We start from the raw sequence: 72,089 nt of genomic DNA, 5'->3' as shown, positions 1-72,089 counted from the left end.
TTGTTTGATTTTACTTGGATAAAATCATAGAAAAAATATGAGAAAAAAGAAGAAGAAGAAGGAGGAGGAGGAGGAGGAAGAAGATGAGAGGAGGGGGAGAGGAAGAAGAATATGAGGAGGAAGAGGGAGAAGGAGGATGTGGCAGCGACAGTGGTAAGTGAGAAAGAAGAAGAAAGAACGTGGTGGTGATGGTGATGGCGGAGGTAAGTGAGGAAGAAGATGATAAGGAAGGTAAGGGGGTAACGTGGTGGTGGTGGCGACGACGGAGATGATGAGAGAGAAAGAGAAGGTAGCCAAAGATGGTGACAACGGCGACGATGACGAGGTTAGTGTGACGGTGGTGGTGGTAAGGAAGAAGAAGATATGAGTGGGAAAGAATTGGAGATGGAAAATATGGGTGGATTTCACTTTCCCATCTATATAGGTGGGAAAGTGAAATCCATGTTTTGGTGGACTTTTTGATTGGGGTGGAAAATGAATTTCCATTTTCATGTACAATTAAACACTTGAAAAATGTTATTTTCCATGGAAATTGATTTTCCACCCTATTTTCCATGTGCAATCAAACATACCCTAATTGTTTTGAGTCATACTTCAACATCCTTCCCACACCTCAACACATGCCACGTCAGTCACAATCCAAGGAATTAATGCTTGAAATATTTTCTTTTTAAAATTTCCTTGAATTGTGGTTTACGCATGTATTGAGGTGTAGGAGGGGGATTTCAATCCTCTACCCTAGATTCTTTAAGTTTTAAGGGTGAGGTTAATAGTGAGAGAACAACATTAGATGGTAGGAAAATCATTTTCCAAGGGAATAGGAAAGCGTTTTCCCTCCTGAGACAAAGATTGTTTGTGTGGAAATATGAATTCCAAGGAAAATGCTCAATCATGCACCTAAAAATCACGTTTTCCAAGAGAAATCATTTTTATGTCATTTTCCCTAAAATTAAAGTTTTTTTTCCTTGTTGGTCATCAGAGGGATTTATCTCGACTTACCTAATACATGTGGTTGTGGAGTATTACATGTTCCAAGGAATTTAATGTTCTAAGAGGCCAATTGCCTGCCAATGCTAGTCAGGCAATTGACCCATCACTAGGATTGTCAACGGATAGGTATTCGATCAGATAGTGCTATATTCAAATTTGAATTCGAATTCGAAAAATTAGTGATATCCGAATTCGAATTCAAATCCAATCGAATATCACTAACCAATATTTGAATTCACATCCAAATAAATTTTGGATATCCGGTATTATCTGATAAAAATTTGAATAATTTTTTTTTTTGTTTTTGTTTTTCAAACCAAGTAAACCATGAAAATTAATAAATTAATTTATTTTATTAGGAAAAGAAAAAGGTTTTAACTTACAAATGAGAAGAGATGGTTGCAAAATCCTTGATTTTTAATCAAACACAAGCACATTCGTTTTCAACCCTAGATTTTCATCTTCGAATCATATAAAAAATCCTTCATCTTCAACTTCTGTCAATAATCCTTATTTTTTTCAAACCAATTAATCTTCAACATGTCAAAAGATATCTATAATTTTTTATCCTCTTCGTTTGGATTCTATCTGTTTCAATAATGGAGGAACGAATCAAAGACAAAGGTGACAACATCCTACTATCTCTAAGTATAGTTCCACCTCCATATTCACATAGAAAATACAGTTTGATGACAATCAGATTCTTAAAATCTCTCACTTTTCTGTACCTCCTCATCATTCTCATCTCACATTGTTTCCAAGAAGATGAAGAAGAAATGGGGAGATGAGGGGAAGGGGTTGAACGTGGAATATTTTTTGAAGTGGGCAGCCTCTTTCAAAATTTTGAAGCGGGCAGCCTCTTTCAAAATTTTGAAGCAACTCTCCCCATTGGATTACACGTGGCATTTTTAATAAGTCATTCAAATTTCATGAAAATATTGGTTGTGAAACAAATTTTCATTAAAATATTGGTTGTCTTGTCACACTTTTATTTATATATAATATATAATATAAAAAACTATCTTATAACTTTTATTTATATATATAATATATAAAAAAAAAAAAAAAAGGCTATTTTACACCTTTTGTTTAATTGAAAAGTTATCAGATTTTTATTTATATATATTAAATATGAAAAGTTGTCTTCCACCATTTATTTATTTATATATATATATATATATATATATATAAACTGTCCTACACCTTTTATTTAATTAAAAAATTATAAATAAAAAAAACTGTCTTTTACTTTTATTTATATATATAATATAAATTAAAAGTAAGATATAAGTACTTTACGTTGATATGGATGTATAAATATCCGAATTTATATCTAAATCTATTTGAATACTTAGAATATATTGAATTCGAATTTGATATTCGAAATTTCAAATACGAATTCAAATCGGATTTAAATTTTCGACTATCCATTGAGTGACTACCCATCACTAAAAATACAAAAATAAAAATGATAAAATTATAGTACTTAGACATCCATACAAAAATTTTAGTTTCTACTCATATTCATCAAATTTGAATTCAATTCATGGTTAAAAAGTCAAGATGCATACGTCACGTCGACAGATTCTGCAATACTCCCCTTGTCATTAAGTCATCAATAGCCAAATTACAAGAATACCCTTAGTCACTGAAATTATGATAATACCCTCATTGATTATACCTCTTCATATTAAATTACAAAAATATCCTTCTAGTAGGCTAGTAAATGTCCTCGAACAAAGAAAATTGTGCAACTTCAACGATGGGGTATCTGTATCATTTTTTTTTTCTATTTTAATTTCATTATTTCTAAAAAAGAAATCATACCTTTTAGAGCACAAATTCTTTTATATAATAGTAAATAGTAAATATTAAATATATAATTTGATAAAATAATAACTAATACTCAATTTAAAAGTGAGAAAAAAGGTTGATTTTCATAAAGAATAATGCTGAAGTGACCTTAAGATTGGACCTCACATCACACACCTTGAGGGGAAAGTGTATGATCGAGGTCCACATACACTTTCACGTGATATGAGGTCCAACCTCGAGGTCACTCCATCACGACTCTTTCTATATTACACTTGTCACAATTTTACATTTTCAAGTCCAATAAGACGCCCAAAGGGTGATATTAGACTAGGCACAACCAAGCTCATCTCCTTAGATGGGAAAATTAGCACATATTGTACATGAAAGATACAACTCTTAATACATGGACTTGTTAATTAGAAATCTATTAATTTTATATTTCTTTAGATGACATTAATTTTCTATCATGTTACATGGCACAATAGATGAATCCGAGATCTCAAGTTACGTAACACCAATTCACTCCCTCAAATTTGTATGGGACCCATTATGTAACTAGATACACACTTTTAGTTCCACGTGTACCAACGATCAAGTGCTATTTTATCGTCCCACATCTTTATAATTGTAATGAGAGATGGTCGAATAAGTGTTTGTTGACAACAAAATTTGAAATACAAAAAATGTGCCTACAATTATTAAGGTCATTTCGTCAAAATCAATAAAATACAATCCCATGAAAACGTTGTCAACAAATATTACTCACTTCGAATATGGATGTATTCAAATCCCAATTAGAAAAGCATATCTACTGTCCAAATTTGAATCTGAATTTGATAGATATCCTTAAACAACAGTCGAATTAAAACCCAAGTATCATATCGGATATACGAAAATATTCTATTCGACCGACAAGCAAATCAGATTTGAATACTATTCGAAAAAATTTCTATTTTCACCTCAAGAACATACAAAAGAACGAGTTGACTTGATTTATCATCTTGTCCAAAACAAACAAATCTCACTCCCTGAATATGATGCAAACGGTGAATTGACTCGACCATAAAACAAACAAAATGCCTACGTTGAGTTCAAAATAGAAGGTTTATGAAGAACAGTTTCATAGCCTCACGTAGTTAATTAAATCACATTTTTCAAATCACTCAAGATTTGTATAACTTTTTAGTTAAAATTTCGAACTCTACCTTTCAAAAAAAAAAAAAAAACTTGTTGCCTTTGAATCGAATTGGAAGTGAGTGAAACATCGCTATGGCTTTTTAATTTTTGACTCATCGACCTTTAATCTTAATCTTTAATGATGAAATTTTTTTCCTTTAAAAAAAACACACTTTGGGCATGTAAAATAACAAAGATTGAGTTAGATTTGGATTCATAAAAGGGATCAATCCTTGGGTTATGGTTTAGGATCGACTTGGGTTTTTGCACCAAATTGAGTGACCAAAAAGATGATTCTAACCTTGGGCTCCAATTCAGACATATAAATGAAAGAGTATTAGTGCGCTTTCGACATATAAATCATGCAATGAAACAAATCTTACCTTAAATTTGATTTATGAGTTGAGTCGATTGTGGTTGTTATGATCCCTTGAGAGATTGGATGTCGTTATAGCTGCAAAAGCAACTCTCGTAGTCTTAAGGTTGAACAACCACAAAAGGAGATGGAAGCAATAAGACTGAAATATGGGCAGAAATGCGTAAAGAAGAAAATGAGTAGGGGAGTGAATCGATGATAGAGATAAAAAGCGAATGGGGGTGTGAGGCTGCTACACTATAGGCGTGGGAGAAGATGAGGTGGTCGAGCAAGATGGGTCAAGCGAGATTGTTAGAGAGGTGGTGTTGGAGGCGTCTCTGTCGCTGCTGCAATGTGAGAACAAGAAGACAAAAGTGGGAAGTTGAGATTGCATCCCCAATTGAAATGAAATCCTCTCTGCTGAATGTTAGATATTCCTCGGGTTTCTTAGATTATTCTTGAATGATCAGAACCCACGGCTTGCCTCTTCTTATACAGCATGAATGTTGCCATTTTCATTGAACTCTCAAGCCTGGATGGATCACTGTTGATTTTAGAAGGATCCACAACAACACGAGTCCTGTTAGACTAAACCCTATGATCTGAAGTATAAATCAAACAAGAACACAAGAATCTCACACGACATAAGATATACGTGATTCTGTCAAAGCATCGACCTACATTCACGGACAAATAACAGCGATTTCAATATATTAATCAAAGAAGAATTATGTTACAATTTCTCTGTCTCTCATATATCTCTCACACTCCTTTAAGATTTCATCTCTTATCTTTTATATGCTTAGAATTACAAAGAGTTTAAACAGGTCAAATCCAAAATTGAATCAAATGGGCCCAATATTTTGTCTGGGGACTAAGTCTCCAAACCCCCGATAATGATGGGGAAATCCTACACATTATCAATTAAACGGGTCATGTGGGTCATTAACGAATCATCAAAAGATTCAGATTGAATTTATGACAACTCTCCATATACAATGATAGAGCAAGTCACTTTCTCTTTGGCTTTTGAAAAATCTTGATGTTTGATTTTAATTTGATGAGATCTCTTTGAAGTTGTATTCGGCAAAAGAGGTTTCCACTATTTGAAGATTTTGTTTCCCATGAAATCTTTTATAAATATATTTTTTCAAATCTAGTGACCATGAGGTTTCCACTGTCTTTGTTTTATTACTTTGCTTTTCCTTCTTGTTTCCTTGTTATTGAATTTGTGGTTTTTTTTTATTAAATATTTGTTTCTTTATGATTTTCCTTTCTTTTTTTGTCCTTTTGTTGGAAGGTTTATGAGATCCTATTTAAGTCAGGCCATGGAGAACATCCCAAAAGATTCACTTTCAGACCCATTAATTTTAATTAATTAATTTGGTGGGACCTATGGGCTCCATATGTGTATTTTGCTTTGATCATTTCATGATAACCCCTTAGGGATTTCGGCCCAAGCTTTTAAATTTATTTTTTGGCCCACAATTGTTGCAGATCATTGTTGCAGTATTTGTTAAGATAAGATTTTTTGTTTGAATTTTTTTTTATTTATTAAGACAGTGTTTGTTTGCGCTATTTTTCAGCGTTTATTGTTAAAAAAAATTAAATTCAGTACTTTTTATCAAAATAGCGCATTTGTTTATTGTATATTTTCAACGCTTATTGCTGAAAATAAGTGAAAAAAAATTCAGCACTATTTTGATGTTGAAAAAAAGTGTTGAAACGGTAAGCACTTCATTTTTTTCGACACGGACAAATATGCCCTTCGTTTTTTTGAGCATGGACAAGCATGCCCTTATTCTTAAAAGGATATTACCTATTATATCCCATGGATAAGTATATAAGCACCCCACAAATTAATAAACTCACACCATGGCTAAATTATTTTGTCTTATATGAGTTAAAAGTTTTGGAATGAGTTGATTTTTGGTGAGGATGATCTCCTCATTAGTATATAAGCACCCCACAAATTAATAAACCCACACCATGACTAAATTATTTTGTCTTATATGGGTTAAAATTTTTGGAATAAGTTGATTTTTGATGAGGATGATCTCTATAATGAAGAGATCATCCTCACTAAAAATCAGCACATCCTAAAACTTCTAACCCTATCAAAACAAGTTCAAGAACCGTAAATCGTCCTTTTTTTTTTTTTTTTGAATTTTGACAGTTAGAAGTTTCAAAATGGACTGATTTTTCGTGAGGATGATCTCTAGATCATATAAACCAGCTTCAGCAATGTGTAATAAACATGATTCAGCATTAAACAAACAACTTTTTCAGCACTTAAATTCAGCGCGTATATGTTTCAGCGCTTAATGCTATTCAACACTTATTTTTTTCAATTTAACAAACAGCACCTAAGTTTAATTTATTGCTTGGTTTGATTAATCAATTTTTAAGGTTGAATGAAAATTGAGTTTAATTTGATTAGTTAATCATCAGTTTAAAATTTTTGCAATCGGTCGATTTTATTTTGATTAATTGATTTTTTTTTTAATTTTAATTAATGGGTTGCAGATGATGAGTCCGACCATTTAATTTAAAGAAATACTATTGACGCCCCACATTTAATTAATTTCAACCATTCATTTCATATTTTAAATTGGGGTTTAATAAGTACAAAACTAACAATGCCAATAGTACCTTCCTCCTTTAAATTTGATCGGTAAGGATTCAATAACCAATTTCAGATTTGATTTTAGATTTTAAGATCCCAAATTTTTTATTTTGAGGTTTTCGAATCTAAGTCTCAATTCGTGATGTAAAGTTTATAGTTTCATGTCGTCGAAATCATCATTTTATGTGAAAAAATTATGTGTTTCTAAGCACAAAGGTTCCTAATTTTGTTATGAATTTCAAAGGTAATTTTGTTATTTTGTCAATTTATGTAAATTTTGGGATAAAGCTTTTTTTTGTTCTAATGTGATTATTTTTAAGTCTCAAGGTTTCATTTCTAGCGTTACTAGGTTTCTAGGGTTACAAAAATGGATCACAATCCTAATTATGCATATCTTCTATGTCGAATGTCGAATATGGCAACGATTCTAAGTGTGCATAATTCATATGTAGGGAATGTCAGAGAAGGAAAGAAAGGAATTGGAAGCACTTTGAGGAAAAGTGCAAAGGAAACGAGAAAATTGAGAAAAATTATGTGAGGCCTCATTCGAACTTTTGATTTCTTAAATTTATTCCACACTCGTCATTAGGAATCCGCAGCAATCAGGTGACAGATTGTCGGATCAGGTAGATGTAAAATGGGGTGTCTACACACTCAAAATCAATCAATTTTAACCCTTTTGATTCTTCATCTTTAAAATCAGTAATCTTTCACCCAAATATTCTATCTATTTCAACTTACAAACCTCAAGGTAAGATAGGATTTTTGAAAAACTAGAAAAAATGATTTTTTTCTAAAAGTAGTTAAGGAAACATTAAAAATAATGGGCTTAGTCTACTTCAATCTTGAAATTTTATTAATTTTAACTTACAAACACTAGAAAAATGAGATTTTTTTAGAAGTAGAAATTAATGAAATTTTTTATAGAAAAACCAAGAGTTTCTAAAAGGGTTAAGGCAGTGTTTGAAAGTAACGATTTAAGAGAAAATTATTATCATGGTGGTTTTAGAGCTTGAAGATGATGAATTTTGAAAGAAAAATCAAGGGATTTTTTTGGCTCAAGAGAAAGAGATTTCTACAAACCTAGATCGTCGTTGAGGTAGATCATTAGATAAATCACCTATTTGCAAGAGTGTGGTTGGTAACCCTGAGAAGAAAGATAAGAATTGATACTCTGAAAGTTGGAAGTGGAAAGAGGAGATCAAAGGATTTTTAAAATTTTAAGAGAAACAAAAAAGCTATTTTTAAATTTTATTATTATTATTTTATTTTATTATTGATGATAGAGGTGTGAAAGCGCCCTCAATCCACAGGGTGTGCGGATCCACTTTTGATTTTTGAGATTTGGGAGTCGCCACCTAGTTATTACGGTGTAGGAACCGAGCATTGACTCTAACAGATAAAAACAACTAATCTATGAAAGAAACTATGGTCCGGGGATCATGTTACGGGGTTGGAAGGTGTTAGGCACCAACCCCGCTCGATAAACGTCGGTTTCTACTATTTTTCAAAAAGGGGTTACATTGCTAACAGACTTAAAATAAATAAATAAAATAAATAGAATAAAAAATATACCTATACGACGATCACAACGATTTGTTCCCTCAGAATTGGTAGAACGGCTCATCGTAAAATACTCATCGTTTTGTTTCCGTCACTCGATCTGCTTCGAATCTCCAAGATGAAGTACCTCCTTCTTAGATCTGAGTATTTCCTAAATTTTTTGATGAATTTCTAGGTATTTTTTGGAGAGTTTTGGAAGTTTTTCTACAAAACCTAGGGTTTGGATGATAAGTAGAGAGTTAGGGTTTCAAAATCAGGGTTTGGGGAAGGCTAAGGAGACTTTTTGACCTACTTTTTTTAGATTTATTTTGACTTGCGAAATTAGGTTGTGAAGGCTCTATATTTATAGATTTTTTTTTAAAGAATTAAGGTTTGACTAGATCTCCTTTTAGATAAGGTGAATTAGGTTCTTGACTTAAGTCTTATGTGATTGACAAGATTTCTTTAGATTAGGGTTTTGACTTAAGTCTTATGAGATTGATTTGGTCTTTTAAATTAGTTTTTTAAATCTTACGTACAATGAAAGAATATATTTTTAAGTTTTATAGAGAACCCCTTAATTATATCTTTAATTAATTGGACCCCTAGATGGAGGGGTATTTTAATAAATATCAAGGAGACTCTACTTAAATAAGTGGGCAACAATCAACAATTTTGCTTGAAGGCTTGATTGATTAATTTTCTTGATTCAGTTTTTTAAATTAATTTTTTTTAATGTTTCACTTTACGTTAATTAATGTTTTATTTATTAATTTCAAAAATTTAAATTGTTACAATTGAAAAATTACCGTTTTGCCCCCCGAAGAGGACGTTTGCGTTTCAAGTCATTTTTCGATGTTCAGGGATGTTTCGGAATCAATTTTTTGTAAGGAATTCAATGGGATTATGAGTTTGTGTCATTTATGATTTTTGGTGTGAAATGATCGTGGACCCTATGAAGGGCATTTTTGTAATTTATCCAATTTGGTGAAAATTGGCGAAATAACTTATTTGGTTTCACTTTGTTATTTTATGTGTTCGAAAGGATTTTCCTAACGTGATGTGGGATTTAAGGATGTTTTGATGTTAGGGTTATTTTGGATAATTTGATCATTTTTTTAGTGATTTTTATCGTAAAACTTCTTTTTGTCTACAAAATGATAATTTTTATGTTTTTGAGATCATATTTTCGTAGCGTAGCGTGGTTTCTATAGTTTCGTTAGTTTGAGATACCTCTTCTGAATTTCTGAAACATATCTAGTAACAAACAAAAACATTGGAATATTTATCCATCATTGAGAACCATCGCAATTGGGTTGACGAGTTGATTAATTAGGCGAGTGCAAAAATGGGGTGTCTACAAGGTGTCCAGACTAGTAGTCTTGAGTAGCTAAGGTGACACGACTAGCCTCTTAGAATACCATATCACACCCAAATCCCCCAGGAACATGCAATACCCAAACTACACATAACAAATAAGCATTATTATTATTATTATTATTATATGGTACAGATTGAATCCAATGTTATCGGATTGGTTACATCACTATCCCAATTCGTATACAATGAACATTTAAAATGTTAAAAAATTATTGAATTCGAGCCCAATATCAAAAAAATTCAAATAATATTCAATTATTGGAATACGAATTGGATTCTTATTTCAACTATCTATTGACATATTTATCCTATAAGCCTATAACAATGATACTCAGTGTTTATCTTTCTAAAATTATAAAAATATATTTTTACTATATTTTCTACGAAATCACCTTAATTAATATTTTAAATTATAAAAATATCCTTACAATATATTAAATGATAAATATGATATAAAATTAGGCCAATGAGATTACAACACCATTGCGTTATAATAAACATCATAAGTATTTTTATTATATGGTATGATTTTATAGTAAAATCACTTATAATGTCTATTCATAATATAATGGTGCGATAATATCACAAGACTAAAATAATGATAAATTTTAAATTTTAAATAATTTTTAAAAATAATTGTAAACTCTTTTAATCATTCATGAATCCTAACTTTTGTAATACATTGTGTTTGCACATGCCACCTACTAGTTAATTATTAAAAAAAGGTCACACCATTGGCACACACAAAAAATGCTCATTGTACCCACTTAAAGACAATTTAAAGAAAATGAATTTACTTATATACCCTTAAGAATGTATTCTATATACCCGCCATATCATCTACCGAACAAAACCTCTTCTATTTCTACTTGAAATCCATCGAATGAAAAATCTTATAACTTATTGGCCAAACTCACTTCTTTTTTTCGTCTCCCTATCTCTTCGTTTTCATCTTCTTTTTGAGTCTTATGAGATAGTGAATCAATGGAGATTATATCATCAAGGAAGATAGAAAAAATCATTGTTGAAACCTTAAAAGTGATGATTTTAAATAGAAGAACTCGAAGATTTTTTATAGGTTATGTTCAGTAGGTTCAAATCGAACATGTTTTAGCCGAATTCGGTAGGTCCCTATCGAATATAAATTTCTCATGTAAATCTGTGTTTGGTATGCTAATACTGAATCTTTATGTATAGAATCAATAGGTAGGTACCTACCAAACCTTGCAGAAATGATTTGGTACTGACGTATTGGACAAAATATCACACATAAATTTTGTCATATGAATAACTTGACTTACTGAATTTTGACGTGTTAGGATAAAAATTTAAAACCTTAATTGAAACCTTTGTAGATGCAAAGAAGAAGATAGAGAAAGAGACAAATGATGGAGAAAAAGGTGTGGGTGAGGGAGAAATAAGAATAAGAGGCGGGGTTCAAAAGGTTCTTGGGTGGGTGCATAAAGAATACAATAAAAAAAAAAGTTTGTTTAAATTGTGCAAAGAGAAAATGGTAAATTCTCAAATAATTGCAAAAGTTTTCAGTATTTCCGAAAGTTTGCTAATGTTGACACAACTATCACTTAATGTTGATAAAATGTTATTAAATTATCAACATTATGTGACGACTTTGTCAACATTAGCAACATTTCAGTAAGTGAGGGTTTTAGATGTGTTCAAACAATGTCACCCATTAAAAAATAGAGAGACAAACCCAACAGACCTAAGTATTGCATTTTTATTACAAAAAACTTGTTAGAGTTCTAACAATTCCAAGAAAACCTAACTTTATCAATAGTGTTACCCATCAAACCATACTTTATGAAGTTTGCTACCCAGCAAACCTTGAAGTGAGAATCCGCATCATAATATTCAAATTCATAAGGTTAATTTGTTACTTAGCATACCTTGGAGTGGATCGTATTCGAATCAAATTGTCGCATAAGAAAACATGATCTGATGCGACAAGGTTATAAATGAAAAAATTCTAAGAACTTTGCAAAACAATTTTTTTTTTTTTAAAAGAGTTAATTTTCACCATTAGATTTTATTTTTAAATCGAAAGTTCGGTAGCCATCCATTTTCAAAACCTTCTATCAAGCTAAAAAGGATTGTTTTTGAATTTTTTATATTTTAAATCTGAGTTTTTCCATGAAATCTAGAAAGTTGTTGTGTTGGATTGACAATTTGATAATCTACGTGGACCAACAAATCTTAATAAGATTTGAAGTCTATTTAAGTCAGTCATGCTAGCCTTATTAACAAAGTAAGTCCATGAAATCCATCGAATGAAAAATCTTATAACGTATTGGTCAAACTCACTTCTTCTTTTTGTCTTCATTTCTCTTGATTTTCATCTCCTATTTTAGTCTTATGAGATAGTAAATCAATGGAGATTATATCACAAGGAAGATAGAAAAAATCATTATTGAAACCTCAAAAGTGATGATTTTGAATAGAAGAACTCGAAGATTTTTTATAGGTTCTGTTAGGTAGGTTCAGATCGACCATATTTTAGTTGAATTCGGTAGGTCCCTGCCGAATAGAAATTTCTCATGTAAATCTGTGTGTTTGGTATGCCAATACCGAATCTTTACGAATAGAATCAATAGGTAGGTACCTACCAAACCTTGCAAAAATGATTTGGCACTGACATATCAGACAAAAAATCATACATAATTTTTCTCATATGAATAACTCGACTCATTGAATTTTGACATGTTAGGATAAAAATTTAAAACCTTCGTTGAAACCTTTGTAGATGCAAAGAAGAAGAAGATAGAGAAAGAGACAGATGGTGGAGAAGAAGGTGTGGGTGAGGGAGAGAGAAGAATAAGATGCAGGGTTCGATAGATTCTTAGGTGGGTGCAAAAAGACTACAATATAAAAAAAAGTTAGTTTAAATTGCGTAAAGAGAAAATGGTAAATTCTCAAATAATTATTAAAGTTTTTGGTATTTTTGAAAATTTTCTAATGTTGACACAACTATCACTTAATGTTGATAAAATGTTATTAAATTGTCAATATAATGTGACAACTTTGTCAACATTAGCAAATTTCAGTATGTGAGAGTTTTAGTAGTGTTCAAATAATGTCACCCATTAAAAAATAGAGAGACATTTATCCGACAAACCTAATTGTTGCATTTTTATTACAAAAACTCTTTTGGAGTTCTAACTACTCGAAGAATACCTAATTTTATGAATTTTGTTAACCACCAAACCATACTTTATGAAGTTTGTTACCCAGCAAACCTTGAAGTGAGGATCCACGTCATAATATTCAAATTGATAAGGTTAATTTGTTACTTAACATACCTTAGAGTAGATCATATCCAAATCAAATTGTCGCATCCAAAAAACATAATCTAATGCAACAGGGTTATAAATGACAAAATTCTAAGAACTTTGCAAAACAATTTTTTTAAAGGTTAAATTTCACCATTAAATTTTAGTTTTTAATCGGGAGTTCGGTAGCCATTCATTTTCAAAACCTTCAATCAAGTTAAAAAGGATTGTTTTTGAAAATTTTATATTTTAAATCTGTGTTTTTCCATGAAATCTAGAAGATTGTTGTGTTGGATTGACAATTTGATAATTTACGTGGACAAACAAATCTTAATAAGATTTGAAGTCTATTTAAGTCAGTCATGCTAGCTTTATTAATAAAGTTAGGCCATGAAATCCATCGAATGAAAAATCTTATAATGTATTGGTCAAACTCACTTCTTCTTTTTGTCTTCATTTCTCTTCATTTTCATCTCTTTTTGAGTCTTATGAGATAGTGAATTAATGGAGATTATATCATCAGGGAAGATAGAAAAAATCATTGTTAAAACCTCAAAAGTGAGGATTTTGAATAGAAGAACTCGAAGATTTTTTGTAGGTTTTGTTCGGTAGGTTCATATCGACCATGTTTTAGTCGAATTCGATAGGTCCTTGCCGAATAGAAATTTCTCATGTAAATCTGTGAGTTTGGTATGCCAATATCGAATCTTTACATATAGAATCAAAAGGTAGGTACCTACCAAACCTTGCAAAAATGATTTGGCACTGACATATCAGACAAAAAATCATACATAAATTTTCTCATATGAATAACTCGACTCATTGAATTTTGACATGTCAGGATAAAAATTTAAAACCTTCGTTGAAACCTTTGTAGATGCAAAGAAGAAGAAGAAGATAGAGAAAGAGACAGATGGTGGAGAAGAAGGTATGGGTGAGGGAGAGAGAAGAATAAAATGCAGGGTTTAATAGGTTTTGGGTGGGTGCAAAAGACTACAATATAAAAAAAGTTAGTTTAAATTGCATAAAGGGAAAAGCGTAAATTCTCAAATAATAGTAAAAGTTTTTGGTATTTTTGAAAATTTTCTAATGTTGACACAACTATCACTTAATGTTGATAAAATGTTATTAAATTGTCAACATTATGTGACAACTTTGTCAATATTAGCAACATTTCGGTATGTGAGAGTTTTACGATCGTTCAATAATGTCACCCATTAAAAAATAGTGAGACATTTACCTGACAAACCTAACTATTGCATTTTTATTACAAAAACTCTTTTGGAGTCTGACAACTTCGAAGAATACCTAACCTTATGAATTTATTTACCCACCAAACCATACTTTATGAAGTTTATTACCCAGCAAACCTTGAAGTGAGGATCCACGTCATAAAATTCAAATTGATAAGGTTAATCTGTTACTTAACATACCTTTGGAGTGGAAAATATCCGAATCAAATTGTCGCATCCAAAAACATGATCTATTGCAACAGGGTTATAAATGACAAAATTCTAAGAACTTTGCAAAATAATTTTTTTTTTTTTATAAAAAAGGTTAAATTTCACCATTAAAATTTGGTTTTAAATTAGGAGTTGGTGGCCATTCATTTTCAAAACCTTCTATCAAGTTAAAAAGGATTGCTTTCGAATTTTTTATATTTTAAATCTGTGTTTTTCCATAAAATCTAGAAGGTTGTTGTGATGGATTAACAATTTGATAATCTACATGGACCATCAAGTCTTAATAAGATTTGAAGTCTATTTAAGTCAGTGATGCTAGCCTTATTCACAAAGTAAGAGTTATTGATAAAATTGTAGGAGTTTTTGTAATAAAATTATAACATATAGATTTACCTGATAAAATAAAATATCTATTTCAAGATTTATACCCAACTCCATCAATTCCAACTCCAACTCCTAGTACGATTAAGTCGTGCTGCCAAACACACCCTTAATGACATGCAGTGTATAAGGAAGGAGTGGTGGTCCTTGTCCGACTGAGATGTAGGTATGAATCACCCCTCCTGCGTTAGGTTCAACAGAACATGATGCTTCTGCGCCATGTTTAGTAATGGGGTAAGCGATCAAAAGGGTATTTAAGTCATTTTATCTAATAAAGTCCACTTCTGAGGATAATTTTGTAATTCTAACGAAGTTCCGTGGCCAATGACCTAATCAGATAGTAGTGTACCATACAGGGCTAAGTCGCTGACAATGCGGACTTGCTCGATCTGGAAAGTGTAGGTGGAGTAAGAGAAGCACGAGAAATCGTTTTCGCTCGCGCACTCTCTCCTAAGGTTTTTTTTTTTTTCTCTCTCTTTTAAGTTATTTTTGATCTATTTCTCGAACTGTTGTTCCGGGTCTTCTCGTTTTTAGATCTCGGGGGATCGATTAGGATTGAAACTTTCGATCTTGATCTTGATCTTGATTTCGATTTTGATTTTCTGTTGTTTTTATCAGAAAATGGCCTCAGATCTCAAAATCCACACGTTTGAGGAGGTCGCAAAGCACGATCAAACAAAGGATTGTTGGCTTATTATTTCCGGAAAGGTTCCTTTCATCCAACTTTTTTTTCTTTTTTGTTGTTTCTAATGTAGCTTTAAATCTTTTCTGATTTTAAACTGTGTAAAAAAAAGTTCAATTAGTTTAAGATTTTAGTTAATTTTGAAGATATTGAGCTTCAGAATTTAGTGTGTTTTGTGAGATTCAAGTTTTCATGTATGATTGTTGTGGCTGAGCTGAAATTTGTTGAATTTGGTGTGTTTTGTGGGATTCAAATTTTCATGTATGATTGTTGTGGCTGAGCTGAAATTTGTTGAATTTGGTGTGTTTTGTGGGATTCAAATTTTCATGTATGATTGTTGTGGCTGAGTTGAAATTGGTTAAATTTAGTGTGTTTTATGAGATGTATGATGGTTGTGGCTGAGCTGAAATTGGTTAATTTTATACTAAGAAGTGATGGATCGCTCTTTTCATTTGATAAAGGGGCCTTTTCAAGTGGAAAGATAAAGTTGACCTTGATGATGGAATATGGTTTCAAAACTTGTCTGGGACCGAGACATATCGCCCGAGTCATCTCGGTATCAGGCATGTCCGAGATGGACGGACAAGTGAAAAAAAAAGAGATTTAAAACCCCACTTCATTTTTCAAATTTTTGAACGAGGCGTCAAATGTATCAGAAAACTTGTCCGAGACAACTCAGTATCCGGCATGGATGAGATGAGACAAGACGTGAAACTGAGTTTTAAAACCATGTGACGGATTGACAAAATTATGATCACCATTGCCTTTTCAGAAAGGAAAATGAAAATCATTCGAAGAGGTTTTTTTATTTATTTATAAATAATCATCTACAATCTTTTTAATTTATTGTTAATTAAGATTTGATGATGTCTGATAGTGATAATTATGTTTTTATGAGTGAATAATCTGTTGTTCATCATAGGTGAAACTGTGAATTAATTTTCTTATGTTTGGCGTAATAGGAATTCTTAGACTGGCGTTCTTGACCAACAAGATCAAACCATTTCTGAGATTCTCCCAAGTATCTAATATGCCTTGAATAAAAAATATGATTGGGTTTTAACACAACAAGAAGGTCAAAGGGAAGGATGAGCAGTTAGATAATCTGCTAATCAATTGGATATTATGTTGGAAGTAAATAAACATGTTGCGCGGAAACGTAACAAGAGTAAAAATAAATGAGAAAAACAAGAAAACAAGATTTACTTGGCTTGGCAAATTGCCTACATCTATGAAGGAGAGGGAGAAAAATCCACTATCAACAATAAAGATTACAAATTCTCTGTCCTCTGCGACGGGGAACCTCACAAAACAAAAACATAAAGAAACCCTACTCGAAATATATATGTACCCAAAAATATTCACCTTGGGGGCACTGTCTTGCCTCTTCCACTCCGCTTTAGAAAAGGTCCCTTTTGATATTGTCTTGCCTCTTGAAGTCCAAGCCCAATAAGAGAACTTCACATTTGACAACATAACTCAAATCTGAAAGAATAGAATTCCATGACAATTTTCATTGGGCTTGCTCACCTTCATGGTGAGAACTTGAACTCGTGGCAACAACAACAAACCAAAAGTATCCGAGAGAAATTCCACACCAAATTTACCCTCAAATGACTGAATGTCAAAAATGGATTTGTTAATTGTAATAGGAAGTTCAACTAGGGGTCATTAGTGCAAAAAAGACAATTTTTTTCTTTAATACAAGTTGGTAAATGAAAATGATAGGGATGATCATGAAGACCTATGTAGGGTAAAAGAAAGGCACAAGGACAATATCAAAAGAAAAAGAAAGGCACAAGAACAAAAAAAAAAATCTGGAACTTTCATGAATGCTTCAAGCAAGAAATCCATGAGCGCCTTTCTAATTTCCAACCTTGAGAACAAGTTAGTTTCCAAGAGTGGTGGAATCAACCTAGGACAACATGACAACAATGATAATAAGTTTATGAAGGTCAATGTAATGGGTTATATCTTTGTTAGTTATAGTTTAAATTAAAATTAAGCTGGTAGCTGAGCTGTGATTGTAACAAAAAAGCAAGGTGAATTATCTTGCTTTCTAATGAGGTAGAACCCTCTTGAAGTGGTTGAACCAAGAGATCACGATCATCTTGAATCAATGTGTTCTTGATGATTCAAACTAATTGCATCACCACCTATCTTTATGTACTTTGAGGACTTTTTTTTTTTTTTTTGACGAGTTGATCCTCAAGAACTGTTGCATCAACTTAAAAAAAAGAAAAGAAAAAAAAACCTAATGAGTATGAAGACGTCACCTCACCTAGTGGATTCATTTAGATCTGCACATGGTTTTTCTTTCTTCTTTCCACATGATGCCATTTCCGAGGCCTGTATTGAGAAATTATATTAAGTAGTAATTGAGAAGAATATTTCTAGCCAAACCATTTGTGAAAGATGCCAATTCACCAAGTTTATAATGTCTTCCTGCGTTGATACCAGACATGGGTTCAAAATCCATCCTCACCTGCTAACCGTAACCCGCCTCCGTGAAATTTGTTGCATTTCATTTCACTTAAAAGAGTTTACAGATACATAACCCAAATTCGCCATTATGTCTTCTTATCCACGCTTCTCTTTTCAATTCTCCCCCATGTAAATCTTGAATTATCTAGAGATCTCAAAATCTGTCTTGCAAAAGACACCAATCTGTAATGAAAACCTAAACATATATAACTGGGGACATAGGACACAAACTAACTCAGATAGTCATTTATACAGCATAAATTGCATCACACACATATAATATTATAGATGAAGACGCCAACTTAGCTAAAGTTGCTAAGGTGTGTGGAGTGTTAATCCCACGACCTAGGTTCAAAAGCTGTTGAACCCCCCACCTTCACGTTGACGACTAACCCTTGCTTCCCTAGCAAAATAAAAAAAGTAATGTTACAAATGGTAGCAAAGGGAATTACCTGTAGATAAGGGGTTCAATGGATTAGGAAATGGAAATCCCAAAATACAATGTGTTTCTATGTACACCAGCTTTGGCTGGAGAATTCATCATATTTGTACTCCCAACGGGTATTTAATAGGTGCCAACAAAAGTTAGGAGGCACTGCTTATTTCTATGGGCACCTTCTGAATATGTGATGTCTAAGACCTTCATATGCATAAACAACAGACTCTACAGAAATATGGACTTTGAACATGTATGTAATTGTTTAACTATAGTTTCTTAATATTTGTAAGGCACTTTGTTTCAAATGCCATGTGTACTATTTCGTTCAACAACAACAAAGCCTTATCCCAAAGATTTGAGGTCATGTAAACAAATGATGTTCTTCCTTTGTAAATAAATTATGTGTTTAATTCATATTAAAAATATGACTCTCCCTGTTTAAACGAGAAACTCATATTCATTGATCCCTTGTTTAGTCAAATATCTGGAATTTGACCTTGGATCTACAGCTGAACTTGGTCCTGAACGTCTGCATATTGTTTTTGGTGAAATCATCGCCCTACTTTGTTTTCCAATTAAATTCCTAATAAAGAAATACAACTGTCCAGCACCCCTAACCTTACCTCTTCAAATAGTTCTCTCTCTATTGCATCAGAAATGGCTGTGTATCAAAAGAATTTTCACATGTTTTGATAGAAAATCATTTTCAATTTTTACACAAAGCTTGTTGCAATCACATTTGGGAGACCCTCATTTCTTTGCTGTTTATTTTCTCTCTCCCCCACTTTTTTTTTCTCTTTAATCTTTACCCGTGCCTGCTCAATAAAATTTCACTCTGGTTTTAGGATTCAGGAAGCATTTCCTAAATGGTCATTAAATACCTCTATATTACATGGTGATCAATTTGATTGTCTTTTAAGTGTTTTTTTTTTTCTTACTTAGCTTGTTAATCGAATGATTGGATGAACATTTTGACTTGCCACACTCTTGACTAAAAACTGTGAAGTCTAGCAGATAATTGTGAACTTATCCATTTTCGGTCAAGGAATTGGAGAAAAAAGGGGGGACTGTTTGCCTGTTCAACTGAAGTCTTGGTCAAATGGTGGCTAAACTAATGTTTCTAATGTTGGGATGCATGTCAGATCTAGTGTACTATAATAACATAAAATTTCACTTCCACTTATTTTTGTTACCCACTAAATTAATTTTTATATCTCTACAACTTTGTCAGGTGTACAACGTAACCCCGTTTATGGATGATCATCCTGGAGGTGATGAGGTCTTGCTATCAGCGACTGGTTTGTGATCTTAAACCAATCTTCTTCTCCCAAGTGATTCCATCATTTGTCTTTTAAAAGCTCATTTTGTAATCAATCTTCTAAAAGACATCGTATCGTATCCTATCTCACTTAATATTATCTGGGTTTCCTTTCCTTAATTAATTTTGCAGGAAAAGATGCAACAAATGATTTTGAAGATGTGGGCCACAGTGATTCAGCACGAGAGATGATGGAGAAATACTACATTGGTGAGATTGACACTTCAAGTATTCCACTGAAACGTACATATGTGCCACCTCAACAAGCACCGTACAATCCTGATAAAACTCCTGATTTCGTGATAAAGATTTTACAGTATCTGGTACCTCTCCTGATCTTGGGACTAGCCTTTGTTGTCCGACACTACACCAAAAAAGACTAGTTGCCGATTTCATTCTTCCCTAGTCCCTTGCTGTTTCTGCATATTATTAGTTCATTAAGTAGTAGTTCGAGGACTTTTGAGCAGTAATGTTGTCTGTTTTGAGTATATTTTTGCTTTTGTTTTAAATAATTATAATTTCGTACTCTGAAAGATAATAATAGTTGTTGTTGATTGGCAGTCTGCATCTATGTGAAACCGTTTTTGATGCTTTGACATCGTTTGTGACATTGGTGTGCACAGAAGCATAGATGCTTCTCATTCGTAACTCTCCATAAAAGGAAGCATCTATGCTTCTATAGACACATCCACGTCAGCAATGTCTGAAATCATGTCAATTTCAATGTTACTTAAGCATTTTCCTCTGAATTAGGTTGAATTTAATCTTGCCCCCTCAACATTTCAGTGAATATTTAAGATAACCAGTGTTTTCAAACTGATGACATGACCCCCTGGGCATCATTCTACTTCTACATATAATATAAAATGACTTAACTGCCCTTTGAATTCAAACTCTATCCCAAAACCCTGGATTTTTCTTCCAAATATCCACTTACCTTTAAGCTCTTCAAGCTCTTTCGTAAATTGTTATTAACTACTGAATCTTGCCTTCATTCTACTTAAAATCCATCATTTTGTATATGGAACAATTGATTTTTCTTGCCAAAATTCCAATTTTGAAGTTTCAATGTGGGAGAATCTTAAGGTAGAGATTAAAGATGTCAATGTGTCACGGTCGTGTCTTTCGAAGGAAGGTTGTACGGTGCAAGATGGTGTTAGACCACAAGCAAGTCTGTAAAAATGATCGTACACCACAAACATAGCAAGCAAATAAAATAATGGGACAACACGAGGTAAAGCCCGGAGGCGAATTTGTTGATATAATATTGATTACATGGGATAACATGTTACAAAAGCAATAAAGTGTGTTATACTGCAATAGATAATCCTATGAAGCACGTGACTTCCACGTAGTTTGGCGCGAGGGATCGAGTCAATGTGAGTGTAGACCGGGAATTGGGAAACACTAGACATCCTTCCTACAAAGAGTATGTTAAGTCTTTCCTAAGTTTCCAGAATGAAATATCAAAAGTGGAGGTCGGTCATACTCTCTTATTATAGAAATGCCACTAAGCTAATAAATATGCCCTAACACGAGATTGATATGGCTTCATAGTAAGCCTTACATAATGTTTCATGGGTGCTCCAGGGTAACTCTAGGGCGAGTTACACCTAAACTCTAGGTGATAGAATTTATGGCCGTCACAGTCTCCTTTACTTATTCTGTAGATGTCCTCGTCGCATTGCCTTGACAAACTCTTCAATCTTCTGCTTGAAAAGTAGTAGGTTCTATGCACTTTCCTATATAACTTCACGTTCTACCATGTTCTCCTATGTGACGAAGTACTCCACGTGCTGCTACTGCTATTGCTAACTAGAACTGTTACTGACTTAACACTTTCGAGAATTTTGTCGACAACACGCTATGGCTGAATAGTTGAATGAGAAGATGTACATGTTGGAATGTTGCGCGCGGGATCTCCTGGATCTGCATGGTACGACTTGAGATTTTTTGCATGGAAGACAGGATGAATGCTACGTAACCTGTACGGTAACCAGAGTTTAGCAAACCTGTATGCCATTGGACTCTGTCTCCTGTAACGTAAAACAATAGTGTGAGGAGTTAAACATTGTTGGTCTGTGATAATTTCAAAAGGTCTCTTGTTGGAGGAAAAGCTCTTCTAAATGTTGAAATTGAACAAATTCGCCCAATTCATAAGTTTGGCATTGGCAAAATGCTTCAAATACTCCAACACGGAACTGAATCTCTCTGTTTGCCAATCTGATTGAAGATGTCCACTAGTTGGAAAGTCAATCCGAAACCCAAGTAATCTGCACAGTTCATCTCCTAACTTCCTTGTGACTCTTGAATCTCTGTCGCTGACAATGCTTTTGGGCACACCCCAATTCTTGATGACATTCTGACAAAGTAACTGATGGGCTTCATCTGCAACCTGAACTTGACAGTAATCTGATCTCAAACCCAACTTTGAAGAGTATTTGGTTGTCCCAAGTTTATCAAACAAGTTGGCAATCCGTTTGACAAGACACCTATTCTTGATGGTGATCTTCTTTGACGCTCAATAATCGACACAGTGTTGTGAGAACCAATAATGTTGCTTGCACAACTCAGTTAATCTTGGAGGTATGGTACCAGGTAGCAGTTCATTTTGATAATCTATCAACCTATGTGGCTGTAGTGTCTTCGGAAGCTTATTCGGCATCACGTCATCAACTTCTGTCAATACTTGTGTAACCTGTGTGGGAGTTGAACTATGGTCATATTCTTCAGGTTCAACTCGTAGAGTAGCAATGTATGGTTGCTCTCCTTTCTTCAACTATTTCTTCAGCTAAAGGGCTGCAATCAACTTTCCCTCTTCCTTGCCTGTGGAGACAGGAATGAAACTTAGACATTCACCTAGCATGCCCAATGTGTTGGCGAATGATATCGGTACAATAATGTTCTATCACAATAAATCCATCCCAATGACAACTCTGAATTCATCGAGTGGAACTGCAAGTAAATCAAGCTTACCCTTCTATGTACCTATCTTGACGGACATTGACTTGGTCGAAACTTAGATAGGAGTGGCTTGGGAGTTTACAGCTTTTATGCGACTTGAACGGATATTGATACGCTTCGTCTCTGTAAGGGTAATGAAACTGTGTATAGCTCCTATATCAACCATTGCCTGGGTGGTCTTGCCACCAGTTTCCATATCAACATACATAAGACCCTTCCGTTGACGATTTTTTGAGTTTCAGATGTTTACTTCATTGCATTCAACATATGCATTGTTCCCATGTGAGGAGAATTTTCATCTCACCTACTCGTACTCTCGTGACTAAGATCACTTTGAGAAGCTAGTAATGCAGTCAGTTTGACTCGCTTAGGGCCCTTATATGTCTTGTGTGGCTCACCAAACAAAATGCACATATGCCTGTGACGATACTTGATTGGAGAGGTACTTCTGCTTTGTGAATGGGAGGAATTCCGTTGGGATCCCTGACTAGAACTGTGTATTTGCCTTCCATTCTTACCATTCAAAGACTTCTTGGTGTGCTCATATTGCTACAAGTACCCTTTCAAGTGAGGGTGTACAATCTGTTGGCTCCCTTCAGCAGGAGTATAATCTGTCAACAGCTCAGCTGCAGGAATTACAGACACGAGATCTTGCACACGTTGCATTTGGAGCTCCATCTGAACCCAAGGCTTGAGCTCTTCTTGGAATGAGAATATCTTATTTTTCTCTGACATGTCACGGATATCAAGCATTAAGGCGGAAAACTATTTGACGTAATCGTGAACTGTACATGTCTGGTAAAGTAGCCTTAACTTTCTACGGACAATGAACTCCACGTTCTCTGATAAAAACTGGTGCTTCAACTCCCTTTTAAGGTCCTCCCATGTATCGATGGAACATTAGTCACTTTCTATCTTGGTATACTTTGTTTGCCATCATAATTTGGCGTCACTTACAAGATACATAAAAGCAGTTGTTATCTTTACCTCTTCTGAATCTGGACGAGCTGCACAAAAGTACTATTCCATATCGAACAGAAAATTCTCGAACTCTTTCGCATTGTGAACACCATTGAAGGTACATGGCTTGGGGACTCGCAAGCGCTAGGGAAAAGTATCACTACTGGTAGGTTGATAATTACTGACGGCTCTGACAAGGAGACCTACCTTCGTAGTGAGCTCCGGGATCTGTTCTTATAAGTTGGCTAGGGATCCTCGGGTATCTTCCTCGAGGTCAACTACTTTAGCTCTGAGAGTCACGGATTCTTCTTCCAACGTATTCTGACGACCATATAATTGCACAATACCATTAACGAGACCTGATAACTGAGCTATCTTATCCTCAAGTAGCTCAGTGTGTTCATTGTTTGTAAGTGGTGGTGATGTGATTGGAGCAGATGATTTATGGTACTTTTTTCTCCTCTTGCCATTGTTCGCGTGAACTAAATGGAAACTGGGGGAAGAGCTTGGTGATGAAACCAACATAAACCTAAAATCAATGTGGTTTGACTACCAACTGTACTCTAACAACTAAGCTCTGATACCAACTGTCACGGCCGTATTCTTTCGAAATAAGGTCGTACGACACAAGGAAGTGCTAGTTCACAAGCAAGCTTGTAAAAATAATCGTACACCACCAACGTAACAAACAAACAAGAAAACGAAACAACATGAGGCAAAACCTAGAGGCAATTTTGTTGATATATTACACGGGGTAACACGTTACAAAAGCAATAAGGTGTGTTACACTACAATAAATGATCCTATGACACGCGAGACTTTCACGTAGCTTAGCGTGATGGCTCGAGTCAATGTAGGTGTAAGCCGAGGATTAGGAAGTACTAAACACCCTTCCTACAAAGAATACGCTTAAGTCTTTCCTAAATTTTCAGAAGGAAACATAAAAAATGGAGATCGGTCATACTCCCTTATTACATAAATGCCACTAAACTAACAGATATGCCCTGACATGGGACTGATATGACTTCAAAGTGAGTCTTACATAATGTTACATGGGTGTTCCTGGGTGACTCCAGGACGAGTTACACCTAAACTCTAGGTGACAAAATTTATGACTCACAATGGCATTTAAATCTCTTTACAAGAGAAAATTTAAGATTAAAAAAAAATGTCATCAATGAAAAAACATAGGGTACCATCTCAAATGTTCACCAAAACGTGTAGAGGTACTTAATTATCCGCTGGCAATATTCCATTACAGAATGAACTACCTGAAGTAATTTGGTTGGGAATGCCCAACTGGGGTTTCTATATAAGGATAATCATGGATGTGTTTCTTCAAGATACGAGTAAAAAACATCTACTGTTACGTGTGCACCTCCACGTCAGAAATGTGAGAATCACAGTAAATCCCAATGTCACCCCAGCCTTACCCTTTCTATAACTCACAGCAACTTCTCACGATCTTAGTTTTCTCAATTTTTTTTTCTTCTTCTTTTGCCACCACCATTCAAATCAAAACTTGAAAAGGGGAAAAGTACATTGAATTAAATTATCAATTTGCATTTTTTTTTTTTTTTTGGAATGCTTGTTAGATGTTGTTACAAGCAATGTAAAGACATCGTCATACACAAATGGGGGAAGAATATCAGGAGACTCACAGATTGGGGAACTTTTATATCTTGTCATGGAGGGTCACCACCAGGTCATGAGCATCATCTAGAAGCTTCCAGACATCCAATTGCCCAGCCATGCTATTGCATTCCCTTATGATCTCATCCATGCTACTGTACTTCTCCAAGATCAATTTCCTCCTCTGCAAGACACACGCAGCAATCGCATAGAGCAACAGATCATCAGTCGGTGGAGCCCTTTGCCTTATTCTACCCCACGCAGACTTGCTGATCCCGGCTCTTATAGCGGCCTGGTCTGCCCACATCACCTCCCAAAGACACACCGTTTGCTCAAAACTAAGTTCTCTTCTGAATAGGACCACCACCATTCGATAAACAAAGAAACAGTCCTCGGCCTGGAGCTTCTCCAGGTGCCTATAGAGATGGGAGTCTTTGGATTTTATGATCTTCGACACAATGTTAAGCTGCCTCCTGATTCCCACCTCGTCAAGTCTGAAATTGTGTCGGGCTTTCCTCATGTACCCCACAAAGCACCAAAACGCTACATGATCGTCCTCTATTATAGCAATAATTGGGGAGAGAAGGTCACTCATTCCTTGGCAGTACCCAATCTCAGAATCATAGAGTGCATAGGCTTCAAGGATGGCAACCAGGCGAGCTGCATGGAAGATCCTGCATGGCTCCAGGTGATCATAGTCCTTCAGTCCGACGGCCTCAGCTGACCGTTGTGCCCTTCCCTCTAACACCGCAGCCTGGGTCGGGGAGTAGACAACCCATTCGGAATTGGCACGAACAGCATCGACACGGATGATTCTCTGCCACGTGGCAAAATCTTCACCCATGTGAGCTTTGAACCCACCTGCCATGTTGGAGATGGAAGAATCATTCTTGGTAGGATTGTTAGAATCATTTTCCCCATTACCTTCCACGTCAATGTTGTCAGGTTCTTCAACAGAGGAGTCTGAATCGGATGAATCGGTGTCAATTGTAGAGGCATCCACATGTGTAATTCCACTCTGATCATTGTCTTCCTTGGCCAATAATTTGGGGCCATGAAGGCCTCTATTATGAACAGGGGTGCCCAAGTCATCATCCTCTAAGCTCTCTCCCTCAGTGGAGAGGGACTCCCTAGCACTAACCACGTCGTCTGAGCCAGGAGAATCTGGAGAGTCCGTGCCATTGCTGCTGGCTCCACTAGTTTCCTTAAAATTAAAACTCTCACCACCGCACTTCAGGAGTCGCCTGCACTGTCTCCTCAAGTTCTCATATTCCTTTCTGTATCAAGTAAATGGAAAGCCCAAATGTTTGGAGTTATAAGATGAGTTGCTGAGCTCTCTACATAAAGAATATGGAGTTCCACAAACTAAAGGTTTATTCAAAATATTTGGAGTCAGCTCATGAAATAATAGATTCAAATAAGTAATAAGGTTAACGAGACTTGATGATAGTACCTCTTCTGATTTCTGATGGAATCTCTTTCTTCCTGTGTACTGTCCAAGTCATAGCTGTAGAACGATAGCAACTCAAAATCAAATATATCGGACATGTTTGGTAAAAACTACAAACATTAAATAAAACATTGAGACAACTTAAATAACATGCTCTCTTGGAAGGATGGCACAAAACAGAAAATAACAGGTACAACAAAGTTCATATGAACAAGCAAGTACATTAATTTTTGTTCTAAATAAGTGAGATTATCACAGGTGACCCAAATTTGGACAGTACAGTGTACACTTCTTTTTATAAAAAAAATTATATATATATATATATGGGTCCCGTTCCCCACCCTAAGCTTTACCCTACACTTTAACAAACGTGTTTTGTCTTACATGGGTTAGAAGTTTTGGAATGAGCTGATTTTTTGTGAGGATGATCTCTATGGTGAGGAGATTATCCTCACCAAAAATCAGCTCATTCCAAAACTCTAACCCCATCAAAAATGATTTACAAAAAATGGACGGTCCACGATTTTTCAACTTGTAAACATGGGGCTAAAAATTTCGGAATGGGCTGATTTTTGGTGAGGATGATCTTCTAATCATAGAGATCATCCTCACCAAAAATCAGCCCATTCCAAAACTTCTAACCCATGTAGGACAAAACACGTTTGTTAAAGTGTAGGGTAAAGCTTAGGGTGTTGAACATTTCCCATATATATATATAAGTGCATGGCCTAATCAATACCCAGTCACGAGTTTTCGAAACCTATCATTGAAGTGGCTTAAAAAAGATCTGCCAACACACACAAGCCATATTCCAGAAAGCCCAAACAGAAGTGCGGTCAAATAACTCCAGGTGTGAGCAGAATTTTTCTACTCAGCTATATCAGTCAGGCAAAGATCAACAACTTCAACCCTAGCAGCAACCAACTTTGATTACCACCAACGGCCACAGTACATGCCAATATAGTCGTTAGGACGCACATGCATGTGCTGAATATATCTTTGTCGTGAGCTTGCTCAAGTAAACTTGGAACATTAGTTTAATAACCACAGCCTCAAACCTATGGTAGATTTTCTATTTTGCGTTCAATGAAGCATGACTGCAGTGAATTTATTAACTAGCGCTCAGCTTAAACATAGAAAATAAATATGAAACACGGGAAACCAAAGACCATACAAAGAAGATGACATAGGAACTAAAGTAGAAATTTTGTTCATTACCATCTTTTATAACTTAAATGAAATTACTGGGGTTGGCAACATAAATTGTTTTTCACCATTTAACTCTCGTAAACTACATCTTTAGCCAAGGCACGTTCCTTCATATATTTTCCATTAGTGCCATTTCCGTCCTTCCTTCTGCTTGTTTAGAGGCTTCGACTAGCAACAAAGCACACCTCCTCAAGTGCTGTTATTGAACTTATTTGCACATGCGCAAGCCATGTGAAATGACTTCCTTTTATTTTATCTCCTGTTGAAGTTATTCCAAAATATTCACTTCTAATTGTCTTTTCTAGTCTAATAGTTCATCCACCTCAACGAGCCGGCCTCCTCATATTTCCAAATTTCAAGTTTCAAATCCTCATAATTGAATTCCAAGGTTTAAATCCCACATTAACAATAATACTAAAAATCATTATTTATATTTCAGTAAGGAACAAATATTTCATATTTAAATAATTGAAAGATTTTGCACTAAATAAGTACTTTATATTTATTGAAAAAATATAACTAAATATTATTTATGAAGCAAATCAAGTCAACAACTTTCTTCACATTTATTACTATTTCATGTTCAAATTTATTTCTAAGTGCTCCAATTATGTTGCATGCCAGCAACAACAGAGACAAAAGAAAAGAACACAGAAGATGCTTTTAATATATAGTTTTAAAAAGAAAAAGATAAGAAAAAAAAAAAAAAAAACTAGCATGTGAGGCGTATGCCTCAGCCATGGCTCATAGTAAGTATGCACCTTTCCAACGCCTCTTGGTCTGAGGTATGTGCCCTGGCTGTTTCAACATTTTTTCTAGCACCTCAGAGTAATGTCCTTCTGCGTGAGGCGTGTCTCAAGGCTTATGCCTTTAAAAACACTAGATACAAATACCTCATCTCACCACCAACTGGTGTAACAATGATATAACACCAACAAACATATATCCTTAATAACATCAATATAGTTGCTTTGAATCTCTTTTTTCCTGATAATACTCGCCAAATTAACTTTAAAGAATTTTTTACATTCGTTATTTAAGTAATTAACCTTGACATACATATAAGCTGTTGCCAAACATCATGTCTCAAATATTGTATATTCCTGAAAATATGGATGTCCACATTTCTTCTAGTGGCAGCGCTTTGAAAAAAAAAAAAAAAGATTTTCCTACGAGTAATGATTTTCTGATGCCCCCTCTGACACACACCCTCATACACCCCTATCACAGAACCGTAGATCATTTGTCTCGGGATACGAATAACCATAATTCTTCTCTTGTGTATCTCGAGGCAAATGATCTACGGTTCTGTGATGGGGGCGTAGGGGAAAGTGTGTCAGAGGGGGGCATCATATTATCACGTCTGTTTTCCTATTACTCACCAAATTAACTAAAGAATTTTTTTACATCCGTTATTTAAGTAATTAACCTTGACATACATATAAGCTGTAGCCAAACATCATCTCTCAAATATTGTATATTCCTTAAAATACTGATGTCCACATTTCTTCTAGTGGCAGTGATTAAAAAGATTTTGTAGTGATAAGCTCAAATATAAACTACAACATGGTCATATTGTAAGAACTAAAATATGAAATGAATACATGGCATGGAGATGATAACGAAGAATTGAAGTGGAGAAAAGGGTATCATGAATGCTGGAAAATAAACTTGCAAGATTATCTCTTCAGATACATGGCGGTAAACTTGCAAGATTATCTCTTCAGATACATGGCGATAATCAAAAGGTCTAACATCTCTAATAAATGCTTACACTCCAAGGAGGAACGGCCAAACTTCAGCCCTGATGCTTGGATCAACACCCTGCGACAGAAATAAGAGGAATGAAACCCCAATAACAGTAACAAATACAGACAGTAGAAGGGATCTGAGACAAAGCAATATGAAATTATCAATTGATAACTTTTTTAGAAGTATTAACATATGGGTCAACTAAAATTAGTAACTCACTCCACTGCGAACTTTTTTCAGAAACTTCACTCCACTACCACGAAGTTTTCCATCATGGGTAAATATGTTCTTCCACTGCCGAGGCGAAAGAGCATGTTTTCTTCTCCTACGGGACCATGGTGATTTAAGATTACCCCTGAAAATGAAGGGCCCGAAATCACGATCAATTCTCTAACAAATAAGATACCAATAATACAACTGAAAGGAATGATACATGAACAGCCAAGAGATACAAAATTAATTATGTTAAAAGAAGCAACAGAATTTTGTTGCCATTGCATGCCATATTTTTTTTAATGGGTAAGCAAGACTTAAACCCAAGACCTCAAAGCTGCTTTGCAATGTGTCAAACCAACCAAGCATGCCAGATATTAACATGTCCCATAGCAGTAGTCTGGGAATTTCTCCAAATAGAAACTCCTAGCATAAATCAAAAGTCTACAAGCAGCCAGTCACGATCTCATGGTACAACACATTGCCTGAAAAATAGATTGATAAAAATGAAGAATCTATATGCATGGACAAATAAAAGTGTAGGGAATGCCACAACGTATAAATGAATATGGTGTACACAAATATTAAATGAATTTGTAAGGATGGTGTTAGAATTTATATTATTGTAAAAAGGGCATATTGGTCTTTTGACCAAAATTAATATAAATAGGGAGAGAGGCCTCCCTCTCATATCTCTTCTCTATTTTTCTTCTTCTCCATTAACCTAGATTTCTACATGGTATTAGAACATTAATCTAAGATAGAGATCTAGGGTTCTTCCTTTCATATTCTTCCTTCCTTCAATTTTATTTTTTCTCTTGGTTTTTATCTTAGTGTGAAAAAAACCTTGTGTTCTAGGGTTTATTGGAATTTACTTCAAATCTATACCTATATTTAAGGTTTGGCTTGGTAGTGTTAGTTTGAATTTTCAACACGATTGGAGTTAGTTCAAAGTTTGGAGGCCGAAATCCTAACTTTTGGGTTTTTGATTTTTTTTTGAAAACTATAATATATTGAAGAAAGAGGGTCATTCCTCACCACTCCTAGGGTCATTCCCTATCATCCTCCATCTTTATTTTGTTCATTTAGTGATCCGTTAAGTTTTCGGAAAAAAAAATTTTGGCTTTTGACTTCAACTATTTGTGGTTTGTGAGTTGAGTTATTTCTTATGGCATCTACTACTTCTGGTGTTAGTGCCTGTGTGACGGCAGTTAAACTGAATAACACAAATTATCTTCAATGATCATCCTCCATGATAATTGTGTTAACCGTGAAGAAGAAACTGAAACATATCACTTCTGATCCTCTAACTAAAGATGATAAATTTTATGAAGATTGGGTGAGTGGAGATATCTTGGTTATGAGTTGGCTTTTGGCTAGTATGGAGCCAGTGATCAATGCCGCAATCTTCAGCTAAGGCCATCTTAGATTCTGTAAAGGAGATGTATTCTAATGAATGAAATTCTCCAGAATTTATAAGATCTAGGAATCTATGTTAACCATAAAGCTGAACGGGAAGCATGTTAGTGAGTATTATTACAACACTCTTCGAGGTCTCTAAAAAGAAAAAAAAAAAACAACGTGAAGAATTTTATACTACAAAAATTGTCTAGATTGAATGCCGAATTTGAACCTATTAAGAGTCAAATATTGGCTCGCGAGACTTTACCTACAGTTGCCAATGCCTTTTCTCGAGTTGTACAGGCTACACATACCTCATCTGTGGCTTCGGGTTCTTCATCCCCAATTGGTAAAGAATCCTTCGCTCTCACCACAAGCAACCCTCACAGTGGTGGTAGATGATGTGGTAATCCTAGTGGTCATGGTGATGGCCACAGAGGTCGTGGTGGTTGTAATGTTGGCAGAGGCACTAACAGTAATATGAAGTGCACATATTGTGACTTCGGTGGTCATACTAAGGGTTTCTACTGGGACAAGTAGGGTAAGCCTAGTTGGGCCAATCAAGCTACAAAAGAATCTCAATAGACTGGATTGTCTACTATTTCGTCTATGCTGATTCAGCAGGGAGATCTTGTTGCCTAGATGGCTTAGCTTTTTAAGAGTTTCTATGCCTCACCTAGTACATCCAATACAATCATGCTTCCCAACACAGGTAATTATGCTCTTATGGTTGCCCAATCACCACCATCTACCTGGGTGATTGACTCAAAAGCTAGTGCCCATTTGTCTAGTATACCTTGTCTCTTTTCCCAGTTTCGTTCTAAGTCTACTATTTTCCTAGTTGATGGCTCTACTAGACTTGTTTCTGAAGTAGGAATCATCTGTCCCATTCCATCTATATCACTGTCTAGCTTGTATATACCTAATTTCCCTTTTAATTTGTCATATGTGCGTTAGCTTAGATTGTTGGAAACAAGGTATTGGTTTCTAAGAAAAGTGTGTGAAGAAGACAAATAAAATCTGATTTCATAACTGAATGTAAAAAATGAATACTTATCTATAATTAATGATTAAGGCATGCATGAAGCACTGTCCTAAAGTGAATTTCGCTCTTGCTACAGTACCATAGTTTTGTAGGCGTCCGCTCTCTAGGATACAACAACCCACGCTTAAAGGGGGTACTTCGATTTGAAACGTTACAGCAAACTCGATTAATTGAGTGCTCTCTCAATGCAATAATATTATAATGCAATATATCAAACAAAGAACAAAAGAAATAATTTGAATTGATAGTTAAGTGTTTAAAACTAACTAAACAAAAGATTTAAATAGAAGAAAGGTGGTTGTCCAAACAGTCACAGAACCCTTTGTTCGTGTTTCTCTATAATACTGGTTCAAAACAAACACGAATAAGGAAGATGAATGGACACCATAAATAAACACCAACAGAGGACAAAACAATTTAAAAATTCAGCTAAAAATTTTAAAACAAAATTTGTGTAAAAACTTAGGTCAATTAAAACCCAAGCCCGAGCTTGGCCTAGCGTGCGTGTGTATGTGTTTATTAAATGCGCAAGATGCGCGTTGCCAGCGCACACACACTAAGGAATTTCAGAGGTTAAATCCAAATTCCAATTGAAACCCAGTGGAACCACATAACTATAGGAGCCCGCCCACTACCTCTACTAGCTTCAAGGTTATTAGACGCACATAACTATAGGAGTTGCATTCCAATTCTTCATCTAGTCGATGCGGAACTAATCCAACACAAGATAAAACAACACAACACAACTACAACTCCAAAAGCAAAAATTATAAAGCATAAAATGAAAAAGCAAAAAAACAAAAGGTTGGTTGGGTTTATACTCGAGGGTCTTTACCCAAAGAATATTAATGGATTTTCAAATTCACCCTCTTAAATTCCAACAATCCCCCACACGAATGTAGAAAACGCAAATATATATATATATATATATAGAGAGAGAGAGAGAGAGAGAAAAATATAGAGAGCACTTTTAATCAACCATGTTTCAATGTCTTTTGGACTTGAACCTTACCTACTATAAGTTTATTAGATTTACTAGTCAGTCAATGGACTTTAAGCCTTGAACTGCTAACTTTAGTGTAAATCTAGACAATAGACTATACACACAGATTGATCAACCAACAATCAAGTTCTTTCGGTGGTGTTCATTTTGGCTTTGAATAAAAACCTGGCGTCGTGCGTGCTTTAGAGAGCTTAGCCCAAACTCTCAAAGAAACGGCCCATTTCTACACTCATTTACATGTGCCTATGAGAAGTACTTATTAACCAACCAACTCTACTCCAAAAAATTGATCTATTAGAGAAGGGGAGATTTATGAATATAAGAAGGTCATGGGGCTTAACTGGGGTATGAATTACTCAAGAGTGGAGGAAAATATACACTCAACACTCCCTCTCACCCATAAGGGTGGAAAGATTCGAACCCGTGACCTATACAAACCAACGCTTTGATACCATGCTAACCAACCAACTACTCCAAAATACCAATCTGTTGGAGAAAGGGAGAACTATGAATATAAAAGGGTCACGGGGATTAACTGGCATGTGACTCACCCGAGAATAGAGGAAAATATACACTCAACAGTACTCTGTTATACTTCACTTTAAAAAGTTATACTTCAACATTTCCTCTCTTACAAGCAGTACTAAACACTTCATAGGAATGAATTAGGAACAAATATGTGTTCTATTAGTGCTTTCTATTAAATCACGTTCAACTGATTTTTCCATTGAACTTAAATCTTAGGATCTCTAGTCAACTAGGTTGAATCTCCATTGAAGTGACTTTTAGTCAACAGGCTTTAGACCAATTCTCCTCGAAATAGAAGTAATCAACTCTCTAAATAATCTTTTTGTTAAAAGAACTGCTAAATTTTCCTTAGAATTTACAAAATCAATAGAAATAATCCCATTAGAGAATAGTTGTGTTTCCATTTAATATGCCTTGATTTTCCATTATACACATTGTTTTTAGCGCAATGGCAGCTTGGTTGTCACAATGAATAGATTTAGTAGATACTAGATTAGGCCAAATCGAAATGTTAACAAAAAAAAACCTAAGCCACTCAACTTCTTCACCGGTCTTGTCTATAACAATAAACTTAGATTCCATGGTGGAACGAGCTATACACGTTTGCTTGGTGGATTTCCATGAGATTGTTGCACCTCCAAGTGAAAATAAGTAGCAACTAATGGATTTCGACTATTTCGAGTTTGATATCCAATTGGCATCATTGTATCCTTTCAAAACAACAAGGTACCTATTATATTGCAGCCTATAACTCATGGTATACTTTAAGTATCTCATGATTCTTACTAAAACTTCATAGTGATTATGTCTTGGGTTGCTAGTGTATTTTCTTAGCCTATTTACCAAATACGCAATGTCTGGCCTTGTACAACTCATAATATACATTAAACAACCAATATCTTGAGAATATTTTAATTAAGAATTACCTTTACTTACATTTTTCATCGATTTACAATTTTAATCAAAAGGTGTTTTTGCAGGAATACAATCAAACCAACTAAAACATTTCAATATAGTGAGAATGAGATGAATCAAATCCATTAGCATTTTTAGAAATTTTTATTCTAAGAATTACATCAACAAGACCCAAGTCTTTTATGTCAAAATTTATAGACAACAATCTCTTAGTTTTATACACAACATTAAGATTAGATCCAAAAATAAGTATGTCATCTTACATATATAAGAATCAACTATAGTTTTATAATAAACACACTTATCTACTTCGTTGATTCTAAATCCATTGATATCATTACATTATCAAATTTTTCATGCCACTATTTTAGTGCTTGTTTTAAATCACACATGGATTTAACTAATCTACAAACTTTATCTTCATGTCCATTAATTACAAATCCTTCAAGTTGATCCATATATATTTCTTCATCAAGTTCTCTATTTAGAAATACAGTTTTTACATCCATTTGATGAATTTCTAAATTATAAATGCAAACTATAGTAATAAGAAGTCTAATAGGATTATTTCCATTGACTTTGTAAAGTCTAAGGAAAATTTAGCGGTTCCTTTAACAAAAGGATTATCTAGAGAGTTGGTTACTTCTACTTCAAGGAGAATGGGACTAAAGCCTATTGACTAAAAGTCACTTCAATGGAAACTCAACCTAGTTGACTAGAAATCCCAAGATCTAGGTTCAATGGAAAAATCAGTTGAATGTGATTTAAAATAAAGCACTAATAGAACACATGTTTGTTTCTAGTCCATTCCTATGAAGTGTTTAGTGTTTCTTGGAAAAGAAGAAATGTTGAAATATAACTTCTTAATGTTGCATATACTTGTAAAAATGAAGTATAACAGGATACTTCTCAAAGGCACAACTAAATGAGTATAGAAATGGGCCATTTATTTGAGAGTATTGACTAAACTCTTTAAAGCACTCATGACACCAAGTTTTTGTTTAGGGACAAAATGAACACCACTGAAAGAACCTAACAGTTGGTTAATTAATCTGTGTGTAGTCTACTGTTTAGATTTATACTAAAGTTGACAGTTCAAGGCTTAAAGTCAACTGACTGACTAGTAAATCTGATAGACTTATACTAGGTAAGATTCAAGTCCAAAAGACACCTATTCTTAAACATGGTTGATTAAAAGTGCTCTCTTTCTCTCTCCATATATATATATAGGGTCGCGTTTCGTGTACACTTATCTCTACTCATATCTCCACAACTCATTTGGAGCGTTGGATTAAACGAAAATCAACGGACGAGATTAAAAATTTCTTACCAAATAAAAGTTTCAAAATTAGTTTTACCTCCCCATAAAACTGATCCTCCTCTTCAACTTCGTCTTCTTCGTTTCTCTACGGAAGAACGACCTATTCTTTACATATGGAATGGTTCAAATCTGGTTTCTCTTGTATTAAGCATTACAGGTTCACTTTGAAAAAAGAAAAAGAAAATAAACCCATTCTATACACAGGTTTAATCCACCATTAATGACGGTTCAGATCTGATTTCTCAAGTATACATGGGTTCAATGCACAATAATGGCGGACTCTGTCAAGCCTCCGAAAATCATAGGCCCTTTGAAGCTCTAGACAAATCTAAAGAAGAGAAGGGATCGATAGACAGGGGAGATCTTAAGATCAAATCTTGAACAACTTTCAGATTCGATATTCATCACGATCTTCTCCAAAACTTTCAATGCACAATTAATGGCGGCAGAGAGGATTGAGCTGAGAAGGGAGAGGCCAAGAGGATGACTTTGATGTGAATCAATTTTTTAGAGTTTTTTCTTTTTTTTTATTGTTCGTTAGAGACAAAGTCTCTGTTTTGTTTTGGGTTTTAAGTGATTGCGGAATGTGAAACTAAATAACTCTTTTTAAAGGAGGGCAAAATAAAAAACTTATAAATTTATAACTTAAACGAAAAACAGATTTCAATCGTTAGATCAAGCACGATCTAACAACTGAGCTCAGTTGTGGAGATATGAGTAGAGATAAATGTACACGGAACACAACCCATATATATACTAGGTAAGATTCAAGTCCAAAAGACACCTATTATTAAACATGATTGATTAAAAGTGCTCTCTCTCTCTCTCTCTCTCTCTCTCTCTCTCTCTCTCTCTCTCTCTCTCTATCTATATATATATATATATATATATGGATTAGGATCCGTATACACATAAAGCTACTCATAAAGCTACAACGTGTTTTGTCTTGTATGGGCAAAAATGTTTAGAATGGGCTGATTTTTTGTGAGGATGATCTCTATGGTGAGAAGATCATCCTTGCCAAAAATCAGCCTATTATGAAACTTCTAGCCCCCTATTTACAAGTTGAAAAATTTTAGACCGTCCAATTTTTGTAAATCACTTTTGATGGGGTTAGAAGTTTTGGAATGGGATGATTTTTTGCAAGGATGATCCCCTCACCATAGAGATCATCCTCACAAAAAATCAGCCTATTCCGAATCTTTTTAACCATATAAGACAAAAGCGTTGTAGCTTTATGAGTAGCTTTGTGTGTCTTATGGAACCCAACCCTATATATATATATATATATATATATATATATATATATTATTTCTTTTGCGCTTTTTGCATTCATGTAGGGAATTGTTGGAATTTTAGAGGATGAATTTGAAAACCCTTTAATATTTTTTAGATAAAAACCCTTGGGTGTAAACCCAACCCATTTTTTGTTTTTTTGTTTTTTCACTTTATGTTTTTTGTTTTTTCGAGTTGTAGTTGTAGTTGTGTTGTTTTTTCTTGTATTAGATTAGTCCCACATCGACTAGAAAAAAAGTTGGAATGCAACTCTTATAGTCATGTGCTTTTAATAGCCTTGAAGTTAGTAAAGGTAGTGGGTGGGCTCACACGCACACGTGGGGGCCCAAGAGAGAAACCCAAGGTTCTAATGGGTTTCAATTGGAATTTGGATTCAACCTTCGAATTTCCTTAGTGTGTGTGAGCCGGCGTCGCACATCTTGCTCTTTTAATAAACACACACACATCGGGCTGGGCTCAAGCCGGGGTTTGGGTCTTAATTGACCTAAGTTTTTACACAAATTTTATTTTAAATTTTCAAACTGAAAATATGTGTTGGATTTGATGTTTGGGACTGGTGTGCTTGGTTCTAGGCTTGTGGATACTCTTATGGACTGCTCGGTCAAGCTTTATAGTGAACATGGAGAGTTATTCAATGACCCTAGAAGATATAGACGCTTAGTTGGTAAGCTCATTTATCTCACAATGACTAGACCAGATATTACATTTGCAGTAGATGTTGTGAGCCAATTTATGCATGCTCACCAACTGCATTGGGACACTTTGATCGGGATTCTAAGATATCTCAAGAATGCACCAGACATTGGGCTATCATATAGACCATCTAAAGAATTGACAGTTACAGGTTTTTCATAAGCAGATTGGGCCGGTAGTTGCACTTGCAAGAGATCTACCTCAGGGTATTGTACCTTTGTAGGAGGTAATTTGGTTACTCAAAGGAGTAAGAAGCAAATTGTAGTAGCTCGTTCTAATGTTGAAGCCGAGTATAAAGCTATGGCTCATAATACAGCTGAGATGATATAGGTTAGGTCATTGGTTCAAGAGATGGGATTGTATGTGCCTAAACCTATACATATGTTCTGTGATAACCAAGTTGATAAATTCATCTCTAGTAATCTAGTGTTTCATGAGAGGATTAAGCATAGTGAAGTGGATTGTCATTTCATTAGAGACTTGGTTATGAGTAATCAGATTTCTACTCCGCACTTAAGGTTGGATGGTCATATTGATGATATCTTCACCAAGACTTTGTCTAAGGGGTTATTTTCTAAGTTTTGTAACAAGTTAGGTATGTTTGATTTGTATGCTCTAGCTTGAGGGGGAGTGTTAGAATTTATATTATTGTAAAAAAGGGCATATTTGTCTTTCAACCAAAATTAATATAAATGGGCAGAGAACAAGACTCTCTCATATCTCTTCTCCTCTATTTTTTCTTCTTTTTCTCCCCTCTTCTCCATTAGCCTAGATTTCTATAGATGGCATATGAATCAATCAAAGTTAATTAAAAATATAGTTTTATCACCAAAGAACAAGGTTAAACTAGTTCATTCAACAAAGAATTTATCAAATTATTCCTAAATGTAGGAATGTCCAATCAAATGCATCCTCAATGTAGAATGCACATCGTTTTGTTATATTTCCTCCTACACGACCTAAACATAAAATCTCTAATGAACATGGAGCCACTTATAATTGGATGAAGAATTAATAGGCTAAAGGCGATCAGAAAAGGCTTATGAATTGATATATTTTTGTGAGTGTAGTCAAAAGAACAACACATCACAAAATAAATAGCTTCAACATGCATCCTATGACCTAATCAAGGACTCCCATATGCTCCCATTCAGAAATGCAACACAAGACCAAGAGAGTTATTCAAATTCCAAACTTCAAAAAAGAAGTATTACTTGCTTCACTATAAACACGTCACTCTATTTGCCCTTAGGCTATGTCGCATTAGTACTGGTATGATTGTCATTAACACGGGTGCAAGGAGTTGGCTTTGGCACAAGAAAAATAGAAAATGAAAAAGGAATTTGGGTACTAAGTGTATATTTGTAATGTGTTTAATATATTTCATTCATTCCAATAATAAAAATAAGGATGAGAAGAGAGAATATTGGATCCTCCACTGAGTAAACCCATGCAAAAGCACACTTGTTTATCACCAAAAAGGACGTGGATTGAGGTAGTGGTAGTAGTAGTGGATATGGATACATTTGAATTACAGAAGACGTGACTTTGGAATGAAGTGAATAGAGAAATTGGATTCCTTCAACTAACACCGATTTTGGGGCAAGGCTTTGATGATGATGACAATGATGGAGAGCGGGAAATGTGTTTATGATCAACACTTCAGGTTCCCTCCCATATCAATGCTAACATTAGTGATAAAGTGTGATGTAGATAGGTTTGTTGACACTTATCTCAATAGCTATGATCGAGTTAAGACGTGCAAAAGAAAGACATTAGCAACATTGACTGAGTCAAGTAAGTCAAAACCAAGTCAACTCAATCCAATCTTTGACCAAACCTCAAGACCTAGTCCAACTTTTCTTAGGACTCCTTTTTTTATTGAGTTTTTATTTTTAAGTTGTTTAAGTACTCCTAGTTAGTTTTTATTTCAATTTTAGAAAGTTTCTTTTCCTAATGAGTTTATAATTTGTTTTATGTTTAAAATTCGTTTTTATTCTTTAGGTTATAATTATAAGTCCTTTTAGATGTACAAATTGAGTTCTAAGAGGATTAGAAGGTTAGCAATATGTTATAGATAGATTAAGAAGTTACTTTTTAGTACTTTAAAAGGTTTCTTAGTTGTTGTGGAGATATCTATGTAAGGAGCTCCAATAAACAAATTCAGTAAAGCAAGTTTTTTTAAGATTGATTAATAAAAGAAGAGATTATTCTTCCCTTTTTTCTTTTTTCTTTTTTTTTTTTTTTTTAAATAAGAGCCCAATATTGGTTCTTAATTTTAGTGTTTGCGATTGATTTCCATCAATCTCCAACCTCGATTAAAGTTTCTAGTCTATTTTGCTCGATATAGAGAATCTTCATTACTCACCCTAGAACCAGAATTTTAACATAAACTCGAGGTGTGTGTGTGTGTGTGTGTGTATATTCTACCCTACATCAAAGTGTCATCGAATCTCTTATAGATAAAATGAAGCATCACATAATGGCCCTTGAGATCCACAACAACTAATTTTAAACCTTAAAATCAAAATCTCCTAAAATAAACCACTTATCCATCACCCCCTCCACCCCTTTCTATTGTCTACAGGTCCCAAGGAAACAAAAACAAATAGAATAATGCTGAAGAAGTGACCTCAAGATTGTACCTCATATCACACTTCCTAACGTGAAAGTGGATAGAACCATAGATGCTTTCATCAAGATATGAGTCAAAAAGCATTTACGGTTCCTACACACTTTCACGTTAGGATGTGTAATATGAGGTACAATCTTGAGATCACTCCAACATGACTCAAACAAATACATTTGCTACCATCCCAACAAAAAAAACAAGATGTTAACAACTGAAGTAAAACATCTCCCCCTCCCTAACTTGATCTGTACTAATTTTTTTAATATTTAAAAACTAATTTTTTTTAAAGAAAATCCAAGTTAAAATTGATCCATGTTTGAATGTGCGTCAACATGTCCCAACTCGCGATACTTGTTTTGCTTGGCCAAATCCATGCAACACATCCATTAGGAAACTAGTGTTCCAATCAAATTCCTTGCCCTGATTCACTGTATCTAGTGATCATTTCTGTTGTCGGCACTCCAATATAATGGAGTGAAGATTTAGGGGTTTGTCAAAATTCACATCAAGAGCTACGACAATTGGTTACAAGAAATAACATCCATTAGTTTCAAACATAATTAGACCATAAGTATAGAATAATTAGAAGCACGTTACAGAATATCTCATACTCAAAATGAATCACACCTAATACGACTTTCATTGAAGTAAAGAGAATAAGAAAAATGTAATACCTAAGACCATAAGAAGGAATTGCCAAGGGTTTCAGACTTAATACACCAAAATCAAGACTAACAACAAGAATTAGTGGAAACCTATGTTGAGACTTGTGTTCTAGTTGTGACAATCTTTTTTATCCAACCATTAACTTTATTATTGGATCAGTACTCTTGAACAGAACTGAAACCCTGATTACAAAAATCCTTCTTAGTAACTCTCCATCACTTGCCCATTTTTCCCAAAATTATTATCAATATAGTACTTATTTCGATAGATTGGCATTTTTAGGTCCTACTCTTTTTTTTTATAAATTCAATTTTTAGGTCCTATAACACCTCTCAATATGAAAATTCTATAGTGAGATCCCTCAAATGTAAACAGTCAAAAACACTACACTTCTCTTCCATCTAGCAACATGAAACACATGATCTGATTCAAACAAAACCAAACAACAACAAATGGATCGAAAACGCTCAGCCAAAAAATAAAATTGAGCTATAAAAATAAACAAATTCCAAAATCAACAGAAATATTAAGAGGGAAAAAAAACACTGAACTTCCGTACAAATCAATAGCAATAAAGAGCAAACACGATCGGCAACCGAGACCAAAAAAAAAAAAAAAATTAACGAAAACAAACTTAGAATCAGAAAAGAAACTATAACTAATTGAAGATTGATAGCGATAGAGAAATGTTAAGAAATCAACAGAAATATTAAGAAAAAAAACACTGATCTTCCATCCAAATAAACAGCAATCGAGTCAAAAATCTTAAGGAGAAACCTAGAATCAAAAGAGAAACTATACAAACAAAAGATTGATAGATTAGCATTATATCCAATCCTTCAAGATCAGATCCGAAGTCAGAAACACTAAAAATTTAAGAAATCGAAAGCAAACGACAATCGAGATGGAGATCGAGAGAGCGACTTACCGATCTAGAACTGGTGAAGAAGTAGAAGAAGAGGAGGAGGAAGAAGATGCAACAACGAAAAGAACCGATCGCAAGTGAATCCATGAAGATGACGAAGAGGACGACGAAGTCTGAGTTCGTCGAAGAGATCTCATTTATTTTAGGGCTTTTTGTACGAAATTTCTAGGATTTCTTCGTTTTTCGGTTTTCTTTTTACCTACTAGAGTAGATGATTTGTGGCGGCCAAGGCGTGGCCAGCCATGGCCGTCACTGTAACTTCTACTCCAACATTCGAAGAACAACAACAATCCTCCTCTCCTCCTACCACCATTAATGCTCCATCACCACCACCAACAACAACTCTGCAAATTCTGCCTTCGATGAACAATGATTTTTCTCTTCTATAATTACCACCAGAGAACATCGACAGTGCTAGAACCAGAAGAGTTACTAACAACACGCGCAGTGTCTCCTCCACCATTACCAACTGAAACCCAACTGCTTTTCTTTCTCTCTCTTTTTAAAGCCTAGACTCTAGAGAGATTTTTTTTGTCTCTCTCTCTCTTTAATCTTTCTGCTTGTCTCTACTTTTTCTCTCTAGGTGTAGGTAGGGGCCAGACCGAGATGAGAGAGAGCAGATCGAATCGAAGAGTTCAAAGAGTGATGGAATAGAGAAGCTACACGTATCTCTAGGCAGCCTGATCTTTAGGATCACTTTTATTTATTATTTTATAATGATAAAAAGCAAATGCCCTTTGATTTGTAATTATTTACTAAAATGCTCTCTTAGTAATTAGACATTGGTGGCGAACTCTTGGGGTTTTGACAATTGGATGATCCATATATCCGAAGAAATGCCATGTAACACATAATTTCGGGTCAGCTGATGTTATACTTTTCCAATCAATTGTTTGATCTATGAATTTCAACTAAAACAATAACCAATTGAATTGATTTTTTATAGATAGATCACAACTGATGATTGATGGACCCAAAAGAATGCCATATAACTTGTAAACTAATTTTTCGTCTCGATGGATCAATAAGGTGTTGAAACAAGGACTTGAAACCAGGCATGGACATGAATCACGACGGAGGTTTATGACAAAGGTAGGAGACATTTTGTTTAGTTTGAATTTTAGAATGAGTCATAATTTTTTCACTCGTTTTTTTCACTCAATTGGCATGGCAAGGGCACAAAACCATTGATTATTTTCTATGGTTTTGTGCATTTCCCATATCAATCGAGTACAAATCGAGTGAATAAAAAAAAAAAAAAATCAAATTCAAATATCATTAGTCTTTTAGAATTCATTTATGAGTCAAAATAAAAAAGTCATAAATTTACTATTAATGTTCACTTTGAAAGGGTACAACTCTCCATTGTTGTCATTGATCATAAAATCCAAGTATCTTATACCTACCAATAAAATGTGCATTAAATATTGTAGAAGCGTGGAAAACTATGAATTTATAAGCATTCAAAGTATGGACTAATGTTACAAATCCAAATCTCTATCCAATTTGAATAAATTTGTTTGATTTCAAAGGACAATACATTATGCAATAAAAAAAATATTGCAAATTGGGAGAAAATAACATTGTTTCTATTTTGTTACAAATCTTTTTGATTTTGAGTTTATCAGCCAAATTGTTTAGGTGTCTGATGATCATATCCAAGCATTTTTTTTTTAAAGTCATAAATGAGAACCATTAAGGTTTCATGCCATTGATGAGAATTGCTAAACTCTAAATAAAAAATAAAAATAAAATAAAAAATTCTCAAGTAAATAATTGGTATGACCCTAATAGGGACATGTATTTATTAGAAAATTTTGAATAAGGGTAGTTTAGTCATTTAAAAAGCTTTTTATACCCTATTCCTTGCTCTCGTTGGCAGTTTTCTTTCCACGGCGATAGTTACGTCTCTTTCTTTTTCCACTTTAGTCCTTGTCACTCATACAACAAGGGCATTCGGGTAAAATCAATTCATATAAATAAATCAAAAGCTGTTGGATAAGATTTGAGAGTCAAAAAACAGTCAGCATCTATAGTCAAAGAATACAACTTAAAAGACAGAATGTGATAAGTTCGAATCAATGAACAGATCTAAGATGGATGAGGCAACGAGAGGCATCGACAATATATTATAATACGTTTCAATAAAGGATTGTGCAATGGCAGAGAAAATATTTTTGAGAAAAATTAATTTCCAACAAATGATATATTTCCTTAAAAAATGCTGGTGGGTGTTTTATTTTATATAGAAATATCATAAAATAAAGGATTGTGCAATGGTAGAGAAAATTTTTGAGAAAATATAATTTTGAAGAAAATGATATATTTCCTTAGAAAATGCTGGTGGGTATTTTTTTTATCCAGAAATATTATAAAATAAAGGATTTGTGCAATGATAGAGAAATAGTTTTGAGAAAAATTAACTTCCAAGAAAATGAAATATTTCCTTAGAAAATGCAAGTGGGTGTTTTATTTTTATCCATAAATATTATAACAAAGAGTTGTCATTTTTTTTTATGACGGGAGTATCTTGACTAACAATGGCAAGGCAACTAACTCCTAGAACACCATATCTCACCCAACTCCCTCAAGTACATGCAATACCCCCACAAACCACACATACCAAGCAAATCAAGATAAATTGTTGTGGGTGGTCATGACTTGAACTTAAGACCCCCTTTTGCAGCTAGGGTAATCGTGATAGAATAATATTAGGAGTTTTTCTTCATTATGAGAAAATCATTTTTCTAGGGGTCTTTGTGGTAATATTATATTATTGTCGCATTTTATCAATAAAATAATATTCTCGTGCATTCATTGATGTTTAAGAGACATTATCAAAAAACTTGTGTCAAATTACCCACCCATGGGTTGCCTAAGTAGTAAGGGTGAGCACGTGAAGTGTGGGTTAGGCGCACGTCACGGGTTCGATTCCCCTTTTGGGTTTTTCTCATGATTTAACTGGGGGACCATGGTGGTGGGTTGTTGTGGTAGTCATCCCCGAGATTAGTCGTGGTGCGCGCAAGCTGGCCCGGACACTCGGTTAGCCAAAAAAAAACTTGTGTCAAATTTTATTTATTATTGGTGCAAATTTTGAGAGAACCTAGGATCCAATACGATGTCCCATTCCTATAAAATAAGCAATGTGTTTATGTGGCATGCTTCGGCTAGAGTTTAAATCACCTTGGGCTCCTAGCCAAGTCATGTGTGCAGTCCAATGTATATGTTCTCCAATTCAAATGTGCCACGTAGACACTTTTTCATATGTATATAGGAAAGGGACACCATACTGGATCTCGACTCTTTTGAAATATGACGTTATATTAAATATTAAAGGTAGATTCGTCATAATCTAATAATATTCAGTGGAGTGGAAACATTTATCATCTATTATTTAGCATAGTGATTTACATGCCTCATATCCTTCATAAAATTTTCCCCTCCCTTTATCCCATTTCCTTCAATAAAACCCACTCCTGAAGATTTGTTAATTTTTATTTAATTTGACAGTATATTTTATCTATTAAAGAATCAAGTAAACAATATTCAATGGAAACTAAATTAAAATATGATATAAAAAAACACTTACAATGGTGTGTATGAAAAAACAGAAATATCGAAACTAGATTTTGACTCTATATCTTGAAGACAATATTCACCCCGCGCTTGTGCTCACGGTCTTTGGCGATTGTCTTCTAAGACATAATGTTCTCCTTTTTGTGATAGTAGAACTTCAAACCACAAGAACAATGAAACAACTATGACTCTCTCTCTCTTTCTCTCTTTATTAAACTAGTATGCAAAATGATCAAGAAAAATTGTGTAAAAAATGCAATGAGGGATATGTAAGGAATTCAACCCGAAATTCCCAACCTGTGAGAAACAAGAAATAGAGAAAAAAGAAAAACACACACGTCGAAAAAAAAAAACAATCACACGCACAAGACAGTATTTACGTGGTTCGGCAATTTGCCTACGTCCACAGAGTTGTAGAGATTTCACTATTTCAAGAAGAATTACAAAGTGCGGCTCAAGTCTCAAAGACGACAACCAAAACCTTAAAAAGAAACCCTAATCACCAAAAACGGCTTCTATATACTGCGCACAAGATACACAATGGGTTACAAAACGAGCCCAAAAATTTTTCCCGGGGGCGTTGCCCCCTGGGCCCCCAAGAGGCTTATCCATGAGCGCTCCGGCTTGGGCCTATCGGCCCAAGCCTCCACTCCATGGATTAAGCCTCAAAAAATATCCCATCAAAATACCACGCAAACATTATTCCGATCGGGTCTGGTCGTCAACCGGATCAAAATATAACTAGGCTCCACAAAGCCCAACAGGATAGACTGTAAATAGAAGAAACATGACAGTTGAAACACCTATTCATAGACGTACATGATTGTTGAAAAGGGCACTACACATATTAACATTTAATACACCTCTTTGAAGAGGTACATAACACTTGGAAAATGTATTGCAACTGTTAACAATTTTTTGTCCACATGACTATTATTAATAGGTTTTGTAACTACCTATGTGACCGTTGGTATAAACCTAGATTCTACAATTTGAGACAAACTTAAACTCTAATTTATCATTTATTATTCCAACAATCCCTCACATGAATGAAAATTAACTGGAAAAAAATACAAATGAAAATATAGACACTTGAGATAGTACGATGAGAAAATAACTGCATCGAAATAGGTAATTTGTGACTTTGAACCTTCCCTAGTGAAAGACTATTGAATTTATTGGCTAATCAGTAAACATGATGTCTTGAATTGTTCAGCCTTTAGTGTAAACCTAAACAATAAAATTCACACAATTCTTTTCCGAACATAGTTGATTCTCACGGTTGTGTTTATTTTAGTCTTGAACAATTCCTGATTTCATGAGTGCTCTAGATAATTTTAGGCTTTAAAATTCTCATAGAAGCGTCCCTTTTTCACATTCATATAGGTGATTTCTTATTAAGAGTATCCTGACATGCCCTACTTGGATTTCCAAGTTATAATAAGCATTAAAAGCATAACTTATCCTAATACACGCTGCAGGTAGCACTGCTTCATCATAGGAATGGTTGGGAGTAGTTTTTTTCTCAGTGCTACTATTGAATCATACATAGTTCAATTGTCTATTTTGAACATAGATCTTGGGATCTCTAGTCAATTAGGTTGGGTTGCCACTATGAAGACTCTTTAAATATAGGGTTTAATCTCATTCCTCTTAATGAGCAGTTAATTTTATCTCTCGACAAACTTTTAGTAAATAGATCCACAAGGTTGTCTTTCAATTTAATATAATCTATGAAAATTATTTCATTTGAGAGTAACTGCTTTATGATATTGTGTCTTCGACTAATATATCTAGATTTACCATTATATATATTATTTCATGTCCTTTCAATCGTTGATTGACTATCACAATGTATACATATTGTTGGCACAAGTTTTGACCAACATGGAATATCTTCTAAAAAAATTACAAAATCATTCATCTTCTTCTCCAACTTTATCTAGAGTTATAAATTCAGATTTCATAGTGGATCTAGCAATACAAGTTTGTTTTAAAAAAATTTATGATTCAGATACACCTCCAATTGTAAATACATATCCATTAGTAGACTTGAAGCCCTTAGTGCTTGATATCCCAGTTAGCATTGTTATACCCTTCAAGTACAATTAGATATCTTGTGAAGTGTAACCTATAATTTAGAATATATCTTAAATATCTAAGAACTCTAATTATTGTCGTTTAATAATTTTTTCTGAATTATTTGTAAATCTACTTAGTTTATTAACTGAGTATGCTATGTCAGGATGTGTGTAGCTCATGATATACATTAAATTGTCAATGATACGAGTATATTCTATCTAAGATATAACTTGACCAATATTTTTAGTTAAAAGTAAATTTACATCTATAGGTGTCTTTACTAGACTATCTTCGTATTTATTAAATATTTCTAGTATTTTCTCAATATAGTGTGGTTGAAATAATATTAGTTAATCAGATGTTTTAGAAATCTTTATTCTTAATATAACATTTATAACACCTAAGTCTTTCGTATCAAAATTTCTGATAAACATTTTCTTAATAGCTTTCATGATATCATTATTGCTACCTATAATACGCATATCATCCACATAGAGACGCACAATTGCATAGTCATTTTGTGTGCTCTTGGCATATATGCATTTATCAAATTTATTAACTTTGAAACCATTTGACAATATTGTATTGTCAAATTTTATATGTCGTTGCTTTGGTACTTGCTTCAATCCATAAAAAGACTTAATAAGTTTACACACCTTCTTTTCTTGTCCATGAATAATAAACCCTTTGGGTTGTTTCATATAGATTTTTTTTTCTCTAATTCACCATTTAAAAAGTTGTTTTAATATCTATTTGATGAATTTAGTGCTTATGCAATACAACAATTGTTATTAACATTCTAATGGATATTATCATGATAACTAATGAATATGTATCAAAGAAGTCCAAGCCTTCCTTTTGTTTAAAGTCTTTGGCTACTAATCTAGCCTTAAACTTATCAATTGTTATACCAGTTTTCAATTTCCTTTTGAGTATTCATTTGTAGCTTAAAGGCTTATTATCTGGTGGAAGATCCACCAGTTCTCATGTGTTGTTTTGTAAACTTGATTCAATTTCACTATCAATAGTCTATTTTCATAATGGAGTTTCAAGAGTTGACATTGTTTTTTTATTACTTTGAAGCTCATTTTCTAACAAATAAGTTAGAAAATCAGGTCCAAATGACTTAATTACTTTTGCTTTCTTACATCATCTAGATTCATTATTATTTTTTATAGATTTTTTATTTATATTCTCTTGAGAATTACTATTTGTAGTATCATGAGCTCTTTTATTAGAACTTATTACGTATACATTTTTATAAGGAAAAATGTCATAAAAAATAAAACATTCATTCACTCAATAATGGTATTAACATGAATGTCAGATTTGTGCACAAGGAATCGATATGCACTACTGTTATACGCATAACTAATGAATATGCAATCAATGATTTTTTGTCATATCTTAATCCTTTTAGGGGTAGGAACCGTTATTTTAACTAAACACTCTCATACTTTTAAATATTTATATGACGATCTCCGTCTTTTCTATAACTCATATGGAGTTTGGTTATTTTTCTTGTGAAGTATTTTGTTGAGAATGTGATTTGCGAAAAGAATTGCTTCTCCACACAAATTTTGGGGTAAATCAAAACTCATCAATATAACATTCATTATTTCCTTTAAGGTTCATTTTTTTGCATTCAACATCATTAGATTGAGGCGAATAGGGAGCAGTAGTTTGGTAAATAATATTTTGTTTTATACGGAACTCACCAACATGTACTTTATATTCACCACCTTCATCACTTCTTATTATATTTATCTTTTTGTTAAGTTGATTCTCAACTTCATTATTATAATGCTTAAACATTTCTAAGGCTTCATCTATATTCCCGAGCAAATACACATAATAATATCTTGTGCAATCATCAATAAAACTAAAAAAATATTTTTTACCACCTTTAATTTGCACAAACTTTAAATCACATATATTGTTGTGAATTAACTCCAAAGGTTTAGTGTTCCTTCAATGAAATGAAAAGGTGTTTTGGTCAATTTAGTTTTCGCACACGTTTCACACTTATGATTTGGGTCAATGTGAAATTTAGACAGTAAATCTAAATTTATTAATTTATGCAAGGTACTAAAATTCACATGACCTAATCTATTATGCCACACATTAAAAGACTCGAGTATATAAACAGAAGAATTAACTTTATTACTATTAGAAACTAAGAATATAATTATCATTGCATTCATCTTAAACAGATCGTCGGTCAAATATCATTTATCCACATATATCTCATTTTTAGTAAGTACAAATTTGTCGAATTCGAAAATCAACTTGAACCCATTCTTGCTCAACAACGATCTTGAAATCTAGTTTTTTCGAATATCTAGAACATGCAACACATTGTTGAGAGTGAGTTCCTTGCCTGAGGTCATTTTTAGTATGATCTTGCCTATGCCTTCAACCTTGGAAGTTGCAAAATTTCTCATAAACAATTATTCTTTATTTTTTTACTTCATCATACGAGGAGAACATTTTCTTGTCCGAACAAATATGACGAGTAGCTCAAGTGTCCACCCACTATTCTTTGGGGTTGCTTACTAAATTGACTTTAGACACTACGGTGAAAAGCTTTGTCAGAAATTTTAATTACTAACCTCTTTTACTCGGTCATATGCATTTGATTTGTCTTCTTTTTGAAGTTTTCTTGTCCTTTATTCAAATGACAATCCTAGGCACGGTAACCTTACTTATGACATACATGGCATTTTCCTTTGAATCTCTTTGAATAGATTTGGTTTGACCCTTTATTAGAATGTTTTCTTCTTTTTTTTATTTTCTGTCCTACCTCCACAATAATTGCCTAAGATTCCATAAAAATATTTTTCATTTTGTTTCTAAAAGTACAGTTATCTTCCTCTATCATCAATCTCACAATCAAGCCCTTGAATCCCATATATTTATGTTTATGTTTTAAATAATTTTTAAAGTTTTTCCAAGTTGATGGTAATTTTTCAATTATTATAACCACTTGGAATGACTCAATAAGCACCATATTTTCTGCATGTATTTCATGCAAAATGAGTTGTAACTCTTGGACTTGATTTATGATAGTCTTTGAATCAATCATTTTAAAATTAAGAAAACGACCGACGACAATTTTTTTTATGCCAGCATTTTTTATTTTTTATTTAAAGACTCTCATAGCTCTTTAGAAGTTTTGATTTGGCTATACACAATATATAATGTGTTGTCCAATCCATTAAGGATATATTTTTTACATAAAAAATCAAAATGTTTCCATGCATCCACGATAGCCACTACATGATTATCAGTTTCATTTTATTTTGAAGTAGGAGTTTCTTCATGTAGAAATCTCACGAGATTCAATGTAATGAGATAGAACAACATTTTCTATTGCCATCTCTTAAACTCAGTCCCATTAAATTTCTCAGGTTTCTCCCCATGATTGACATGGATTGGAATAGTGACAGAATTTATATCAAATGTAGTAGTCATTCCTGTAAAATAAAAACTCTAAATAATAAACAACTGGATTTAAAATAAATGTCACAATTTATACCAAAACAAAAAAAATTAATTTTTTTTATAAGCTACTGATATAATAAAACACTTGTTATTACAATAATGAAATACTGACTATAAATGAAATATTGTTTTAATGTTAATTTTTATTTAATTTTACAGTATATTATATCTGTTGAAGAAGTAAGTAAACAATATCCAATGGAAACTAAATTAAAATAGGATAAAAAAAAACACTTACAGTGATATGTACGAAAAACAGAAAAAAAAAAAAAAAATGAGTTCGAGACTAGAGTTTGACTCTATGTCCTTAAGACAATATTCGCCCCACACGTGTGCTCACAGTCTTTGGTGACCATCTCCTAGGATATAATGATCTCCTTCTTGTGATAGCAGCGCCCCAAACCACAAAAAAAAACGAAACAACTATGACTTGAACTTTTTTTTTATGAAATTAGTATGCAAAATGATCAAAAAATTTCTGTAAAAAAATGCAATGAGGGATAGACTATAAATAGAAGAAACATGGAAGTTAAAACACCTATTCATAGAGGTACATTGTTGTTAGAAAGGGTACTACACATCTTAACATTTAATACACCTCTTTGAAGAGATACATAACTCTTGGAAAATGTATTGCAACTGTTAACAATTTTTTGTTCACATGACTGTTATAAATAGGTTTTGTAACTACCCATGTGACTATTGGTATGAACCCAGATTCTACAATTTAAGATAAACCCAAACTTTAATTTATCCTTTATTATTCCAACAAGATTTGCATTGTAATATTTCAACTAACTGTGTTATAGGTCTAATTTCAATGTTATCTTGCCAAGTTTTGAAACCATAATCTCTTTTGCAAATGAGCAATCTCTAGATTTCCATTTTTTTTAATCCTCCTTTGGATATTATTGATCATAACAACTAGATTTGAGTTATTGCTAGAGTTCATAATCCCATGAAAAGCTGTTTTGTTTATATCTTAAGTTTCACACATAGCTAGCCATTCGATATATAACAAAAATACGAGAGAGAAAAAAAATGTAAAAAAGTCAGTATAATATAGGTTTGCCATTCAAGTATTTGATCAAGAATTCAAAGAAAAGTAAAGGGTAGTGGGGAATAAAACTAAATGATACAATGAATTTATAGTTTTTATTTTGTTAAAAAATTTATATTGATTTTTTATTTGTGAGTTACACCAAGTTTGATAATCTGTGAGTTTTCCCTGAATAATTGAAAACTTTATTTGTATAATATTATTTCCCAAAAAACTACAAAAAAAAAAAAAAAAAAATCATGTCTAATATATGTCCATTTCATAATCCTACTTACAATGGTTAGGTGCAGATGCAAGACTTAAAATACAAAAGTTCTCAACGAATAATAGCTAAATTTATTTAATTACACTTCTATAAGAACCACAATTGTAAAAATTGTCGTTTGTTGAGTGTCTAGGGAGGATACATTTTAGGAAGTAGTTTCTTTGTTACTTCGATAATTATATTAGAAGTTTTGAATATTTTTATTAAATGATTTAATATTTATAAATTGTTATTTGTTATACCTTAAAAGCTTGAAGTGGAAATAGGGCTATTAATAGGTCAGTTGGATTGAGGTCAAGCAATAACTATCCAATACTACTTGGGATTCAAAATCATATTCCAATCTTGAGCCGTCTGATTGTCAGGTTATGTTAAACTGTCAAATAAAAATTCACTCTTACCCAAGTTTAGGCTAACCCACAAATATCCGGGCCTATTTGTGGACCCAAGTACCAGACAAACGTTTAATTTTTTGGGGTCCCCTTAGCCATATTAAGTTAGTAAGGATTTCACCCTTACTTAGGGCACTTGGGCTCACCTCTTGGCATCCAAAAACATGATCCGGGTCTTCAGGGTTGTAGAGGATGAAATTCTAAGAGGTTGGAAAAAAAAGTTAATTTTCACCATTACATTTCATTTTTAAGTTTGGGAGTCATTTTTAATTTGACACTCGACTAAATAACTCATGTTGTGTGACCATGGTAATAAAATAACACTTTTAGCAAACAACATAGAAATGATGAAATGACATGTTTAACATTTATCAAGTTTGCTAGGGTTCTGAACTTATTTCAAAATGTAAAGAAAAGTTTCAGGCTACACAAAGATAACTTATATCTTCAATAAAACCATATATTCTAAAGAATACTAAACACTGGCGCTTTTCTTGTTCTTTATTATTTATTAACTACAAATTGTGTTGTTTCAGGCTTCTGACTTTGGGGGGGGCGATGGGTATTGTAATTATCCGAAACCAAGAGAATCTGTGGAAGGTATTTTAGACAATGTTTGCTTCAGTGAGATGAGATGATTAGAATTACTTCTTCTAACTATGAAAGCAATACAGGCTGGCAATGGCGACTGTGTCATGTCATATGTACTCGCTTGGAGAGGGGTATGTTTATTTACTCCAATATGATAATTCCATAGATTAATCTAGACATGTGAGTCCATAATGAAAACACTATAGTTTTTCAATGTGTATGCTTTTGTTTTAGTTGTGAATCACAATTCAAATTGGATCAAACTTTTCTTGGGTTGTCTATGATGATTCATTCATATTTGGTTTGTTTTATACTTGTTGATTTGTTTGTATCAAATTGAATTGGATTTGTTGTTTATGTGTTACAAGGACCATGCACTTTTAGGATATTTTCGCGTCAGACATATAACAACACATGAGCACATATTAACTTGTAATTAGACGATGTGCTTGGAACTCACGAGTTCGTGTAATTTACTACCTACAAACCTAGGTACTTGCCTTGCATGTTTAGCGTAGACTCACAACCATCATATTATGTGTGGAAACAATATTGATGACTTGTTTTAGTATTTTAATAGTGTATCATGTATTTTTGTAGCTATAAACTTGTTTTAGTATTTTATAGTGTATATCTTTTTTTATCAAAAGAAAATTGTGCTTTAGTTGGGATTATTTCGAATGCAGGTGACAAGTGTGCAGAAAAATATAAAATTATAAAAAAAAAACTTTAGACATCACCTAAAATTGATGTCTAAATCACAGACTTAAGACGTCACTGGAATAAACATCGGTTAAAAATAGATATTTAAAGTCTTTTGTATGAAAGCAATCATCGGAAGTTTCATAGAAGAAAAGGTGGAGGAGATGAAATCCGCTCGACGTCAAGGAGAAGAGTTCCGATAGGAACGAAGAAGATAGTACCGAAAGGGACTAAGAGGAGATGAAATCACTGAGTTCCGATAGGGTTCCGATAGGAACAAGCAGCGGATGAGCGCGCTAGCTGATCGTAGACCACCGTTGCGCTAACTAAAGCCGTTTTCTTGCTGGGGACGAAGGGTCAATGTAATATGAGTAGCTATCCTAAAATAGCTAAACAATCGGAAGCATTAGACGAAAGGATGCCTCACTAGTAAGGTCTTTAGAACCTGGAACCATCATATATTTTTTGGTTTGATTCTTGGTGGTTCTGATTTTAAAATTGGTTGAACTGGAACTGTCAAAAACTACGGGTACCCATTGGTTTTGGTTCTAAATAAATGGATAAGACTAAAAAATCTTGAGTAATAATAGGATTTTATTTTGTTTATATGCAAATGTTTTTAACATGAAATACAAAAATGTTACAACCATTAGATATAAGAAGATCTAATGAGATGTGAATGTAGAGATCTCGTTAACACCACGTACAAAATAGATTCACTTATTACTTTCACTTATTTGCAAATACCTCCCCAATATCCCACGAGTGTATATCCCACCCCCAACAAAAAAAAACCAAATTAGATTCAGATTTTGTTCTCTTCTTCCCCACTCACTGAAGACAACGGTGAATCTCCATCTCTGCGATGATTTAAGACGACGAAAAACCTAAATCAGACTTTGTGATATTTTATATTAAATGGTGAGAAAGACTCACCTGAGATGATTTGGAATATTTCTCAAGTCCACCAGAATCGCCTTTTAAAGCTTTAAAAATGGGATTTTTATGTTTTTTTATTAGAATAGAGTAAGAAAAACTTTATACCGAACTCATTAACCTGATCAATAACACTGATGGGTCTGATTTTGAGATGGAGAGAAGAGGATGGGTTTGGCATTCGACGGAGGTACTGGTGTTACTAAGAGTGACTTATGGCAGATTGGGAATGGTTGTGATGGTGGGTTTGGTGTTAGTGTTGTGACTGCTTTGCTTAGCCTGTGCTTATAATTTTTTTTTAAATAGGGTTGATGGGTTCTGTAAAAATGCTTAGGACAGTTGGGAGCATTTGAAGAAACTGTTGGAATAATTTGATCTACTCTGCAGGTAGATGCGTAATACTAGGACTTCATTTTGATTAGAGTATTTAGTTGAGTTAATAACTCCTACCTTATAGGATCTGTTTGTTATTTTGACTGTATCTGTAGGCTAAAATCTCGTTCTGTTGAATCGAGACTGCAACATCTATTTTACTCGTTCTCTATAAAAGGCCTATTTAAAGGCATCTCAATTATCTAATGAATATTGAGTTTTTCCCAAAGAATTCAGTCTGTGAGCATTCTACAGAGTGGTATCAGAGCCATCCATTGGGCCTGATTGTGTGTGAGATAAAAAAAAGGGATAGAGAAGGAGTGTGAGATGGCAGCGGAGTCGAGCAATTTTTTGCAGCCAAGTGTTCCCAAATTTGATGGTGACTATGACCACTGGAGTTTGGTCATGGAGAACTTGTTAAGGTCAAGAGAGTACTGGAGTGTCATGCAAGCAGGGTACAAAGAGCCAGGTGTGGAAACTGGGTTGTCCTCTGCACAAAGAAAATCCCTGGATGAGGCAAGGCTTAATGATCTGAAGGCAAAGAATTATCTTTTCCAATCCATTGGAAAGTCCATCCTGAAGACCATCTCGTAGAAGGAGACTGCGAAGCAATTGTGGGACTCAATGAAGATCAAAAATCAAGGGAGTGTTAGGGTGCAACGAGCGCAACTTCAAACACTTCGGAGAAATTTCGAGGTATTGGAGATGAGGGTGGGAGAGTCTGTGACGAACTATTTTGCTACAGTGATGTTGGTAGCCAATGATATGCGGAATTGTGGAGAGGATATGCAGGACGTGAAGATTGTTGAAAAAGTTCTCCGAACTCTCACGGAGAACTTTAATTATATTGTTTGCTCAATTAAGGAGTCGAAGGACATTGACAAGCTATCTGTCAATGAATTGCAAAGTTCTCTCCTTGTTCATGAGCAGAAATTTAGAAGAAGGGGAGGAGATGAGCAAGCTTTGAAGGTCGAGTATGACAGGAGCAATGGAGTTGGAAGAGGAAGAGGGTTTCAGCGAGGAGGTGAAGCTGCAAGGGGCAGAGGCCGAGGAAGATTCTCTAACAGAGCCACCATTGAGTGTTTTAAATGTCACAAACTAGGACATTATCAATAGGAATGTCCTAGTTGGGAAAAAACAGCAAACTATGTGGAGATAGATGAAAAAGGCGAGCTTCTTCTAATGGCTCATACAGAACTCGATGGTGATGCCAGAGAAGGGATTTGGTTCTTCGATTCTGGATGTTCCAATCATATGACTGGAAAAAGAGAATGGTTGGAGACCTTTGATGGTGGTTTCAGGCAAACTGTGAGGCTGGGAAATGGATCGCAGATGTCTGTGATGGGGAGAGGCAACATACGGCTTGAGGTTGAAGGGATAGCTCAGGTCATAACCAATGTTTTTTTCATTCCTGAGCTTACCAACAATCTTTTAAGCATAGGCCAATTGCAAGAAAAGGGGCTGGAGATTATGTTCAGTAAAGGGGCTTGCAAAATCTATCATTCTCGGAGGGGGATCATTGTGCACACACAGATGACGGTAAACTGAATGTTTGTGATGCTTGCTTTCCATAAAACCTGTGCTTTGGAATGTCTGCAAGTAGAAGAAGTTGATACTGGTCTGTGGCACCGGAGATATGGCCATCTGAATAACAGAAGCCTTTTCACTTTGCAAAACAAGCAATTAGTGAAAGGACTGCCAAAATTCAAAGCAACATATGTCGTGTGTACTGTGTGCAACATAGGGAAGCAACACCGTGAAGCAATGCCAAAGAAAAGCCAATGGAGGGCGTCAGAAAAGCTGCAGCTGGTTCATGCTGATCTATGTGGGCCTATCACTCCAGTCTCAAACAGCGGAAAGAAGTATCTTTTGGTGTTTATTGATGACTTTAGTAGAAAATTTTGGATTTACTTCTTAGCTGCGAAACATGAGACCTTTGCTATGTTTAAACTCTTTAAATGCCTAGTGGAGAAAGAGATCGGTAAGTCTATTTGTCGTTCAAGAACAGACAGGGGAAGCGAGTTCAACTCACAAGAATTCATCACTTTCTGTGAGGCTCATGGAATCAGAAGGCAACTGACAACCTCTTACACCCTGCAGCAAAACGGCGTAGCAGAGCGCCGAAATCATACAATTATGAACATGGTCAGATGTTTGTTGACAGAGAAGGAGATGCCAAGAATTTTTTGGCCCGAGGTAGCAAGGTGGACAGCCTACATCTTGAACAGAAGTCCTACAACAGCAGTAAAGGATGTGGTTCCTGAGGAGAGCTGGAGCGGCATCAAACCAAGTGTGGAACATTTTCGAGTGTTCGGATGTCTCGGACATGTGCACATTCCAGACCAGAGAAGATTGAAGTTGGATGACAAGAGCCATGTGTGTATACTTCTTGGGGTGAGTGATGAATCAAAAGCCTACAGACTATATGATCCTTTGACAAAAAAGGTAATCATTAGTCGTGATGTGATTTTCGAAGAAGAAGCGAAGTGGGACTGGGAAGGAAGTTCGGAAGATATCGGTGGGGACATTCTTGATTGGGGTTCTGATGATAGTGATGATGATGAGGAAGAAGGAGAGGCTGCGGTGGTTCATGAAGATGTAGATGGAGAGGCTGAGGTGGTTCATGAAGAGGAGGAAGAAGTATAGATTGCACCAACAAGTAGAACCAGGAGAGCACCAACCTAGTTACATGACTATGTGAGCGGAGACGAGCTGCTAGAGGAAGAAGAGATGCACAACATGGTGTTGTATATATCTCATGATGATCCTACCTGTTATGGAGAGGCTGTAAGGGAAGAAAGGTGGCGAACTACAATGGAGTTAGAAATTCAAGCCATCGAGAAAAATGAAACTTGGGAACCTGTGGATCTTCCTTTGGGAGGAAAACTAATTGGTGTGAAGTGGGTTTTCAAGACAAAGTTAAACGAAAATGGTGAAGTTGACAAGTACAAAGCTAGGTTGGTAGTTAAGGGCTACGCACAGTAGCAAGGTATTGACTACACAGAAGTGTTTGCCTCGGTTGCTAGATGGGATATAATAAAGATCTTGCTAGCCACTGCCGCACGGAAAGGATGGTCAATGTTTCAGCTTGATGTTAAAATCACATTTTTGTATGGAGAACTGAAGGAAGAGGTTTATGTTGCGCAGCCAGAGGGGTTTGTCTGAGCAGGGGAGGAGAAAAAGGCATACAAACTCAATAAGGCTTTATACGGTCTGAAACAAGCTCCTAGAGCTTGGTTTAGTCGGATTGAGGGGTATTTCACAAAAGAAGGGTTTCAGAAGAGCAGCCATGATCACACACTCTTCATTAAAACTGAAGGAGGACATTTTTTGGTGGTAAGCCTGTATGTGGATGATTTGATATTCACGGGCAATAATGCAGCCATGTGGGAGAAATTCAAAACCTCCATGAAACTCGAATTTGAAATGACTGACCTGGGCAAAATGAGATATTTCTTGGGTGTGGAGATTATTCAGAGCTCCGAGGGAATTCAGTTGTGCTAAAAGAAGTATGCTAGAGAAATTTTGGAGAGGTTCAGTATGTGGGACTGCAATCCTGTGAAGAACCCGATCGTTCTTGGTACGAAGCTGACTAAAGAGGGAGGAGCAGATGTTGATGGTACTTTGTACAAGTAGTTGATTGGCAGTCTATTGTACCTAACGGCAACTAGGCCAGATATGATGTACGTTGTTTGTCTTCTTAGCAGATTCATGGCTGAACCCAAGGAAGAACACATGTACGCTGCAAAGCGAGCACTAAGATACTTAAAGGGGACTCTCGAAATGGGTTTGTTTTATAAGACAGGAGCTAGCAGCGATTTGAAAGGGTTTACAGACAGTGACTACGCCGATGATTTGGGTGATAGAAAGAGCACTTCTGGATATGTTTTTCTGCTAAGTGAAGCCGCGGTCTGTTGGAGTTCGCGGAAGAAAGATATTGTGACGCTGTCCACAACAGAAGCTGAGTATGTTGCTGCAACAGCATGTGCTTGCTAGTGCATTTGGATGAAAGGGGTCCTTAATGAAATCAGCTGCTCTCGGTGTCAGTGTGTTACAATTTTCTGTGATAATAGCTTTACCATTAAGTTTTCGAAAAATCTAGTCTTGCACAAGAGAACCAAGCAAATCGACGTGAGATATCATTTCTTACGTGATCTCACAAATGAAGGAGCTGTGAAGTTAGTCTATTGTGGAACTGATGATCAAGTTGCGGACATAATGACAAAGCCACTGAAGCTTGATGCCTTTGAAAAGCTTCGTAAACTTCTTGGTGTTCAAGTAGTGAGTAAACTGGAAGCTGCATAGCATTTCCAGTTTAGGGGAGGATTTTGTTGGAATAATTTGATCTACTCTACAGGTAGATGCGTAATACTAGGACTTCATTTTGATTAGAGTATTTAGTTGAGTTAATAACTCCTACCTTATAGGATCTGTTTGTTATTTTGACTATATTTGTAGGCTAAAATCTCGTTCTGTTGAATCGAGACTACAACAGCTATTTTACTCGTTCTCTGTAAAAGGCCTATTTAAAGGCATCTCAGTTATCTAATGAATATTGAGTTTTTCCCAAAGAATTCAGTCTGTGAGCATTCTACAGAAACACGTGGAAGGGAAAAAACATAAAGAAAAATAAAGGATAGAAAGATGTTTTTGGATCTGAAAAAAAAACTTTTTTGGTTTGGGTGGAGAGTAATGGAGAGAGTTATGTTTAATATTAGGGTGGAAAATGAAGAAGAAAAATTTTGTGGTCTCAGGGAGGTGTTTATAATATTGAGATAGTTTTAAATGAAACAATCAACCACATGGTGTTTTAAAGTTTTATTTAGATCTGCGCCGTTGAATCTGTGGAGGTCAAACGATTGGGACATTTTATATGGATCTTTGTATGGGACTTTTTTTTTTCCTTCAAAAAACTAAAATGCATCTTTCTAACTAATATAGGAAAGAGACATGTTAAATTAGAATACATAATTTATATGAAAACATAAAATAATTATGTAATCGATTAAATTTATAAGGTTCGAAAACCTTCAACCATTTATAATATGAAAAAATGGTAAAAACAAATCGGATTTGGGAACCCGCAGGTAGAACCAACCGGTCTCGATTCCTATTCGGTTCGGTTACTTTTAGATTAGAATCTAATCGAGTAATCAAAATAAGGGCCCCAAACCTAGGTTTTTAGTTTTGATTCCGATTCGATTAAATGAACACCCACTGACACCCCTACATATTACAAATAAAGTTTTAATACATGTTATAGCGTAGCTCTTTACCCAGTCTAAGCACGAATCAAACCTAGTCCAATAACTAAACCATGCCTAGTAACACTATCCAAACGTGGTCCATAATGGGCTAAATGAGGGAAAACCCGGGTCCATTGACAATCCTAAGCGAAAAGATGGTTTTGATTTGGGGTGCAACTCGGTTTGATTTGGTTCGATTTGTGATTATATTGGAAAAAAAAATATAAGTCGATTCCACTGAATAAGAACCATAACCGAACAAAAATGCCAATGGAGCCAAATCAACCCAAACCAAACTAAGGTCAGTTTGGTTCGCTTCGATTCCATGATTTACTAATTTCGTATAAACTTAATTGGAAATGACATATTTTTAATAATAAATAAATAATAATAAAAGTATAATAAATCATTAATCTATTTACAAAAAAAAAAATCATTAATTTATCCCTGAAGAAGTCATTGATCTATGTCCTAACTCTTAAAATAATCCATAATAAATAAATAAATTTATTTATTTATATATAAGGTTTGGTTCGGTTCTATACTTGAACAAGAACTAAATCGAACAAATCGATCAGTTCTCCATTTTCTAAACCAAGAACCGAACCGCAACTTATCCCAAATCAAACCAAATCAACCCAAATTTAACAGTTTGATTCGGTTCTCAGTTTGAACCGGACCAAGTTGCACCTCTAGTTTTGATAGAAACATTTTCAATTTATGCCAAAAGCGTTTTCCAAAGGCTCTTCAAATGCAACCTAATTAATTATTTCAAAGAAAAGAAGTGCGAAGTATAGGATCGCACTCTCTTAAACCTCGGATCACGTGTCTTTGCTTGGCCATAGACAGACGTGTACAGAGGTCACGTGACACATGAGTGGTAGCAACATTATGAGGTTCTCCATTACTTAAAAGGAAAGCTTCCATTATGATCATATTTCAACCACTAGGACTAAAAATCAAATTAGATTTTTTAAGTCCTGGGTTGTCTTTGGTGGGACCCATAAAATGGTGTGGTCTGACCCTTACTATGTGACACGTGTATAATAGGGTTTGATTGAATTTTATTATTATTGTCTAGCCCCCCCATTATTTTAGAAGTTATCAGGACCTACCACAGTCTTCAAAAGGGAACAAATAAGGACCAAAAGGATATCTATGCTTTAAAAGGAGTAGTGTGCACCTCTAAGTCAGAAATGTGAGAATCGCAGTAAATCCAATGTCACCCCAGCATTAGTGAAAGAATAATGATTAATGCACGCGGTTCTGATATGCTATTCACATGGTAATGGCATAGAATCACATATCATTTTCTTGTGTATCCCGATGAAAAAGATCTATGATTCTGTGCCTTATCACGTCAACCGCGTACCAAAATCGTGTGCATTCGTTACGATTGTTAAGTTGTGTTTGATTGTGGAGAAAATTTTAATTGACAAGTCATTTACCAGGAAAATGATTTATCAAGCAAATCCTATTCTATTGTATGGGCACAACATGGAAAATTTGGTGAAAAATTATTTTTGTTGTTTGAATTTCATAAAAAAAACATTATTCTAATTTGACTTTTATAATAATTATATAAAAAATAATGATAAAATCATTTTTGGGGGAAAGATTTGAATTATTATACCCAAAATTTTAAAATTATTAGAGAACTACTATTGGCACCCTAAATTTTTTATAGAGATTTTATTGCCACCTTACATTTTAATTATTCCACCCAAATTTCTTAAATTATTTATCATCCCCCCCCCCCCCCTCCTCTAAAAATAAAAAATAAAAAATTAAAACACACTTTTCAAACATTTCAAAGGTTTGGCTCAAATTATAATCTCAACATTATAACACTCGTTCAAACAATTTTAGTTGTTGTTTATAATTATGATTAGGCTCATATAAAATTCTAAATCTAAAAAATAGATTAAATCTAACAAATAATGAGATAGCTTATTTTTTTGGTACCCCAACTTTTACTTATTATTTTCTTTTTTATTTGGGATGTAATCAATAAAATTTGATTGCCAATAGTGGCACTCTTACTTTTTTTTTTTTTTTTTTAAATATATAAAACAATATTGATATAAGTTAAAATTAATTATTCAAATAGAAACTTACAAAAAAAATAATAATAATAAAAAAAAACGGATTGATTTAGATAATTTTTATTATTTTTTTTATAAAAATAATTAATTTTTAACAATTGAAATGCTTATTTTATAAATAAAACTACGATTTTGTTTGATTTCATTTTTTTGTGTGCTTTTTTATTTTGCTTAACTCTATTTATAAAATTAATATTGATTTTGTTTGATATGTCGTGTACTAGCAAATCATTTTCCAAAGGGGGAGGGTTAAGAAAATGATTTGCCATTAATGAAGGAAAATTGGGGGGGTTGACAAATTATTTTCTGTGCAAATTTAGAGTTTTTTATTTGTCAAACACTGAAAAATTGACATTTTCCACGGAACTTCAATTGTTTGATTTGTTAGATGCAACAAGGTTGTAAAGGATAAAATTCTATGAATTTTGAATAATAAAAAAATGTTATTTTTCTCTATTGAATTTTAATTTTAATTTTAAATTTGAGAGTTTTGTGAAAGTTTTGAAGCCATCCATTTTCAAAATCTTCGATCAAACAAATATATATATATATATATGGGGCCGGATCGAGGGACGTTTTGGAAACCATCTTGGAAACCCATGTGTTTCATTCGTTGGATATTTGGGAAACAACGGATATGATTTCAAATTGGAAACTAGAGAGAGAAACTAAAGTTTAAAAAAGAGTTCCTGGATTTTTAAAAACCTCTTTCTATTTTTCATTACATTAAAAATAAATCCCTGTTTTTTATTAGTCTCTCTCAAGATATGTTCTCTTGAACCCTTCTCTCGACAGGAAACCTAAAAAATGGTGGGATAGCTCTCTCTTCCCTCACGTATATATTTTGAAAGAGATATAGATATCTATTATATAACTAAGGGAAATGATTTGAGCGGTAAATCTACTTCGAAGGCTTTGTGATTATTATAAGAATGTCCTGAAAGCACAAAAAAATGCTTACCAAGTAACCATCCGAATTAAGAAAAATATAGCAGGGCAAGGAGGATTCGAAAAACGTGTTTTGGGATTAACAAGGACAAAAGATTGCTCTAATGCCTCCAACTAGGGCAGAATTCTCTCAAATTGGGAAAATCTTGAACCTGGTGGACTCAACATAAAGGAACTCCAATCTTCGCCCACACATGACGAATCGTTTTGAACCACCAATAGAATTTCTTCATTTCACTCCAATGACATCCAGCCATAACAAGATCTTCTGAGCAACTAAATCCATATAAACCCCCATTCAAAGCAATTGAGATTACACAACCTCAAGACAACGTGAGTGCCAATGATAACATGATTGAAGAGATTTGAGGAAGGGCCCTGACCATGGCAGATAAGGAGACCTTGATAGACTTTGAAACAATATCATCATCTTGCTCATTTGACAGAGCGATTCCAAATTTTATATATATATATATATATATATATATATATATATATATATATATATATATAGAGAGAGAGAGAGAGAGAGAGAGAGAGAGAGAGAGAGAGAGATGAGGGAAGAGAGAGTTATCCCGTCGTTTTGAGGGTTTCCTGTCGAGAGATTCGTGAGAGAGAGAAGGGTTCGAAGGTGTTCTCTATATGTGTTATTTCTGCAGAGAGAACAGATCTTGAGAGAGACTAATAAAAATGGCTTGTTGAGAATTTGAGATTGAAAACAGGGATTTATTTTTAATGTAATGAAAAATAGAAGGAGGTTTTTAAAAATCCATGAACTGCAGTTTCTCTCTCCTATTTCCAATTAGAAATCCAATCTTATCCGTTGTTTCCCAAATATCTAACGAGTGAAACGCATGGGTTTCCAAGATAGCTTCCAAAACGTCCCTCGAACCGCCCCCTATATATATATATTTTAATTTATTGTTATTATTATTTTTGGGATATGAGTTTTTCGCTTTAATTTAGAGGTTGTGGTAAAAGTAAGTATGACCTCACTTTTAATAACAAAAAAATGTGACTTCGGACGTAAAACATATTAAAATGGTGGAATATATATGATTCATTTAAATCGTCCCTAAATCTTTGGGATCTAATTTTATTATTATTGCATTAAAGGCAATAAAATTGTAATCATTTTTATTAGTCTTGTAGATATGTCTTTGAGGGTTTAAGGATATTAAACCTCAAATCTACAATGGGTTTAGGAGTCACCACCATTCAAGGTTTATGGTGTGAATGGGCACCAAAAGTAGTTTTAGAATTTTTTTTTTTTTTTTTTTGCGCATAGTGACTTACATCAATAGAAAAGGGGTTGGTTTACTTAAGAACTAAGTAATGAGACATGGTTGAGGGATAAAAAAGGTGTTAGGCACTTTGTCTCACCCATCAATTGATGGTTACCAAAATATGATCATAAATGAAGTAGAAAAACTATTTTTTTTATTTTTATTTTTGAAGTTAAAAGAGATGATGGATGAAGTTAAGAGCAAAAGGAGCAATAGTTCAACTTGAAAAATCAAGTAGTAAAGATTATGAGAAAGTTAAACTTGAAAAGTTGTGCTTGTTGAAAATTTTTATGAACCTATGACTTGAGTGCAAATCTACTTGGATTTAACTATTTTTAGCCCTTAGACACTTACACACACCTACATACTCACTTGAGAGTGGTTTTGTGTAAGTTTAATCCTTGGGTCATGTCTATGGGTAGGATACAATTTTAATGGAACTAGAACCTCTATGCATGAAGATGTGTCCCAATAAAACAATTTTGGTTGGCTTAAAGATTTGGGTGTAGGTTTAGGAAGAATTTTACCTTTAATTTTTAATCTTTTTTAAACAATAAGCAAAGTAGTGGGTGCTCAAGGTGCATGTATGAATGAACTTATGAAGCAAAAGATTACCGTAATGAAGAGGGATTACTCTTTTCATCGTTAATCATTAAAGAAAAGGGGAAGATGATTTCTCAAAGAGAAGACTCACTCTCTTCAACCTTATGACCTTGACGAAAAGTAAAAAGACTACATTGTAAAGAGCTTGAACTTAAACAAAATACAAAAGAGATTAAATGTGAGAGAGAGGAACAAATAAACTTAGATAGATTAAAAAAATCAATAACTTAGGTATCCCACCCCACCTCAGCCTTTTCTTTTTTTCTAACTTTTTTATCTTTTAGCTTTAGGGTTTCCAAAGGGATGAGTAGGGATTTGAGCAAAATTTTATGGTTTAGAAAGGTTCTTGAGAAGGTATTTGGATAAATTTTTCTTGCTCTAAAATTCTCCTCCCCTTTTGCCTTGAATAGGCCTCTATTTATAAAGTCTTAAAAGACCCCTTGGAGGAAAAATGATCCCAATCCTCTCTATTACACAATATTCTCAATAAAACCTCTATATGGGACCGTCATTTCCTTATCTGCCCTTATCCTCAATAGTCTTGAGTCTCACCAACCAAGATTCCTTAAGGTCAAAGAGGTAAAAGTGCAAGAAATTCTAAAGAATTCTCCAATTGTGACCAAGATTAAAGGTGATTGAATAAGCAAAATGACTATAACAAAAAAGGTGTAGAGTGATGGAAGAGTATAGAGTGGGGGCTTTGTGGTCCCCAAACACAAGAAGGGCTAGTGTGGTGAGTAGACAAGGAAGGTTGAGAGGCTTTGATCAAATTATCTTAGACCCAATAATACAATGATTGGTGAGATAAAAGTGTGGGCAAAATGGTAAAAATGTGCGTGGTCTCATTATAGTGAGGCTATGTAGGGGGGGGGGGGGGCAAGTGGAGTTTTTCAAGAGAATGGGGCTTAAGAATGAGCAAAGTGGAGTAATCCCCAAAAGAATGAGGCTTTGAAAGTGGACTGGTCCACCTAAGAGTTCTGTGCACTTGTTGGTGGGGTGAGGAAGAGAGAAAATGGTCATTGTCCACACAAAGAGTGTTGAAAGGCTAAAAATGAGCCTATCCCCACCTTAAGTACATACATGGGGTTGATCTTGGTTTTTGCCAATGCTTGTGGGCCTTGGTTTTGCTTGGTGGTAGGTCCTTTGTGTTGCTCTCTCGGACTGGTTCCTTTTTTCACATGCTTCTTGCTCTCTCAGGCTCGATCGAGGCAAAAATGGGGTGTCTACAAGTCTATCACACAAAACCAAAGTCAAGGGTTATGCCATCAATTTGATAATTTAGGGTATCTAATTTTTTGCTTAAGAAAGCATAACAAAATAATGTCAAGTAACTTTTTCCTTACAATAGATAACATATTAAGTATTTGGAGAAAAAACGTTATGTTTTAAAACTAGTTCTGGATTTTTTAATTCAGAATTTAAATTTTGTAAATAAAAGGAAATACCAGACTATAAGTAATTTAATTTACATTTAAACAATTTTTTTGAGGTATTTACACACACCTCTCAAGATAATTTGAGATATCTCCATGTTTTCAAACTGATGGCAGGCCCCTTTGACCTAAGCTTCGTCCAAAGAAGAACGTTAAATAACCTAAAGACTATTATCTTCAACCACTAGTCAAAACCCCTTGATTTTTCACCAAGAAAATATGTCATCTTTAGGCCTTTAATCTCTTTGGTAAATTATCTTTAACATATTCAGCCCAATCTTCAATGTATAGTAAAACTCTTGGTTTTTAACCTATTTCAAAAATCTTGTTTTGTTTTATATGTTCGAACTAAGGTTGAAGAAGATTGAATCCTAATATTGAAAGGAAAAATAATTGACCTTAAAAAATCTTTTATCTTCAATTTGCTAATGGCTTGGACAATATATTTTTAACCTATTCAATCTCTTTTATAATCCATTTTCTTTAATGTCTTGTAAAAATTCTTGATTTATTACTCAAAAATTCATCTTTGTATTTATCCAAAATTCTTATCTTGTTCTTGAGGTTTGAATGTTGAAGAAGGTTGGATCATAAGGTTGATGGCGATAGTAATTATTTTTTAGAAAATGCTAAAGTAACATTGAAAGTAACATCGTTTCACACATGGCTGATGTGGATGTGTGTACATAACCATATATGTTTTTCATTGAAATACGAGTGAGAAGCATCTATGGTTTTGTTCACACCAACGTGTGAAACAATATCAATTTCAATCTTACTCAAGCATGACTCTTTTTTTCATTCTAATTGAAGATGAGGGCATTTAGGTCACTTATGTTAGTCTTTCAAAGAATAAGTCAAGGGCATGTGACCAACTTAAAATTTAAGAACACATTGGATACATCTAATAGGGACCAAAAGTGGGGGCAATGTCTAAATTAACCTTCTTTTGTTTTCCTTTTAAATAAAATAAAATTTAACTAACACATATTAAAATAAAATAAAATAAAGAAACATGATGAATAGATGAAAATATTCTCAAAGAGACAAAAGTGAGACAATAAAGCACACCAACAACTGAGAAAAGTTCATGGTAGTAATCCAAATCATTAAAGCGTGAAGACCTCAAGCAACCTCCTTGGGATTATATTCCTCCTGCCCCCCACATTTTCAGCTTTTCTTCCATGTGTTATTTTCTTTTTTCCATGTTTTTATCACTTTCAACTTTTCTTTTTCATGATGTTAATCCAAAGACGTTTCATCCAACTTAATATTTTTCTTTTCCTATGGAATTATATGATTTTACCAGAAAATTAATTTTCTAAGAAAATGTGACTTGCAGATTTATGATGAGGTATTTTCACAAAAATTGTCTTTTCCAAGAAAATGACATTTTCATCTCTGACAAAACTAGGAAAATGATTTCCTCATTAGGGCGGGAAAATCTTAATATTCTCATGATTATCCTTACCCCCTAAAACTAAAACCATGGCTCCTTTTAGCATTTTCCAAGGTGCAATCAAATACATGTAAACATTTTTTTTGAAAATATAAATATATTTTTCTAAGATTAGTTTCGACATAAAACATTTTCTTTTCAATCATAAGAGAAACTCTAACATGCTTGGGTTCTTGCTCTTTATCCTCTCCCAACTACAGTTTTACAGAGTCGGAGCCTTTCAAAATAGTTCCAACACACTTGAACTCTAACTCTCTACTTTGAAATTTTATGGAGAGAGAGAAAGTACGAGAGGCAAAGAAGAGAGTGAATTTTTCTCTCTCTACTTGTTGATCATAAAAATCGATGGCAGTTGTGACATATCTTACTGTAGCTGAATTTGTGGGAGTGAAGACCTCTTGAATAGGTAAAAAGACTCTCCACAATAAAGTGCCTAGCAGAGATGCCTCACAAATATGCCTATTTGTGTTGGAATTGCTCTAAAGACCCTAAGTTCAATTAATTTAAACAAGAATGCTAGAGCCACTTAGGACTTAGGAGCATGGCCGTAACTCTCTTTCTTTTTCTTACACTTGACACTTGACACTTGCACATTTTGGTAAATCTTTTAGATACCTTTATATATTTAAATTGGTGGACATCTATCTATTCTAATAGATTAATGAAAAATGACTTATAAATCCTTGAATTTTTTTTTTTCCAAAATCAATCATCTTAATTTCTTGAATAAAATGATGATGATGAAAAATAGTTTTAAAACTTGAAAACTAGACTTGACTTCGATGTCCACCAAGTCAAGTAAAAAACCATGAGTCAACTCAGATGAGTGAACTAAAAGAAAATTAAATGACTAAGTTGGTTGTGTCCTAATGACCAGCCAATCTACCTTGTCCCACCCATTTTGTCCTTGATTCATGCCAACCCCATTGATTACCCAGGTTTTAGGTTAGGGCCATAGTCACTAACACTTGGAATGACAAAGAATTTTGCCCTTTTACTAACTTGATATTTATATATCTATGGATCTAGAAATTCATTTCGGACAATTGAACATTCTCAAATTGTTTCTTTTTAAGAACCAAAAAGATCTGTGCCAATGTTCCAAAAACCTAAGAGTTCCTCTACAAGGTTCATCCACATAGGGTGAATCAGGGCCTAAGATCAGGCCGAAGGCATAGTCGATGGACAACAACTTTAATTATATAAACATACTGAGTTTAGTGCAATGGAAGAAGCATAATAAAGAAATAGTTAAGAAAAAAAAGAAGAGAATGGCAAAATATAGATAAGTAAGAAGTTTAGGTTCAATGAGATAGTAAAATGAGAATAGGGTGGTGGGTATTCACCTAATTTCATATTAATTATTTTTTAAATTACAAAAGTACCCTTATATCTTGTCTCGTATTGTGGAGTACCCTACATATTTTAATTAAAATAACCTTACATCTTATTTACATCTAGAATTTTTAAAAACAAGAGATATAGAAACCATATCTTCCTCTAACTCGATCCCATTTAGGATTTACTAAAGAGTCATGGTTTTTTGATTCCCCCCTCTAACATACTCCCTCATACTCTCCTGATGTGGCATGTGCTAAAATCATAGATTTTTCCTCGAGATACACAATTGCACATAACGCCAAGAGAGTATTGGGTTGGGGGGGGGGAGCCAAAAAATCATTATTCTTTTCTGACATCTACCCCATTCTCTCCTGTACATGTTTTCCTTCTTCCTCTAAATATTGGTGATGGGTATTGTTGTAATTTCATCGAATCAGATTGAATCATCAATCAACAATGTTGAGTAGATGATAAACAACAAACCTATGGGACATGTTGACCATCTTTTCGAGAAACAATTTGTATTTGGAATTGTTACAATGGGTCAATGAGTCATAATTATTGTCATTTCCATTTTTCAATCACTCACATGCATTCTCATAATTTATATTTACAAAAAGTACATACATATACAAACAAAAGGGTTTATAAATCTTTTAGAAAAAAAATGTTTAATCATACAAATTAAATAAGATCAATAGGCTTTAAATATTTTTTAAATTTAGAGGATCATGCTAACATGTGGCCTTCTGTGAAATACACCATAATTTAACACCACAAAATTTTATAATTAAATTCCTTACAAAACAATTCTTCCAAACCATGTGGTCTGGTCTTTTAAGGTTTTAACCTAGGCAACCTATGCTGACATACATTTCCTTTCACCATGCCCGTTACTAGCCATTATAGGTGAACAAGATCCAAGAACTTGATGTTTGGGCCCAACTCCTCAACAACAACTTCTCGCACTTCTTGATCCATCTTGCTAATTAACAAAGAGTCTTCGATCCAGAATGGTGTCCCGTTTCTATAGCAAAGTACGGTGTCTATGTAAAACGTGTTTATTGGAAAACAAGCAAATTGGCTATGTGCCATAAAGAAAAATGGGTTAATTAGGAGCCCAGTGTGCCTTAAACTCCTACCATAACAGGCCACAAAGACATCTTTCCTATGCTATATGAATGGGACACTGTTTTGGATCCCGATTCATTAGGGGTTGGCTTAATGGCAATTTTGGACCGATAAGCAGTTAATGCCCATAAGTCATGAGTTCGATACCCAGCATGAGCATTAATTCCTTGGGGGCTACCTGTGAGGAGGCACCCTCATTTACCTAGTGCGTGTGATGTGTGGGCATTGTATTTGCCCTGGGACTAGTCCTTAGACAAGACCATTGTCTATGGATTGGGCAAAGCCCCAGTACAGGCCTGGTCTGCTGTCTACAGGGATACCTGGTTATCAAGAAACAAGCAAATAAATCAGCTTGATAAGGGATAGTTATCTAACTCGAACAGATTTAGGATTTGTTTATGAATCGAAAGCATGGTATCACCATTCTATCGAACAAATATGATTCAACAAAGGGATTTTCTCATGGCAATAACCGAAGGAGTTTTTGAGAAAATTGCACAATCAAAAATTGCAT

General features: G+C 34.2%; 3 protein-coding genes across 4 annotated transcripts; 2 read left to right on the top strand and 1 right to left on the bottom strand.

The window, feature by feature from the left end:
• Window positions 1-15,356: 15,356 nt before the first annotated feature.
• On the top strand, window positions 15,357-20,498 carry LOC147390844 (cytochrome b5). Of its 2 annotated transcripts, none has more exons than XM_086459355.1 (4): window positions 15,357-15,470; window positions 15,634-15,723; window positions 19,852-19,918; window positions 20,071-20,498. In XM_086459355.1, the coding sequence occupies exons 2-4, from the start codon at window positions 15,637-15,639 to the stop codon at window positions 20,319-20,321; spliced, it is 405 nt and encodes a 134-aa protein (XP_086315481.1). In that variant the 5' UTR covers window positions 15,357-15,470; window positions 15,634-15,636; the 3' UTR covers window positions 20,322-20,498. The 2 variants fall into 2 exon arrangements, with proteins under 2 accessions (XP_086315481.1, XP_086315482.1); XM_086459356.1 differs by having other exon boundaries at window positions 15,400-15,465.
• Window positions 20,499-25,387: 4,889 nt separating this feature from the next.
• LOC147390843 (rab GTPase-activating protein 22-like) lies at window positions 25,388-43,144 on the bottom strand. The gene is made up of 5 exons (XM_086459350.1): window positions 42,547-43,144; window positions 30,125-30,260; window positions 29,928-29,977; window positions 26,948-27,001; window positions 25,388-26,771 (listed from the first exon to the last, which is right to left on the bottom strand). The coding sequence occupies exons 1-5, from the start codon at window positions 42,678-42,680 to the stop codon at window positions 25,538-25,540; spliced, it is 1,608 nt and encodes a 535-aa protein (XP_086315476.1). The 5' UTR covers window positions 42,681-43,144; the 3' UTR covers window positions 25,388-25,537.
• A 13,503-nt stretch (window positions 43,145-56,647) lies between these two features.
• On the top strand, window positions 56,648-57,571 carry LOC147390842 (uncharacterized). The gene is made up of 2 exons (XM_086458946.1): window positions 56,648-57,047; window positions 57,165-57,571. Exons 1-2 carry the CDS (start codon window positions 56,648-56,650, stop codon window positions 57,569-57,571), a joined length of 807 nt encoding a protein of 268 aa, XP_086315072.1.
• The last annotated feature ends 14,518 nt before the right edge of the window (window positions 57,572-72,089 follow it).

Source organism: Akebia trifoliata, chromosome 11 (genome assembly GCF_017979445.1).
Source record: "Akebia trifoliata isolate Shusen 1 chromosome 11, ASM1797944v1, whole genome shotgun sequence".
NCBI classification, from domain to species: Eukaryota; Viridiplantae; Streptophyta; class Magnoliopsida; order Ranunculales; family Lardizabalaceae; genus Akebia; species Akebia trifoliata.
This window is presented reverse-complemented; position numbering and strand designations above follow the sequence as displayed.

What these genes read in the sequence shown, in the direction of transcription:
- LOC147390844 (XM_086459355.1), top strand. Translation starts at nt 15,637, where the DNA reads ATGGCCTCAGATCTCAAAATCCACACGTTTGAGGAGGTCGCAAAGCAC. An exon ending in GGCTTATTATTTCCGGAAAG is followed by an intron (nt 15,724 to 19,851) that starts GTTCCTTTCATC and finishes CAACTTTGTCAG; the next exon opens with GTGTACAACGTAACCCCGTT. An exon ending in GGTCTTGCTATCAGCGACTG is followed by an intron (nt 19,919 to 20,070) that starts GTTTGTGATCTT and finishes TTAATTTTGCAG; the next exon opens with GAAAAGATGCAACAAATGAT.
- LOC147390843 (XM_086459350.1), bottom strand. Translation starts at nt 42,680, where the DNA reads ATGAGATCTCTTCGACGAACTCAGACTTCGTCGTCCTCTTCGTCATCT. An exon ending in TCTTCACCAGTTCTAGATCG is followed by an intron (nt 30,261 to 42,546) that starts GTAAGTCGCTCT and finishes CTTCATTTTCAG; the next exon opens with GGGTAATCTTAAATCACCAT. An exon ending in TGAAAAAAGTTCGCAGTGGA is followed by an intron (nt 29,978 to 30,124) that starts GTGAGTTACTAA and finishes TTTCTGTCGCAG; the next exon opens with GGTGTTGATCCAAGCATCAG.
- LOC147390842 (XM_086458946.1), top strand. Translation starts at nt 56,648, where the DNA reads ATGAAGATCAAAAATCAAGGGAGTGTTAGGGTGCAACGAGCGCAACTT. An exon ending in AAGAGGGTTTCAGCGAGGAG is followed by an intron (nt 57,048 to 57,164) that starts GTGAAGCTGCAA and finishes GGGAAAAAACAG; the next exon opens with CAAACTATGTGGAGATAGAT.